Source organism: Schistocerca serialis, chromosome 6 (assembly GCF_023864345.2).
Source record: "Schistocerca serialis cubense isolate TAMUIC-IGC-003099 chromosome 6, iqSchSeri2.2, whole genome shotgun sequence".
Classification (NCBI taxonomy): domain Eukaryota; kingdom Metazoa; phylum Arthropoda; class Insecta; order Orthoptera; family Acrididae; genus Schistocerca; species Schistocerca serialis.
In genome coordinates, this window is record NC_064643.1 from 407,830,063 (window position 1) to 407,902,151 (window position 72,089).

Here is a 72,089-nt window from a genome sequence, read left to right on the forward strand (position 1 = left end):
AAGTGATATTGTTAAAGGAGGGACGTGATACGACAAATACCAGGCGATAAATAAGTGGACATACGACCGATTTGTCGAATCTCGTTGTCGTAACGAGGATGTAACAACGAGAATACTTCAGGACTAGGCTGCAGGTGCAGCGCTTCAATATACGGCCAACAAGGATTTTACGTTTGCTGCATCATTATCTTGGGCAAGAAATTTCAAATCGGAGTATAAAATTAGTCAACGGCACGTCACTAAATATGTCTCTCATAAGAAGGTACAAAATATAGAAGATATACAGAAAGTGGTGGCTCTTTTCAGCACGCAAACGGCGTCACTTATGACCGGTTTTAATTGTGATTACGTGATCAACACCGATCAAACAGGATGCGAGTATCGGGTGAACATTCGACGCACGTTATCGCATAAGGGAGAAGAACGAACACTTGTCGCAGTTGGTAGTATAAACAAACTAACACATTCGTACACGGCGCAATATGCCATCACAGCCTCTGGAAAAGTGTTGCCTAAGGTTTTCCTGTGTTTACAAGAAACGAATGTTACATTTGGTCCTCGGGTTATGGAAGAGGTCAATCGTTTAACCGACTCTTTGGAAAGTGTTTACATTACCTACTCCAAATCCGGGAAACTGACGAATGCGATTTACAGAACATTTCTTGATAATGTTTTAAAACCATACGTTTCTGATAACAAGTTTTGTCCAATATTGGATTCCTGGAGTGGACAAATTAATACTACAATATATGACACAATGTTTATAGATGGCGAGCGTCAGCCGACGTGCACAGTAAAAGTTACACCGCCAAACTGCACACCTGTGTGCCAGCCGTGTCCTGTTTATTCCTATCGCCAGGTTAAAAACTTTATTTCCATGCTTCAGAATTGCAGTGTGCTTCTGGAAACCCAGCGGGAACTGCACAACCGCACGGATGCAATAACTATTCACAGCATAATTGATAACCAACTTTCAGCACCGATTTTTCAGGCAATGATATTGTATGCGTGGTACGCATCAAAATTAATTGCCGAATGTTTATATCCACCTAATTGATCGAAAAAAATTGAGGACACGTAACAGTAACTGGAAGAGCCATTGTAAAGTGACCTGCAGTAACATTTTTGTTGTTTACTCTCCCAAGAGGTTTGAGAAATTTTTTTGCCCACCATATTATTATCATTCCTTATTTATTTACTTACCTTATTAACCCTCCTGTGCCTATAAATTGAGATATGGAAAAATACAAACGAAAAGAAGAACATCCGCTACGTTTCTGCGAGGTTCTAACCCAGGTTCTCCGATTCCCAGCCACTTACCTTGGCCGTTGCGCTATCGGTGCTGGCGGCGAAAAAAGGTTTACCATGTGGGTACAGAAGCGACAGTTGTAAAAGTTTCTTTCCCAGATTTCTGGAAAAGTTTGAGTTTGTGGACCCCATACCTGATGATGAAAAATGCTCTATTTTCAATTATCTATCGATCCCTCCAATTTTGAGTCGATTGCTCGACATAACCTTTAGGGGCGATTTTCTCAAAATTGCGGGGGTGTTGACCCAAAATATCTTAGATTCCTTCGTTTTAGGTTTTACACGAGCGACCTGCCAAATTTGAGCCGAATGGGTTGGCCGTATCTGAGGCTTTCGCCTTGTTAGTGTTTCAAGGCTGGTAGCATGACATTTAATACTATCGTCAAGCGTCTGAATTTTTGTATCTATGTATAGGAGAATGTTCTCTCATCCCCTCTCAGACTGATTGTGGCTGTATGTGCATGCCAACTTATCGATAGCGTAAAGTATTCGTATAATGATGTAATTACACTGTTGTTTCATTAAACATACCAGATGTGATCCACTAAAACTTCCTGAAAATACTCCCGATATAGACCATCATTCAGCTGCCTCATTTTATCGATAACCAAAAACCTGGACTCAGAATAATTCGGCAAAGTTTTAAAGTCATCGAATGTTATATCGGTACCTACATGTGACTGGTAAATGTATTTCACGTTCATGTTATACTGTTTGGTGGCAATAATGAGGTTCACTTTATTTCTTATCAGTTGCTTTGGAATCGTAGAACATATTTGACGTAAATGGAAGACATCAGCACCTCAGTGCCTGCCGAAGTAGAAGTATTTTCATATTTGATACTGATTTTCCTCCACAATATCATCGAATATGAATAGCGTATTGGCGAAACATTGTCACTTCGGGTAAAAGTCTTACATGTGATACCATAAATGCCGTAAAGTATTTCCTCTAGCAACTGCTGCTTTTGCTGGAATAGTGTTTGTGAAGAGACATATAAATTCTCGAAATGAACCCCATCGGGATGCATTAGCAGGGACATGAGAATGTTTGACTTCCTGCAATCACACGGACCAACAATTATCGAACTGATTCTATCCAACAGTAACTATCCATTCTTCTTAGTCCGCTTTTCTGGTGTATGAGCCAGGCAGCAGCCGCTGACCAAGACAGAGCAGTAACAGGAAAGAAACCGACTTTGTGACATTTTACGAATTTTTAACCAGGAGCGCATTACATAGTTTGATCCGTGTGGAGTTAGTTTACTTTTTGATTTGCTACGTGTTAATTTATTTCTTATTAGTCACAGTTCTCGCGTTGTCGTTTGTGTGCTTTTCGCTAATTCTCTACACAGGTCTGCAGCTCGTTGTCTGTGCCAAAATGTTGTCTTCATAGTCAGCGGTTCGTGCGAGCAGACATGAAATTCAGGGTGTCAATTGCGGTCTGTATTGTGGGTGATCAAACACTTCCAACTGAAAACGCTGTAGGAGGATCTTCATTGCCTCTGCAGAGAGCAGTTGAGAACTGTCATGAAGAAGTAACTGCGTGACAATTGTGTTACATGGGCTGCAGAGCTTCAGGCGAAATTTGTCACCCGGCCCTCGTACTTGGCGAGAAACATATTTTCTAAGCATATTTACGTGCTCACTGTGCGCTCAGAACTGAAAACAGCGATGTGACGCGATCGACGGGCGTTCTACAGACACTGCCCAACACATCTGTGCAAAGCTTCATCGGATTTTTACAGTGGTTTCCATTTCGCGACCGATTGGACCTTGCTTTCTGGATAGCCCTCGAATAATCGTTGAAAAGCATTAAATCCCGAATATTCATTCTGAATCATACAGCACTTTTAACAACATTTGAACACTGATCATGTTTCTGATTCGTGTGAGTATGTTGCATAAACTATGATTTTACTAAACTTTTGGATATCAATAAATTTATCTCAGACGCTAGGAATACATTAACATTACGGTGGCTCGTAAGTCGCACTTATTAAAATAATGAACTCTGACACACAGACCCCCAACAATTCCCTAATCTCCACCTATTTCATATACTGAAAGTTGTAAATGATCCTTCTGAGAAATGTGAAGTTCGTGGAGGACTGCAATAAATTATTTACGGAACATGAGAAAAAGAAGCGGTTCGTTTTTCGCATTGTATATGAGTATCGCCACAAGTTTCGAGGTATAAAAGAGGGAATATCAAAAAATAAGGATTTTTAAAAGATAAACGTTATTTTCCTTTCGTATTGTTGGCACAAACGTTGTATGTAGTAGTGCTATATAAAGTATTATTAAAGCTAATGTAGCATTATTAGTAACAAGATCTACATTGAGAATAATAAAACTGTTCCTTAATTAGCTACTTTGGTATTTTTTATATAAAAATAAGTGAGATTGTAAGTAATTTTCTTTCAAGTTTAAAGGCAGGTGGACACCTTCCTCTTTTACTATCGAGCCCTTATTACACACAACTCATTTTAATTGTACAATAGGGCAAAACCATGGCGATAGTAGGAATAAAAAATCAAATGTGACAAATAAGAGTCACCCAAGTTAATACGGTAGCTTTAGTTAAACACAGTGTTCTGTGTCATGGCAGAAATAAAAAAAGGGAAAAAAACCAGTGAAAAAAGAAGGCATTTATGCATTTGTAAGATGAATTTAATCCACTTGGTACTGCAATAATAATACTCAGACACCCTTGTTAGAGTTCTAACTTGAAGATACCTGGAACTGGACACATGTGTATTTTAAATGAGAAGTTGACACTATGGAATATTCACTTTAAATTAACATACTGTAGTCTTCAAATGACAATGTGTTTGTTTGTTTACTAGCGATTACACGTGCTGAATTGTAACGTCGAAAACTACCGCTGAAAACATGCGTTAAATCGTTTATAAAAACCGACTGCTGTATGCAGAATGTTTCCATAATATTTATGTTTTATTTGAAACATGAATTTTATATTAATACTACGAATTTTCTATTAATATTTTCCCACGAGATAAAACTAAATACGATCGTTCCGAGTCAATCTTGTCTTCAGTCATCAACGTGTTCATTTCTCTAAATCTAAGTCGTCAATTCACGCATCCCTGTCATTGCTATAGTCTGATATCAGTTAGTTGGCTTATGACGATTAAGCTCCAAAGTTGTGTGTCGCGACAAGTGCTGTTCGCACGTAGCCGCCACAGGGATCTGCTCCTCAAGCCGTCAAGGGTAGCCTCTAAAGCCTACAAAAATCGTATTAAATATCTGAATTCACATACATGTAGATCTCATCGTCTCAGAACTATTTTTACCGGGTGTAGTGAAACGGCTCGACGTGGCATGGCCTCAACAAGTCTTTGGAAGTCTCCTGCAGAAGTACTGAGACATGCTGCCTCTATAGCTGTCCATAACTGCAGAAGTGCTATCGGTGCAGGATTTTGTCTACTAATTGACCTCTTGATTACATCCCACAAATGTTCGATGGGAATCATGTCGGGCGAACTGGGTGGCCAAATCATTTGCTCGAACTGTCCAGAATATTCTTCAAACCAATCACAAACAACTGTGGACTGATGAAGATGCATTGTCATCCATAAAAATTCCATCGTTGGTTGGGAACATGAAGTCCATTACTGGCTGCAAATGGTCTCCGAGTAGCCGAATATATCTATTTCCAGTCAGTGATCCATGTAAAACACAGCATACACCATTACGGAGCCACCATCAGTTTGCACAGTGCCTTGTTGACAACTTATGTCCATGGCATCGGGGGTCTGCGCCACAATCGAAACCTATCAGTTCTTACCATCTGGAATCGGGATTCATCTGATCAGGTCACGGTTTTTTATTCGTCTAGGGTCCAACTGAGGTTGTCACAAGCCCAGGAGAGGCCCTGCAGGCAATATCGTGCTGTTAGCAAAGACACTTGCGTCTGCTGCCATGCTCCGTTAACGTCAAATTTCACTTTCATCCTAAGGCACTCGTTTGTCATACAGGGTGACAATTATCGAAATATATGAAAAAACGTAGATTAGTTACAAATTACTGTGTGAATACACTTTGTTCAACGTGTAAACGTCACTACAGATATTCGGATTAAGGTTATGACATGTTCGATACTCCTGACATCATTGGAGCTGATGTGGCGCAGACGAATAGCGACATTCTCATGACCCGCTGAAATGTCGGAACATCAGTGCTGTCGACAACCTTATAAATGGCTGTTTTTAGCTCAGCAGTGGTTTTGGGGTTATTTCGGTACAGTTCGTCTTTAATACAGCCTCACAAAAAGGAGCTGCATGTGTTCAGCTTCGGAGAATATGGCGACGAATCGAGGCCCATGCTAGTGGCCCCTGGGTACGCTAGAGCCAGAATGTAGTCCCCAGAGTGGTCCTCCAGGACATCAGACTCTCCTGCTTCTATTGGGTCAAGCTCTGTCTGTCCTGAACTACATCTTGTCGAAATAAGGATCACTTCGAATAATGGGGATGAAATCATCTCCCAAAACTTTCACGCACTGTTCTGTAGTCACTGTGCCATCGGGGAATATCACAATGGTAATTCTATGACTGGACGCTGGACACCACCTGTTGAGACTTCTCGATCGCGAAATGCGGATTCCCAGTCCCCCAAATGCTCTCAGGCACGCTGTACCGTGACATTTTCACGAGGAAACAGCCGTCAACAACAAGGCGCGTGGGCATGCACATACTAATTTCCATCATGAAGCACGGCCAATTGTGTAGTTTGATTGTCTTAAGGCAAATCTGAAGAAGTTATGACGATTTTATGGGTTCAAATGGCTCTGAGCACTATGGGACTTAACTTCTGAGGTCATCAGTCCCCTAGAACTTAGAAATAGTTAAACCTAACTAACGTAAGGACATCACATGCATCCATGCCCGAGGCAGGATTCGAACCTGCGACCGTAGCGGTCGCACAGTTCCAGACTGCAGCGCCTAGAACCGCTCGGCCACTGCGGCCGGCGACGATTTTATTACATTGATTTCTCTGGTTATTTCACACAGTGTTGCTTGTCTGTCAGTACTGGCAACCCTACAGAAACTCCACTGTCCTGGTCGTTAGGTGAAGGCAATCTACCACTGCGTTGTCTGTAAATAAATAATACCTGAAATTTGGTGTTCTCGGCACACTCTTGACGCTGTGAATCTCGGAACTATTCTATGTTCAAAGTCTGCTAATCCCTGTCGTGTGGCCGCAATCATGTCAGAAACCTTACACATTAATCACCCGAGTAATGACAGCTTCATCGGTGAACTACAGACGGCCAAAACTGATCTTTTCAGATATCAGAACAAACACTGACTGGAATGATCTATGACTCACCACTCATTATTCACTGACAAAAATAAATATAAAGAAGTCAGCTTCCATTTTTAATTCAGTTCATTACACCTGCATTTTTATCTGATTTAGTCCTGTAATGAAAGACTTAAAAAGAGAAGTTTATGTTATCTCCACAGTAAATTTGAGATTTTAATCATCTGCATTTCAGCTGCTATAAAAACTAAAAATATTACAACAAAATTGTAAATATTTTTTTACTGAGAGCGACTAATTCTTTGTATGTTTTCATACTTTCATTGGAGACAAGATACAATATAAGAAATGTAGCTAATTAGAATTAATTTAAAAATCTACAGTCTTCTTTAACAATCAGTAAGACAATATATGCACCCAAAGGAAAAAAATAATCAATATTATGGTTTGTAAATAAAATTTGATCTTTTCTCATTAAATGAGTCAGTTTATTTTCTTTGTGCATATTTATCCTGCTTTTGAAGAGATACACTCACAGGGCACTGACATATCTGGGATACATAATATTTTCAGAACTAGCTGATTTAATGTTGGGGTTACCTACCAGTTTAAGGGACTGCTGTTTCTAGGCAAATATGCGTTAGATAAATATTTGTCTAGTTCAACAATCGCTGCACATGACTTCCTCGGAGCTGGGAACGCACTCGAGACAGTTGTTAACATTTTATCCAAAACTCCTAAGGCATATAATCTGTTTGTATCTTCAAAGAAAACGAAGTTATGTCTGTCAGTGGCCAGAAGCCAATTCCCATCAAAATGATAATAAATATTCATAAAACAGAAAGACAAAACTTGTTTAATCTCGTAGGAAATACTATTTCTATCATAACAAAGATGGACATACAAAAAAGAGTCTACTCTTTTTTGTATGTCCATCTTTGTTTAATTACAATGACAGAAAAATGTATCGAACCTTCAGAATCAAAGCAAGAAATTCTACATGTTCTACAAAATAATGTCATAACAAATTATGAAGGTGAAACAGAGTGATTAAGAACAGGTTCATTTCTACCCCTTGCATTGGTGTCATCTCAGATAAAATTGCTAGAATATTTGACAAAAGTACCATACAGATAAGTTTCCACACAAACAAAAACTTAGGTAACATATTTAAGATTGCCACACACAAAACTGATCCAGTGAGTAGATCAGGCATATAGAAGATTGTGTTTGATACTTGTGACAGTTGTTACATTGGCCAGACGGCACGCTCCTTTAAAGATCAGTATAAGGAACATGTCAGAACAACAGAAAGAAACACTTAAACATTTAGCAAGCACCTCAGAGACACTAATCACCAAGTCAAAGAAATCAATCAGGCATTAACAATTCTACACACAGACCAAAAGTTAAGTATGTGGATAGGCTGGAAGAAATTGAAATAAGTAATGAAGTAATAAAGGCCCACCACAAGTTACTGAATGACCAACTAGAACTAAAAAATAAAAAATATTTAGATAAATTTTAATCAATGTTGGTAGAAAATTAATTCATTATTTTTATTCTGAACCATGCAAAATGCATTTACTACAGTTGTTAACCTGATACCATAAGAAGTTTATCATTCCTTCTGCACAATTTTGTAAACGATATTGTAGTATAGATGCATATATGGGTAGCATTGTCAACATTGTGTGCATAGATTTTCTCCTTCACAGCTCCTCCTCTTTTCCTTCATCTACCTAGTCAGACTATCCCACCTCATGTCCCCTCCCTCATCATCAGTACCCCATCATCCCTTACCTAGGTTACTTTAAAAGAGAATATTCTTCGTTATACTTTATTTTTCTTGAAATAATGGAACAGCTGGTGTTATGCTGTACATTACAATGTTAACAATGGAAAACTGTCCTGTACTTGTTACGTTTTTAATGTTCGGTAAAGTTACTACAGTTGAGATGTATATACAGCGTGAAAAGTATTTAAACTGACAAACTTTGGGAGGTTTTAGGGGACATCAAAATAAATATTTTTCCCTAACGTCATTTTTTCCTACGAGGATTATTAAAACCGTTGGAGGCCGTATTACGCTCTTCAGTTGATAGAGGCCGTATTACGATCTTCAGTTGTTAGAGGGCGTATTACGCTCTTCAGTTGTAGGCAACTGCTGTCCACCAGTGTAGTAGTGCATTGTCTCTGTTTACTAATGGAGCGATACACCTGGAGTGAGTACACTAATATGGTTGCTGCGTACTACATAGCGCACCACAACGGACGAGCTGCACAGAGGGTTTATCAACAACAATATCCTAATCGCCGTATCCCTCATCATACGACCTTTGATGCTGTGTACCAGCGTCTACGTGAGACCAGCTCATTTAGCAGATTACCTGGACAGGGATCCCGTCGCACGGTAAGAAAGCTGCAATTTGAGGAAGCTGTCTTGCAACATGTGGAGCGGGATCCTTCAATCAGCACTCGTACAGTGGTACGTCACATGGGGACGATCAGACGAATGTAAGAACAGTCCGAGAGCAATTGTTACGTCCAATTCACTTACAGCGTGTCCACAACCTGGAACCAGTTGATTATCCACCCAGAGCACAGTTTTCGCAGTGGTACCTGGAACAGTGTGAAATGCATCCTAAATTTCCATCCTCTGTATTGTTTACCGACGAAGCAACGTTCGGGCGTGATGGAGTCTTCAACGTGCACAATTCGCATGTTTGGAGTGAGGATAACCCACATGCCACAGTTACTAACGCTCATCAAGTGCGGTTCTTCGTTAATGTGTGGGTCGGTGATGTTGGATACTGTTTAATTGGGCCGTATCTGCTACCTACTTGTTGTCTCTTGGTCATAAGAAAATGGAAAAGTGTTTGTTGGTTTAATTAATTTGCCACCAGAGAAATCTTCCTCTATCGGTTTAAAAACTCCTCATAGGAAAAAAATGACATTAGGGAAAAATATTTGTTTTGATGTCCCCTACAACCTCCCAGAGTTTGCCGGTTTAAATACTTTTCACCCTGTATAGGTGACAATGTAAACATTGTGAACGTTGAGTGTTCCCCCTCTTCCCCCCCCCCCCCTCAGCCTCACTTCATCTACTTAATCTGACTACCCCATCTTTCCTGCCTCCCACATCAGTAACTCGCCACCCCCAGTCCATTTAATACCTCGGATCTATTTCTGTTAATCCTAATGTGCACCATTCCTGATTCACTATGTACCAGCCCCCCTGCCCACCCGTACCCCCACTTTTCTCTCCTTTTGTACAGTTGTACACTTGGTCTTTTATAACAGTCATTGGTGCTTTTATAGAAAGGGTTTTAAATTCACACTTTGTTTGTGGCCATTTATTTTATGTAACTGACCAATTTTTGGCCATGGTTGTAATTCATAACAATGTGTAGCTGCTTATTTTATAATTCACCATGTATCAAATATTTCACTCTTGCAAGACTGTACTTTTATGTATCTTTAATTACGATGGTGTAAGTCGCATTTTTACATGCACACTGGAAAGTTGGCTCTTCATGCCATGTTATGTTAACACTGGCATTGTCTGCTCATTTGAAAGGTAATGTAACTAGCATGTACAATAAAGAATCTCTCTACCTGTTCTCATGACATGCAACAGATTGCATGGTGCAAATTGGGATGCATTTATGATGATCTTTGACGATCGGTTCACTTATGTTTATGTCAGTGGCTGTTCAGACACAGTGTAGCAAAGTTTTAAACCTGTGATTAGGCCAACTATTTTTCCACAAGCACTTCAACTGATTCAAGTTACACCAGCTGCTACATAGTCGTGTATATAAACAGTGCTCCAATACTGTAAAATGTTTTTTATTCCAGTCTTTGATCACAATATCAATTCTTTTGACGATGACCGGTTTCAGTCCGTAATGACCATCCTCAGATCTACAATGTACAAATATATACACCTAGTGAGCAGTGTGTCTTTCAATACAACACAGCATTACGTATCACAATATTATCATACCACCAGGGAAATGTACAGATAAAATACGGTAAAACGAACCTTTTCTACACCATGTCCTAAAGTGATAAGGCCACAATGGCATCGCCAAAACATATAAATATAGTCAGCACAGTATCGTCACATAGATCTAAAATAGGGTGTAGAACAGGCAACATCGTCCACACAGTCATTATCGCTACTGGCTACTGAACTACAGTAGCTACCAGAAATCTGTTTGCCTACATCCTACCTAGATATTGCTACTGTGGGCTTAGACGTAGTCATCATTTACGCAAAAAACATAATCTGATAAAAACACATTAAGTAAAATACATGTATCAGACTTTTAAATGTTGATAACTATCATAGAAACCAATTATGATACAGTAAAAGACGAATATATTTGCCCATATAAAATTATTAAAAGGAAATATATGAAGATAATAGGTCCGAACTTTTTATGCTGAATTTACGGTCAGAAATTAATATACATAATACACTGCCTGTAGCAACCTATAAATTACCTATGAACGATAAATGTCTATATGACAGATGAAAAAAAGACAGATCAATGATCAGCGCCCTCTGTTGCGTCTGCCGCCAGGATGTTATGTAGGCGCACACCGATCGTAAGAACTTAACCACCTGCCAGTAAATTAGCATACTGCACAAAAGTTCTCACATCTATATAACCGAAGATACATGTTTTGGCGAAGAGTTGCGTTCTACTCAAGTCTAATGATTTATAAGAAGAAAGTAAAAGAACAAATCATGCAGTCTGTACATTGATTTAACTGTTTGCCCTGCTATTTTTCTGATGCTTTGTCTTATATCTGTAATTTTGCTGTGCTTTAATCTGTTGCGATTGCTACACTTGATAATGGTCTAAGGCCGAAATCAAGATGGTGAAATAAAACCTGTTGTACAGTCAAATGGCGGTTGTATCTTTCAGGAAGAACAAAGATAAGTTCTTCAGAACACTGTGTTAAAACAGTTTGCACCTTACACTGTGGCTCCATACAAAAGTAAAATCATTAATTACCTTTATTTATTCTCTGTTCTTTTCATGACTGCGAAAAACTGCACGCATTAGTAAGACATGCAAATCCATGCATGAACATGATGTATAGCGCATGTTTTTTGCAGCGTGGGAAACTGTTTGTTCAGCATGTGACGTGGGACTTAGTTGCAGCAGCCTGCCACAGAATATTCGTTCTGCTAACTAATGTCTCCAGAGAAATTATTTAGCTCAAAGGAGCAAACGTTCCTTTTTCCTGTGTCACCCATCATTCACCCCTTAGAAGGAGATCAGGAGCGGATCACCCTACTGTACAATGTGCTGACGTTTTATATCTTGTGTATTCCCTTCTGGCAAACAACTTCAAACTTATCACACATTACGATGAAAAATTTTGCAGGCATCAAAATGCATGTTTTCATTTTTAGTTTACAAAATAACATTCTTTGTAACGAATCTGTTCAAAATGCTCTTAAAAGTGTGTTCCCTATTAATAAACTTTGGAAATAGCGTGTCTCTTTCATACGAGTTAGTATGAAGTTGAAAACCTCTGTCTTTCAAAAATTACATAAAAAATCTGAAGTCAGGTACGGTATTGAACTCCGTAGTGTGTTGTTGTTGTTGTGGTCTTCAGTCCTGAGACTGGTTTGATGCAGCTCTCCATGCTACTCTATCCTGTGCAAGCTTCTTCATCTCCCAGTACCTACTGCAACCTACATCCTTCTGAATCTGCTTAGTGTATTCATCTCTTGGTCTCCCCCTATGATTTTTACCCTCCACGCTGCCCTCCAATACTAAATTGGTGATCCCTTGATGCCTCAGAACATGTCCTACCAACCGATCCCTTCTTCTGGTCAAGTTGTGCCACAAACTTCTCTTCTCCCCACTCCTATTCAATACTTCCTCATTAGTTATGTGATCTACCCATCTAATCTTCAGCATTCTTCTGTAGCACCACATTTCAAAAGCTTCTATTCTCTTCTTGTCCAAACTATTTACCGTCCATGTTTCACTCCCATACATGGCTACACTCCATACAAATACTTTCAGAAATAACTTTCTGACACTTAAATCTATACTCGATGTTAACAAATTTCTCTTCTTCAGAAACGCTTTCCTTGCCATTGCCAGTCTACATTTTATATCCTTTATATCCTTTATATCCGTAGTGTGTATCATATTCATAAATTAAGGATAATTTCAGAATGTGGTACCACACAACGTGGCTCTACACATAACTGACGCTAATAGCATAGGCACATAGGGAACACACACGACACAGATCTGTAAGTCCACGATATTGGTGATAAGTTGAGAAAACCGTCCCGAAACACATGGGCTACAAAACGCCACTGTTTCCTGCGCGTGTACCCCAACATCAATATGGGATATGATGGGGCATGTACACAGGCCGCACTACTGGTTGGCATCCTCTGGATCAGGTGGTCGAGCAGCTGCTGGGGTATAGCCTCCCAGTGCCTGTCGGAGGGGATTGGAGACGTGCAGCGATACGTCGACAGAAAGCATCCCAGACGTGCTCGATGGGGTTTAGATCTGGAGAACAGGCAGGCCACTCCATTCGCCTGATATCTTCTGTTTCAAGGTGCTCCTCTACGATGGCAGCTCGGTGGGACCGTGCGTTATCATCCATCAGGAGGAAGGTGGGACCCTCTACACCCCTGAAAAGGCGGACCTACTGGTGCAAAATGACGTCCCGATACACCTAACCTGTTACAGTTCCTCTGTCAAAGATATGCAGGCGTGTATGTGCATCAATCATTATCCCACGCCACACCATCAAACCACGACCTCCATACAGGTCCCTTTCAAGGACATTAAGAGGTTGGTATCTGGTTCCTGGTTCACGCCAGATGAAAACCCAGCGAGAATCACTGTTCAGACTATACCTGGAATCGTTCGTGAACATAACCTAGGACCACTGTTCCAATTACCATGTGCTGTAATCTTGACACCAAGCTTTACGGGCTGTCCTGTGAACAGGGTCAGTGGAATGCACCTTGCAGGTCTCTGGGCGAATAAACCATGTCTGTTCAGTCGTCTGTAGACTGTGTGTCTGGAGACAACAGTTCCAGTGGCTGCGGGAAGGTCCCGAGCATGGCTACCTGCAGCACTCTACGGGCACTGATGGTGAGATATCGGTCTTCTTGTGGTGTTGTATACTGGGGACGTCCCGTATTGTAGCGCCTGGACACGTTTCCTGTCTGCTGGAATCGTTGCCATAATCTTGAGATCACAATTTGTGGCACACGGAGCGCCCATGCTACGACCTGCTGTGTTTGGCCAGCCTCCAGTCACCCTAGTATCCTACCCCTCATAACGTCATCAATATGTGTTCTGTGAGCCATTTTCAACACACAGTCACCATTAGCACGTCTGATAAACGTCTGCACACTTACTCGCTGCACCGTACTCTGACTTACACCAACACACCACTGCATATGTGGCCTGCTGCCATCTCCACCGTGCGACGACCGCAGGTCAAATGCACCGCTTGGTCATACCCCGAGGTGATTTATATCCGCAAACCGCCCACCAGAGCGTTGTTTTACCATGTATCAGCATTATCCTTAATTTATGAGCATGAGCGTACATCTACACCGCCACGTCCCTCCATAACGCATGACGATGATGCCACCGGCTGAGGATTACACGATGGTCGGCAGGAGATATTTAGTCAGCTTGGCGCCAAAACGGTGGTACTTTCCTTTTTTCTTATTTTTTTTTTATTTTCTCGGGTACCTCTGTTACTCTGTGATACGAGTGCCTGATTACGCGAGATCTCGGCTTACGCCTTCACCACAAGCTGTTCTAATTCTATGCTACAAACGCTCGATTTGTCCATATTTCCTCCACTTCACGCTCTCGTGCATGCTGCCATGTGGATACACATTGTTTTTCGTATTTGTAGGCAACATTTGTATCATACTGTGTAAGCTTGCATAGAAACTGTGGTGGAAAACTATAAGTGCATCTTAAACGTTCAACGAATAAAGTAAAGAAATGGCCGACACAAACATAATAGCATTATTCGCTTTAGAAATAATCTGCATTGCCCACGGCACTATTTTTAGCGACGTCAGTAACGCTGCAGGGTGAGAAGTTCTTCTTTTTATTGTTTTTTTCTTTTTTAATTGCCTGAAACATTGATGTCGCTCATCTTTGGAAATATGCCTAAATGTCAAGCAAACAGCTGTGCACTGCAACCGCGGCGGGTGCCCCCTCACTTCCTTATACATGTCGTAAGACGAGGCGTCAGCACTTGATATAGCATTTCTGGAGGACGACTGTTCAATTTCGCGTGTTTCCATAACCCGAGCTTGTGCCCCGTCTGTAATGACCTCGTTGTCTACGAGATATTAAACACTAACCTTCCTTCCTTTTTACCTGCTGTAGCGTTATGAAGACAAGATGGACTCATTCACGCATATTCGCGTGGAATTTCAAGCAGTGTCTTTCATTGTCATATTCTGCTGGTCGGTCAGTTTTCTGCGGCAGAAGTCATGAACGTGTCTTCCGCTTATCCATGACGTTGTGCACGGTGGCGGTAAAACTGTCTTGCCATTCGTCCGACTGTTTCGGAAGTACTGGCTCATTGCTTTGTTTGAAGGAGGTGATCCCCCGTGTTAAACAAAACGAGTCAGAACATTGTTGCAGAAACAACGAAAAAATCACGCCAAATATGAACGAACGCAAAACCCCCAAGATTGGAGATTATTTACAGAAGCTCGAAATTTAGCGCGGACTTCAATGTGAGTTGCTTATAATAGTTTCCACAACGAAACTCTGTCTCGAACCTTGCAGAAAATCCAGATTATGGTCGTTCGTAAACCATGCTAGCGGCAAGACAGAGTCAATGCCTTCTCTGTGTGATAGCAGTGGAAATACTATCGACGACAGTGCTGCCAAAGAAGAGTTACTAAACACAGCCTTCCGAAATTTCTTCACCACATATATATATATATATATATATATATATATATATATATATATATATATGTTTGTGTGTGTGTGTGTGTGTGTGTTACCGGAAGTATGTTTTTAACACAAACCTACGTTTTTTTTTAATGGAACCACGTTAGTTTTGTTAGCAGATCTGAACATATAAACAAATACGTAATCAGTGCCGTTTGTTGCATTGTAAAATGTTAATTACATCCGGAGATATTGTAACCTAAAGTTGACGCTTGAAACCTCCGACGTTCAGTTGCGTGTTGTAACAAACACGGGCCACGGTCGGTGAGCAGCATCTACGGGGACATGCCCAAACAGCTGCAACATACATCGCGTTTCTACAGAATGACCTGCCAACGTTGCTCGAAAATGTCCCACTGGAAACGCGTCGACGTATGTGGTATCAGCATGATGGTGCACCTGCGCATTCCGCAATTAACACTAGGCTGACGCTTGACATGATGTTCGACGGGCGTTTCATAGGACGTGGAGGACGCATAAATTGGCCAGCCCGTTCTCCTGGTCTTACACCTCTGGACTTCTTTCTGTGGGGTACGTTAAAGGAGAATGTGTACCGTGATGTGCCTACAACCCCAGGGGATATGAAACAACGTATTGTGGCAGCCTGCGGCGACATTACACCAGATGTACTGTGGCGTGCACGGCATTCATTACGCCAGAGATTGCAATTGTGTGCAGCAAATGATGGCCACCACATTGAACATCTATTGGCCTGACATGTCGGGACACACTCTATTCCACTCCGTAATTGAAAACGGAAACCACGTGTGTACGTGTACCTCACCCCTCATGGTAATGTACATGAGCATCAGAGAAAAAGACCAATAAAAAGGTGTTAGCATGTTGACGTAATGTGCTGTTCCAGTCTCTTCTGTACCGTTGTACCGTTCCCTTTGGATCCCTACGTAATTCGGTGCTCTCCTATACACATGATCGAACAGCGGAGGAGTGGTACTCAAGCGTCAGCTTTAGGTTATAATGTCTCCGGATGTAATAAATATTTTACGATGCAACAAACGGCACTGATTACGTATTTGTTTCTACGTTCAGATGTGCTAACAAAAGTAACGGGGTTCCATTTAAAAAAACGTAGGTTTGTGATAAAAAACATACTTCCGTGCATTTTTTTATGGTTTGTATTAACCAGTTACACTAGCCCCTCTCCTCACGTTCGGTCTGTGGAATCGATTTGTCAATATTTGATGTGGTTTACGAAATAGATCCAACGGTAATATTAGGTGACTCACCCTGTATATATATATATATATATATATATATATATATATATATATATATATATATTTTCCAGAATTCGAATCAGGAACAGCTGTCAACATCAGTAATTTAGAAGCAGATAGTCTTGGAGCAGTGAAGCAACTTAAATCACTTAATAACAGCTGATCTTCCGATCCAGACTATATACCAATTTGGTTCCTTTCAGAGTATACTGATACAATAGCTCCATACGCAAGTCACACACAACCGCTCGCTCGACGGAAGATCCGTACCCAAAGATTGGGAAGTTGGTCAAGTCACACAAATATTCAAGGAAGTACTAGAAGTAATTCACTAAATTATAGGCCCATATCATTAAAGTGATATGCAGCAGAAGTCTTGAGCATATATTGTATTCGAATATTATGAATTACCTCGAAAAGAACGGACTACAGTCAACACGAATTTACACTACTGGCCATTAAAATTGCTATACCACGAAGATGACATGCTACAGACGCGAAATTTAACCGACAGGAAGAAGATGTTGTGATATGCAAATGATTAGCTTTTCAGAGCATTCACACAAGGTTGGCGCCGGTGGTGACACCTACAACGTGGTGACATGAGGAAAGTTTCCAACTGATTTCTCATACACAAACAGCAGTTGACCGGCGTTGCCTGGTGAAACGTTGTTGTGATGCCTCGTGTAAGGAGGAGAGACGCGTACCATCACGTTTCCGACTTCCATAAAGGTCGGATTGTATCCTATCGCGATTGCGGTTATCGTATCACGACGTTGCTGCTTGCGTTGGTCGAGATCCAATGACTATTAGCACAATATGGAATCAGTGGGTTCAGGAGGGTAATACGGAACGCCGTGCTGGATCCCAACGGCCTCGCATAACTAGCAGTCGAGATGACAGGCATTTTATCCGCATGGCTGTAACGGATCGTGCAGCCATGTCTCGATCCCTGAGTCAACAGATGGGGACGTTTGCAAGACAACAACCATCTGCACGAACAGTTCGACGACATTTGCAGCAGCATGGACTATCAGCTCGGAGACCATGGCTGCGGTTACCCTTGACGCTGCATCACAGACAGGAGCGCCTGCGATGGTGTACTCAACAATGAACCTGGGTGCATGAATGGCAAAACGTAATTTTTTCAGATGAATCCAGGTTCTGTTTACAGCATCATGATGGTCGCATCCGTGTTTGGCGACATTGCGGTGAACGCACATTGGAAGCGTGTATTCGTTATTGCCATACTGGCGTATCACCCGACGTGATGGGATGGGGTGCTATTGGTTACACGTCTCGGTCACCTCTTGTTCGCATTGACGGCACTTTGAACAGTGGACGTTACATTTCAGATGTGTTATGACCCGTGGCTGTACCCTTCATTCGATCCCTGCGAGACCCTACATTTCAGCAGGATAATACACGACCGCATGTTGCAGGTCCTGTACGGGCCTTTCTGGATACAGAAAATGTTGTGGACTGGCAAGACAGCCAATCCACAGAGACGGGTAACCGAAAGGCACGCGCTTAAACTCACGCAGGTTGGCGTGAAGTCTGAAACAGGATACGTAATGAATGCTATAAAGAAAAGTACGTAGCTGCTGGAATACTTAACTTTAATCCACAATTGGTGAACATTGGTCTTGTTACTGTACATGCTTCATTAGATACATAGCGAAGGATAAATGGCGCCTTGCTAGGTCGTAGCAATTGACTTAGCTGAAGGCTATGCTAACTATCGTCTCGGCAAATGAGAGAGTAATTCTCAGTGAACCTTTCCTAGCAACGTCGGCTGTACAACTGGGGCGAGTGCCAGTACGTCTCTATAGACCTGCCGTGTGGCGGCGCTCGGTCTGGATTCACTGATAGTGGCGACACGCGGGTCCGACGTATACTAGCGGACCGCGGTCGATTTAAAAGCTACCACCTAGCAAGTGTGGTGTCTGGCGGTGACACCACATTCCTCCCCCGCAAATCGGCGTACGGTTGTGTTATAAGGCTTCCGCCCGCCGTGGGGAGGACCGCATGTTGACGTATGCGACGAGGTGGGGAGCCTAACAACAGGCGAGGCTGTGCCACCCGCACCCGGCCATTCGGACCGAGGGGAGCTAGGAAACGCCTGAAAACCTAGTCCAGGGTGCACGCCAACATGCGGGTTATGCGCCCTAAGAGAGTCAGGAGGGACCGAAGGGTCGACCTCCATCGAGGCGGAGCACCGGACGGGCGAAGACGACATCTGGTCCGGAGCGGGCAAGAATTCCATGTCGGAGGACAGCTGGGCACGGGAAGCAATCGGCGGCGCGTGACCCAGGGAGGCGCTTGGCGGCTGCAGCGAAGCGTCCACTGCGGGCGGCGCCGGCGGGAGAACAGGCGGCGGCGGCGGCGGCGGCGGCGGCGCGTCACCATGGGGCAAAATAGAAGGTAGCGTCGGTAACACCTGGGGATGAGGCGAGCCAGTAGATGGGTCCCCAGGGCGCTGACCGGACAGCACCGTCGCTGAAAGCAGGCGGGGAGCGGCAGAACCCGTGCGACGACAGAGGCGCAGCTGATTGAGATGCCGACGCACCTCACCAGAGGTCCCCAAAACCAGATACATAGCGCGGCCGAGGCAGCGAAGAATGCGCCCAGCGAGCCAACGCCGTGAACCTCGAGAGTTGCGATAGGAGACAACGTCGCCTGGAGCAAAGCAGGCGTCTGCCGCTGCACAGGAACCTGATTTACTAGAGACAAGTTAAACAACTGAAATAAATCTAAACCAAACAAGTTCACTGCAGAAGAAGAACGAAGGACTAAAATGACACAAGTTTTGTTTGTCCCTTGTATGTTGCAAGAAGGCTGCACTGTCCTAACACAGGGAGATGCTGTCCTGAATAACTAGTGAGCTTAACATTTGCGGCACGCAACGGAGGTGTGCCCAGTTGTGTGTACATGTCTTTATTGATCAATGAAACTGCAGCTCCGGTATCGAGCTGGAAAGGGATCACGTTGCCATTAATGTCCAAATTTACAAAAAGTTTATTGTCCTGCTGACGACAAGAGCGACTGACTCGTGCAACGTGAACAGACACTGGTACAGAATCACTCGCGACTTGACGTGATTTCCGTCGATGTCGACGCACACTTTTTGTGGGACGAACACAGTCACTGTTAGAAGGAGTGGCACTGGGCGGAGTGGAATTAACTACATGAATGTCCATGGGCGAAGGTTCACGAGCCTGAGTATTCGTGGTTCGATTCCGGCGCGAAGCAAAGGGCCTGGAATGGTTTTTAGTGCCCGTTCTGAGCTTTTTCTGGCAAACACTCTGAACATGTCCTTTTTTATTACAGAAAAAGCAAATAGCTTGGCGTGACGGGCAATTCTCACGCAAATGTCTGTTAGCACACCGCGGGCATGATTTCACTGCATTTGCATGCTGGCGCGGGACACGTAGCTGCGCGGGCGTGCGCGAGGGCTGTTTACAGTTCCGTGCAGCTCGCCCGGCGGGCTGGTTAATGTGACACACAGCTGGCGAAGTTGCAAATGATTCCTGAGCAAAGTCAAGTGTGTCTTGCCTATCCAATATGTCTATCACTTGTTGAAGGGAGGGATTGACTAGTTTCAAAATTTGCTCTCGTATATGAACATCAGAAACGTTCTGTGCAATTGCATCACGTACCATAGTATCTGAATAAGGGAGTCCACATTCACACTCAAAAGCACAATCCCTTGTAAGGCCTTGCAAAGTTGCAACCCACTCCCTATTAGTTTGACCGGCCGTACGTTTTGTACGAAAGAACGTATACCGTTTTGCAACTACATTATCTGATTCCCTGAAATAGGCATCTAAAGCAGACAAAAGTTCTTCGTAGGACAGAGTTGCTACGTCGCGTCGGGGAAATAATTTCACTATCACATGGTACGTTTGCACCCCTACACACGTCAATAAATGAGGCTGCCGCTCGTTACCTCTAATTCTGTAGGCGGCGAGATGAAATCCAAATTGGCGTGACCACTCCGTCCAGGTTTCCATTTCCGCATCGAATGGACGAAACTGGGGTGCCACAGCATGTTGTGGCTGCGGGAACGGTGGAGCGGCGGCTGCCGCATCGTTTTGCATTGCACGTTGACCCTGGACGAGCTGTCCAAGGGCATCCAATAAGGCCTGCGTCTGCTGATTCTGCAAGCGATAAAATTCGGAAAGTACATCTGGAGATTGTGCGAAGCCATGACGCAAGTAATCTAAGCAAGTATAAAGAACAAGACCCTGTTTTTACTCGTCGCCAAAAATGTTGTGGACTGGCAAGACAGCCAATCCACAGTGACGGGTAACCGAAAGGCACGCGCTTAAACTCACGCAGGTTGGCGTGAGGTCTGAAACAGGATATGTAATGAATGCTATAAAGAAAGGTACGTAGCTGCTGGATTACTTAACTTTAATCCACAATTGGTGAACATTGGTCTTGTTACTGTACATGCTTCATTAGATACATAGCAAAGGATAAATGGCGCCTTGCTAGGTCGTAGCAATTGACTTAGCTGAAGGCTATGCTAACTATCGTCTCGGCAAATGAGAGTGTAATTCTCAGTGAACCTTTCCTAGCAACGTCGGCTGTACAACTGGGGTGAGTGCCAGTACGTCTCTATAGACCTGCCGTGTGGCGGCGCTCGGTCTGGATTCACTGATAGTGGCGACACGCGGGTCCGACGTATACTAGCGGACCGCGGCCGATTTAAAAGCTACCACCTAGCAAGTGTGGTGTGTGGCGGTGACACCACAGAAAATGTTCGACTGCTGCCCTGGCCAGCACATTCTCTCACCTACTGAAAACGTCTGGTCAATGGTGGCCGAGCAACTGGCTAGTCACAATACGCCAGTCACTACTCTTGATGGGCTGTGTTATCGTGTTGAAGCTGCATAGGCAGCTGTTCCTGTACACACCATCCAACTCTGTTTGGCTCAATGCCTAGGCGTATCAAGGCCGTTATTACGGCCAGAGTTGGTTGTTCTGGGTACTGATTTCTCAGGATCTATGCACCCAAATTGCATGAAAATGTAATCACGTGTCAGTTCTAGTATAATATATTTGTCCAATGAATACCCGTTTATCATCTGCATTTCTTCTTGGTGTAGCAATTTTAATGGCCAATAGTGTAGAAAACATCGTTCTTGTGAAACACAACTAATTCTTTACACGCACGAAATGTTGTGTGTTATTGACAAGGGACTTAAAATTGATTTCCTGTTTCTAGATTTCCAGAACTTTGACACTGTACCGCACAATCGGCGTGTAATGAAATAGAGTGCTTATGGAATGTCGTCTCAGTTATGTGCCTGGGTTCGCGATTTCCTGTCAGAGAGGTCACAGTTCGTAGTAACTGGCGGAAAGTCATGCAGTAAAACAGAAGTGATTTCTGGCGTTCCCCAAGATAGTGTTACAAGCCCTCTGCAGTCCCTTGGAGACAATGTGAGCAGCCGTCTTAGATTGTTTGCAGATGATACTGTGGTTTATCGTCTAATAAAATCATCAGAAGATCAAAACCAATTGCAAAACGATTTAGAAAAGATACGTACCTGTATGGTGCGAAAATTAGTAATTGATCCTAAATAACGAAAAGCGTTAGGTCATCCACATGAGTGCTAAAAGGAATCCGTTCTACTTGATTACACGATAAATTAGTCACATCGAAAATTCAGCTAAATACGTACGAATTACAATTATGAACAACCTAAATTGGAAAGTATACACTAAAAATGTTTTGACTAAGGAAAACCAAATACTGCGTTTTATTGGCAGAACGCTTAGAAGATACAACAGATCTGCTGAAGAGACTGCCTACACTTGCTTGTCCATCCTCTTTTGGAGTACTGCTGCGCAGTGTGGGATCCTTACCAGATAGGACTAACAGAGCACATCTAGAAAGTTTAAAGCAGAGAAGCAGTCTTTGTACTATCGCAAAATAGGGGAGAGAATGTCACTGACATGATACTGTATATTTGGGGTGGACATAATTAAAACAAAGGCATTTTTCGTTGTGCGGAATCTTCTCACAATCACCAACTTTCTCCTCCGAATGCGAAAATATTTTATTGACGCCTTCCTACATAGGGAGAAACGATCGTAATAATAAAATAAGGGAAATAAGAGCTCATACGTAGATGTTCATTTTGCACGAGCTTTTCGAGATCGGAATAACAGAGAATTACTGTGAAGGTGGTTCGATGAACCCTCTGCTAGGCACTTCAGTGTGATTTGTGGAGTTTCATGTAGATGTAGATGTAATTGTAGAACATCAAGTAGGCTGGGCCAGTACTGTCAGCAAGAACGATCAGAACAACCTGTACAGCTGTGGACATGTGCAGGGCTAGATTCAATGATAGAAGGGAATGGAAGGAAAAACATTATGAAACAAAATAAAATTATCTTTAATGTCAATTGAAAACCAAATAGTAACCAAAGTAAAGGCAATCCGGTGGAATGCGCACATCTGTGAAATGAAAATTACCACAGCATGTGCGAATGTTACATTGTTGCTTTCTCTTAGGCACGCTGTCCACAAGATTACCGAGACGTGGGTGCTCAAGCCTATCCCATTTTCAGCGGCGGCTCTGCTGACGTCAACCAGTTTGTGAAAATGGATACCAACTGAGACGACGCACTGCAATTAGTTCGGACTGGAGTTACGCATTTTATTGAAATTTTCGCTGCTGGGAAAGGTTTCTCCTTGAGAACTAGCAGGCAAAATACTTCACGCAGCGTTAGAGACAATACAGTGGTAATTGACTGTTCCAGGCACCCATTAGTGTATCGATGATGGGAGCAATCTTGTCCGCTGTCAAATGCCAACTAGTTAAATGGAACTGTAGTTTGCATGTCCTCGTGCCAAGCCGATAATAAGCATGTGCGCGCAAAGTCTGCAAATCAACTTAATTACTTTTTTCGTGCTTTCTGCAAAAAGCGACATTTAGTGCTATTAATTATCTCGGCTGACGTGCAGACACCGCTGCTGGCTGTCGGTGCGGTACCTGCTTGTGCTTGTGCGAAAGCTGGGCAGAGCGCCTGGCGAGCTACCACTGGGTCTGCCTTTGTTCGCACTGAGGGATGGGCAGGGCCCACGTGCGGCGCGCTTGCATTGTTCCCCGCCAGAATGGCGTCCGCGCCGGGCGCTCTGCTCGCGCCATTTGCGTGGGAGGCGCCCCGAATGCGTAGCGGCCGCCGTCGCCTGCTGTTCGCCCTCCTGCTCGCTTACCTTATCACAGAAAGCAGACAGGACCGGGCCGCGTGACGCCACCTCAGACACACTCGGGCGTGTGGCAGTCATGACTGGCCATTTGGCACAGTTAACGTAGGGCTCTGTAAGTCGGGGCGAGCGGGATGTGAACTGCTCGTGAATATGCATTGAGGGAGGTGAGGGAATAGGGTAGGGGAACATACCTTCGTCTGGGTGAACTATCTTTCACTCTCCGCTACACATAGAAGTCGTGCAAGGCAGAACACATCCACTACCTTTGCTATCTCTTCTTACGCTATCTTATTAAAAGCATATGGACACGTATTAGTCGGCATTAATTTGAGGTGTGTCCGCCCTTCGCCGGTACGACGGCTACAGCTCTACTGGCGACACTTTCAATGAGGCGTCAGAATTTCTGTGGAGGAATGTTTCGCTGTCTGCTTGTTATAGCTCGCGTAACAACTAATATATTGATAAATGGATGAGATTAATATGTTGCTACGAAAAGAGCCCTGAAATACTTTTTAGGGATGCTGTGCTGTGACATTCTTTGGGTCATTAATTCTCAACAAAACAAAATATCTTATGTTCTTAATATTCTGGATCTGGCTTTCTATAAAGGCAACATTGATTCGTTACTGTAACTCGTTATAAAGTTCAACCTATCTTTCATACTTTACAGTTATTGAAAAGGTTACTGAAAATTATTTCGTTACTGATGTTACAGTGCGCAATGTTTGTTCAACATCAAAATTTTGCAGTGGATATTTGTTAACAGTAAAACACCAATAAGTACCACGACTAACACGAAAATATGAGACTATTATCAGAGAAAAAATGTTTTTACTATAATGTTTGCCAGACCAGAACTACGCACATCAAGATTTCTTTTTGTGATGAAGGTAAATTATCTTTTTGCACTGTTAATAATACAATATCATCCGCAGCCCTCGTTCACCTGTAAAACACATCATAAAATCTGCTGCTCTGTCCTGCAATCCCGAAAGCTGAAAGAAATAATTTTAGTTCGCTATTACCTGTCTCGCGTCCGTCGGCCGTCGTAATTTAATATATTATTTTCCACAAAAATTTATTGGTGATGGTGATTGTTGCCGACTTACGTGGTGGGCCTTAATAAAAATGACATTTCATTTTATTTTGATTTACAATTATATGCTTTTGTGAAGTTCTCTTTTTTTAACAATATTGAACTTGAGTGGAAATTATTTTTTACTTTAATGAAGGTTAGACTCGCTGAATCTTAAAACATGAGCATATCAAGTTGAACAATGGAATAAACTTTTCATATTAATTTCCTCGGCTAGTCAGTTCACTGTAAAGCAAAAAATCTTTAGTTATTAATTACAATTGCGGCCCACACACGCGCGACAGTATTTTTTCTTACCCCCGTTAACCATTGCATTGTAGTCGGAGTCCTGGCTCTGGTTCTCGGCTGTGGTACTGAAAATAAGAATCTTAAAGCTACGTATTTTCTGCAACGTCGGGCGGCTGTGGAGAAAAATGTATATTATGTTAATAGCGGGCGAGTTTTTCGTTTCCGCTAAATTTTTTAAGTTAATATCGACACGTAATTGTGTCGTTGGCTGCATCGGTCGCTGCGATTGTTGCCCTGTAAATTACTCGAATGCAGGTTAATTAAAGGAAGGCGGACATGAAATCGGGATCACCTCTTACAAATTAAAAGTGAACAATGATATTAAATCAATATATTATCTGCTTAATTAGTACAAATATACTTACATTTGCCAGCACTCGCCAGATGTCCGTCTACACGCAACCAAGACAAGAGAAGACGTGAAGACGACTAAAAAATTAACAATAGGGCGTATCTTGTCGTGTCTTTAGATCGTTTTGTTATATTTCTTTGCCCTCGAAACTTACACAGAGAAATTATTATTTTACGGGTACATGAGAAAAATGTATATTATTCAATTTTTAAATGTCTCTTCTTTATAAATACTGTTTTTTAAGTCTTTTCGTATTATTTCACTGGGGACGCTGTACCTGTCCGCTTCTTTGCGGTATGATTGGTTTCATTTCATGCAGTTTGAATGCGCCGCGGCTGCTGCTCGTTCGTTCGTAACACAGCTCTGCACCACGAATAATATTTAAATAGCTGAAAAGTCTTAAGAGAATGGGATAAAATACCAGGCAAGCTTATTACAAATCATAAAGCAAGTTTTCACTAAGTAACTCTATTCAAAACATTTAGACAGATTAAATTCTTACACACGTTTACAAATCAATGCCTAATGGCGTCCTTCTCTCAATCTTGACCGAAGAATGCTACACAAGAATAGTTACAATATAGCGTCACTGGCTCTTCCTACACATGTAACTCCAAAAGACGACGGAGAAATTAATGCTCGGTCACTACTATTTATACTCGGTGTGATATATTTTCATCTTTGTTTGATAAGTATCGTCTACGGCGGTTTCAGTACTCGCCGACACAGACATTATCTTTAAAAAAATCGGTACATAATTCTATACAAGTATAAAACATGCCACATAATGGTTTCTCTTTATTACATAAAGATCACACAATCATTATCCATGCAGAAATAAAATTACAATTATCCAGTTCAATTATTTTTTCTTTTTTACCACATATAGTATGTGTTTTTCCAGGAGACTTTACAAATGACAGCCCGTTTCTCCTCAAGAGCCGATACTAGAGGACGTAGTGTTATTAAACGCTGGGGTATTCACCGAAGTCGGCATTCTCGCTCGTGCCAAAGGTGTTGCATTGGGTTCAGGCAGGGACTCTGAGCAGGCCAGTACATTTCAGGAATGTTATCGTCCACAAACCATTGCCTCACAGATGCTGCTTTACGACAGAGTGCATTATCATGCTGATACAGACAGTCATCGGCTGCGAACTGTTTCTCTACTGTACGCAGTACACCATGTCGTAAAATGTGTTCAAATCCTTCAACATGTAAAGTTTTCTTAAGCGCAATAAGGAGACCACACCCTAATCAAGTCAATTACGTCCTTACTGTAACACTACCTCCTCTGTACTTTGCTGTTGGCATTACACATAATGGCAGGTAACATTCTGCAGGAATTCGCCAGACCCAAACCCTTCTGCCGGATCGCCAAAGGATATAGAGTCAGTCATCGTTCAAAATTAATCATTTCCAGGTATCCACTACCCAGTGGCGTCACTCTTTACACCTTTTCTAGCTTTGCTTAGCAATCATTACGGAAATACGGAAATGTGTGACTTAAGACGTGAAGCTCGACCACTGTAAATAATAATAATAATAGTAATAGTAAAAGACTCCCCCCCAAACAACTTATGAAGGCCCAAAGGTACCGACCGGCCGCAGTGTCATCCTCAGCCCACAGGCGTCAATGGGTGCGGATGTGTAGGGGCATGTGGTCAGCACGCCACTCTCCCGCCCGTATGTCAGTTTAGGAGACCGGAGCCGCTACTTCTCAATCAAGTAGCTCCTCAGTTTGCCTCACAAGGGCTGAGTGCACCCAACTTGCCTACAGCGCTCGGCAGACACTATGATCACCCATCCAAATGCTAGCCCAGCCCAACAGCGCTTAACTTGAGTGCTCTGACGAGAACCGGCGTTACCACTGTGGCAAGGCCGTCGACTTCGACCACTCTACCCCATTATTTTTAACTCCCTACGCGCAGTCATTGTGCTAGATGGACTGCTGGTACCATTCTGGAAATTACTAGTGATTCTTTCCGCTGATTTTATGCGACTTTTTACAACCACCGTTCGCAGTGCTCGTAAGTCCCTGGCCGTAACTACACGAGGTCTGCATGGTCCAAGTTTAGCTATGGCTATTCCTTCATGTTACCACATTACAATCACATTAAAAACAGTCAACTTGGGCAGCTTGAGAAAGATTGAAATGTGTCTGATGGTTTTCTTCTCAGGTGACATCCAACCACTATTGAACGCCCCATGTCACTGAGTTCTCCTGATCGATTCATTGTAATGTTACCGCTTCTCTGCTGACAACTCAGTACTCCCCGCCTGTTTTATACTGGCTGGTTAGCCTGTCTTGACATCTACTGGTCAATTCCACATTACATAAAGCTGTCCAGTTACTTTTGATCACATATCGTACTATTTTTGTCTTACCTAAGCACAACATTGAACTGAAATTTCATAATCATTTTATGCTACTTTTTAAACTTATTGTTCACTCATTTATTCTTTCACACATCGTAACTCATAAAGCCAGTAACGAAAGAAAGTCTTCAGTAATTTGAAACACGTCAGGTTATATGTTAATAGTTAGAAGAAACCACTGGTAGGGTATACTAGCACATAACGGACGGTTACCAAATTTTCTCATGTTTCACGCGCGAAATTCAAGATATTTCTTGTTTTCAAGACAGTGTCTCTAGATGTCATCTGCTGTGATATATTTTAACTACTTCGTCTCTGTAGGCGTTTATACCAGTAGCCAGTATATTGAACTTGATTGCTATCATAGAGATTTTGTTTATTTAGCATTTTGATTGTATTTTGATAATTCAGACAGCCACTGGTTTCGTCTTGAAGTTCTTCATTCTTTTAGAGATAGTCCTGTATTCATATCATACATAAATTTCAAATTTTTTACGTAATTTTTGGGAGATAGAGACTTTCAGCGTGATATTTGTTTCACGTTAAATACTGACTCACATAAGGAAAGAAGAAATTTATTCACAGCGAATACAATTTGAAACGCAATTTTGAAAAGATTTGTTGCTGAGAATGATATTTTGCTAATTAAGGTGAAAACAATTCTTTCGATGCCTGCAAAACTTTTTGTCTTAATGTATGATAAATCCGAAACCGTTTGCGGGAAGGGAAAATAAAGAAATGCTTCAAGTTATTTATTAAAGAGATCTACATATACATGAATTCAGAAATTTTACACTATTTTTGTAGGTAACTTTGGTCCTTAATCGTCATAAGGCAATTCATTTAAATTAGACTACAACAATGACCGAGGTGCATGTATTCACGATTTAGATCTAGAGAAATGAACACGTTTATGAAGACTAACTAGGGACGATCGTATTTAGTTTTATCTAGTAGAAAGATGCTTAAAAAAACATCACTCAAGAGTCCTCAGCATCAATATAAAATTCATATTTCAAATAAAAAATAAATATTATGGAAACATTCTGCATATAGCAATCGGTTTTTATAGACGATTTACTGCATATTTTCAACGATGGTGCTCTACGTTACAATTCAGCATGTGTAATCAGTTATAAAAAAAACGAATCTGAAATACTTGGGGAGGTTTTTGACGATGATTATTAAAATGTTATTAGCGTGAATGAAGACCCGGGTGACTGCCTGGATAAGTGATTTATGGTTCTGGTGACGATTTCAAGGGCAGTGAGATCATCGTGCACGTAAAACAGCGTAGCGTGGCAGTATTTTCAAATGATTTCGACAATAACGATGACGGTGATTCTGTTCTTATGAATGATTCGTTTTGTCATAATGTTAAGAACAAATTGTGACCATCTTCTCAAACTGATAATTACGGCAATTACGTCTAGATTACTTTACATATGATAGTTAGGAGAAAAGCTGCCATTCTGAGACGAGCCACTGCTCGTCCTACTATACCACTCAGCTGCTATTTAATACTTCAAACAAATAATTTTCACTTTACACAGTTGGCTATTAGCTGTTTATATACTGCTAAAATAAGGAGCTATCTGATGAAAATATTAAAATTAGGCAGTATTTACATTCCCGAGTTCAAGTATTCAAACAGCTTTGTAAGTAGGCTGTTTAGGTTTTTTATTGGTAACGCCACCTCTGTATGAAAATCACTGGCTGTGCTGTGTGCAGTCTGCTTTGCATTGTTGTAATACTCGCCATTGTAGTGTTAGGCAGCTGGCTGTGAACAGCACGTAGCGTTGCGCAGTTGGAGGTGAGCCGCCAGCAGTGGTGGATGTGGGGAGAGAGATGGCGGAGTTTTGAAATTTGTCATGAACTGGTATATTTATATATGATGATATCAAGGTAAATACATTGTTTGTTCTCTATTAATATCTTTCATTTGCTAACTATCCCTATCAGTAGTTAGTGCCTTCCGTAGTTTGAATCTTTTATTTAGCTGGCAGTAGTGGCGCTCGCTGTATTGCAGTAGCTTGAGCAGCGAAGATTTTTGTGAGGTAAGTGATTTGTGAAAGGTATAGTTTAATGTTAGTCAGGGCCATTCTTTTGTATGGAATTTTGAAAGTCAGATTGCGTTGCGCTAACAAAATATTGTGTGTCAGTTTAAGCACAGTCATGTATAATTGTTTAAAGGGGACGTTTCATATGGCGACCCTTAGCCGAGGATACCTCACTGGAATCTTCTGATTTTTTTTTCTTGTAGTTTGTGTAATTAGTGTAGCTTTTGTTTATTGCTAGCGCGTACTTGTAGAGAAAATCTCCTTTGTAGTTGCAGTCTTTCATTGTTGTACAGTAAAACAGTTGTGGCATGCATGTAGATTTGCACCAAGTATTTCGCAGCTGCAATTAACTAGATATTATTTTCAGTGTTATGTTAATGTGTTCTCTTATTTTTGCTCTTCAAATTGTGCTTTTCTGTGTTGTCGTCTGAAATATTGTGACAATAATGGCGTGTGAAAAACGTAATACTAGGCTCCAAAGTAAATTGAGAAATGACAGTGAAGAAAGCAGTATGTTAGCGCCACCGAGTAATGAATTAACTAATGTTCAAAGTAGTAATTTGGTAATTGTACATAGGGAAATGGAGTGGGCTGCAAACAATGGTGTAGACAGTGGAACAATTAGAGAACAGGGAAGCATTATCGATCGATCGGTCGGCAACAGCTCGCCTCAGGAATCCGAAATGACAGGAAACAATCTTGCAAATACTGTAGATTCAGGTTTTGGATCCTCACCGTTTTCTCAAATAAGTCAAGAAACATTTTCTGCTTGCAAAATGTGAATGTTTCCGGTGCAAATTCACTGCCGAAAAGCACTGAGGAACATGTTCCAGACACCAGTGCATTGTTATTACAATTAATACAGCAAATGGGACAAACACAGCAAAAGCTTCAAAAGTTAGACACAATGGAACAAAATCTTCGAAAGTTAGATACAGTGGAACAAAATCTTAAAAAGTTAGACACAGTGGAACAAAATCTTAAAAAGTTAGACGCAATGGAACAACATCAGAGACAAACACAGCAACAGTTAGACACAATGGAACAAAATCTTCAAAAGTTAGACACCACACTTGAACAAACGCGTGAAGATTTAACTACTGAGTTACATAACATTGAATCGAAATGTCAAAAAGTCTGCAATGACGTAAAAACACAAATTTGTGAGCATTTTCAACCTATTTTTTCGCGGCATGAAAATGCATTACAGAATCACGAAGCAGCCATAAAAGAACTGCAAGCCATTGTTCATGAAAATCATGAGACCTTGTGGGCTAAAATTGACTCTGTTGCATCTACCGATTCGGTTACGCAACTTGCAATAACTCAGGAAAACTTAAAGGACACAGTAGATTCGATTTCAACACAAATGGACACTCTGAAACTTGGTTCAGAAAAACACACTGAGGAAATGTGTTCACTATCGGAGAAAGTAGCCGAACTTTCGGATCAGGTCACTAACTTATCTACAAAGGTAGATGATGATCTGAATGACACAAGACCTGTAGCCTTCACTGACACAGAAGAGTATGAACAAATTAGAAAATTCAAACAGAATCAAAATCAAATCAATACACATTACAAAAGAGAAATCCGGGAAGTACAAGATCAGCTGACACAGGTAATACAAGAATTACGTATTTCAGAGGATACTCGCGCCCCAATACGGGAAGAGGGACACAGAAATTCGGAACAGCCACAAAATAATAACACAGGGCATTTCGGAAGTTATGAAAGAAATTGGCAATGTGCACCGAATTTTGATATGGAATGGCCGACACGACCTAACAATGACCGATATGCGACTCGCCGACATGATGATTTTGACTATAAGCTGTTCATTACTACACGTAAATTCAAAACCATTTAAGAATTCTGGCAACGACATTCATCCACAAGCATGGCTCCATCAGTTCTCGCATTGTTTTCCTCCCAACTGGTCGTTAGAACACAGATTAGAATTTATAGAATTTATGTGTGGCTACTTGGAGAATGAACCAGCTGTAAGAATGCGATCGGTAATTCACGATTGCCACAGTGAAGGAGAGTTTTACCATGCCTTCCTCTCAGCATATTGGTCTCAAGCCACACAAGACCGAGTAAAACATAGCATCATAATGATGAAACGTTTCGAACAATCTGAATTTTCCAGTCTTATGAAATATTTTGAAGACATGTTGCATAAGAATCAGTATCTTTCAAACCCATACAGCCCCTCAGAACTCATCCGCATTTGCTTAATCAAACTGCCTGAACATTTACGACATATTATTTTGGCAGGACGTTGCAAAGACGACATTGAAGCATTTCAGGGACTCTTACAAGAATTAGAAATTGACACTGACAATCGCAGAATGCAGGAGCACAACAATTACAGGTCATATCTGTCGCAATTCTGCGATGAAAGAAATAATAACTGGACATGACAAGGCTATTCTCACAACACATATCGTGACCAAAATAGACACCACACATATGACAACCACTGGCAGAGTAATACTAGTTACAGAGAAAGATCGCATTTCCGTAGTAATGAATATGACAGAGATTACCATAGAAACAGACAATATGGGAACAAAAACGATTATTATCAAGGGAGACAGAATAACTCCAGACGCAACGGTCCAGCGCGCAGTTACGATTCAGGGAGAAATTCTCCACCACTTAACCGACAAGAAAGACTCTACAGGAACTACCGACATGACGACAGACGATGTGATCGTAACGACAGACCTGAACTGCATCAGAACTGGCGGGATTTAAACAGGGCAGGGCCCTCTCATCACGGTGAATTTGTAGAAGCTTGGTCTCCTAATCCCAATAACGACGCGCGCCAACAAAGGGACAGACAATGACTCGCACCGCAGGCAGCCGCTTGCGCCGGCTGGCTCAGAGAAAAATAACATAGACAATAACCTTGAGAAAAATTCCATTATTCTTTACCGACGTATACCGCATGAAAATTGCATTCAAGTTCAAACTCTGATTACTATGAAGAGTAAAGGATTTTACCACATTTCACATGTAAAACCGTTTATTGAAAGATAATCTGCTTTTTAACTTTGTCTTTGCCATAAAACATTTCACTTCACATTCCTAGTGTGGATTGTCAGACTTAAGAAACTGTTAACATGCAACAATGTTTGAAGTTAAATATCCAGTCTAGAACCTAGGGAACATTTTTAAACAGAAATTACGAATGCATTGTTATAGTGAACAGACGACACAGTGTTGTATTTGTACATTCTTGCTTGTTAGTTGCACGATTACATAACGACTATAAGGCTCACAGAACATTTACCAGTAGTGCTAATGAGATTTTAATGCAACATTTTGGTTTACTTGAAAATACATTCTGGGTTTAAAGTACTTTCTGTGAGATACCAGACGACAGAGTGATTAGTTTATGTGACAGATACACGATTTTATCACGACACTACTAATGAGTGACAATTTACAATGTTGCTTTTGCGCTATATCTGTTTTATATCTGCACAGTTTTTCTGAATTATTCTGGAAAGTAAAACAGGTTTTAGTAGTAACTTTTGTGGTATAGCTACAATGAGACTGCCTTTTCCGTAGCACAACAATACGTTACAGCACAGTACTTTCCTCATCACGACAATAAGCGTAATAACTAAGACATTTATACGCAAAACATTTCACTTTTGTGTATTATGAGGTAAGTACATTGACTTCTGCAGAACTTAGCTTTCGGAGGACGATAACAACGACACTTCCACACAGATTATGTTGCAACAAGACGCACATTTAGCGCTACAGTACACGTATTTGAGTGATTAATTTTGTACTTAAAACATTTATTTTTAAAGATTTTTGAATTACAAAGAAAGTTTTCCGTGATACATTTCATTCCATTGCTGTAATCTGTAACACCTGAGGGTATAATTACATTAATCCTCAGGGGGTACACGCCTACTTTGTGTACCATGTGTGTGGCAACCACAAGGAACCCTAGCTAATATGGTATTTGCTTATACAACTTTCCACATCGGTACCATATTTCTCTAACACACAAATTACACAGCTATCTGATCATGTAACTGAGAGATAAACTTTTTTTATTACATCAATGACAGATGTTTACGCAATTACACAGTTGGATAACTTCACACTTATGAAATTGTATTTTGTCTGTACTTTGTGAAATGCTCATATTTTTTCGGAACCATTGTGATACTATGAGAGCTTTGAATGATATATTTGGTAAGGGAGCATTTAAAGTATGTTTGAGGTAGATGACACTATTGAAATGAGCAGAGAATTTTTTTTAGGTTTTGAAATTATTGGAGGAAGCTACGACGATTTTGAGAATTGACTGAGATGTTATGATATTATTACGACGACGATGTGTACTATGCTGTTGAGATATGTTTATGATCAATAAGATGATGCTACCGTATATGAGGAATAAGAAGTGTGTTAGAAACCAAGAAGCGTACTTTAAGATTTATGAAATGTGCGTAAATGCGTGACTGTATCACAATGCTGACGAATATTTTATTTGGACACTTATATTTATAGGGTTTTGTTTCTACACATTTGCAACGCAAATTCTCGACCCGTGAAATTTTGTATATGAGACTGTCACAGTAGCAGAAACTGCTGTCGTAAATATTTCCGTAAGAAAGTTAAGTGACCACCTGCACGTAATGCGTCGTGGGCACGCAGCTGTGTCAGACGCCAGGAGAACAAGTCATTAGTGAGTGCCTCATCAGAAGCACAGGTAGAATAAAAGAAAGGGGAGGCCATTGTCCTCACTATTGACATTTCCTTGTTGAAAGCATACTGTGGAGCTCGTAATTTATGATATTTACTAAAATGCCTAATGAAATGATTAGAAACATTTTACATCTATTGTCTTTGTAGTTAAGAGATTGCTCATTTTGTTTAATATCTGGTTTCCAGCTGTGTTACAGCTTTGGTTTTATAAAATAAACTTAAATGCATCTGCTAATGTGAACACTTTCTGTCAACAGATTTATTAAATAAGTATTTTCTGATCCACATTCTTCGAAAAAGGAGCTCTTGGAATGGAGAGAACAATAAGAAGGGACTAATAACAGTAACTGCATCTATAATTTTCTTTTCAAGTACTTGGTAATTTCTTTTGTAGAATAATTTGTGGTGCACCACTTTAATTACATAGACATTAAGATGTGAATATACATTTCCCTTATCTGCATTGTTGTTTTTACTGTAATATTTTTTCTGCTTGAGCTATGTCATGTTTAGGTATAAGTTACTGCTGTTTGCCAGGCATAGTGTTACTGAATTTGACTTTGTGTTACTCTGCTAAGCCAGTTTTACTACTCATTTATTTTTCTTGTTGCTACACATTGGCTCATATTAGTTGTAATGTTGCATTGCTTGGTAATTTAGATTTACTGTAGCTTGCTTTGCAATTTTCCATTTTTTTGGTCATTGCTGTTTGTGTTACTTATTTTGTGCTGCTGCATTGCCTCGTCCTTTAGTTTAGCATCTGAGCTCAGTACATTTAAGTTAGCTTAAGAGGGGGTAGCCTCTAAGAGAATGAGTTGCGATGAATTGGAAGAAATGCATTGAGAAGTTATACGAAAAAAAGTACAGAAAACAGGTTTAGGTAGGATTTTCTTGGAAATAAATGTTGAGGTAAGAAATGTGTGAACAAATAAATACAGAAAGCATGCTTAGATAGAATTTTTTTGGTGGAAACAAAGGATGAAATAAGAGGAAAGATATATAAAGTTTTGGGTTGGACTGCAGTACCAAATGTTACACTGAAAACGAACCCTGTCCTTTCCTATTGATGTTATCCCACTATGTGTTTGTGTACCCTTGTGTATTTGTTTTCTTCCTGTCTCTGTGTAGTTTCATAGAATTTTTTCTTCTTTTAATATTAAGCTACATTCACTATGATGAGGAATACTGTTATCCTCAAATACAATTGGCATTAATAATGTGTTATTTACTTTGTAAAGATGTTTAGACATTATTTATTCTGTTTTGTGTTAATGCTCATGTGTGAAGTTGATGTTTCGAAAGTTATTCTGATCTTTTATGTATGTACTCATGTCATAATTCCTGTAACACTGACGTATATGTCTATTTCTATTCTTTTGTAACGCCTGTTTTACTACAAATGTTATCTGTATTGTTATGTTCTTTAATGATGTATTTTGTACCTTTGTAATTGTATTCTCATGTTATAAAATTGTAATTGACACCAGTTCATCTTATTATTAACTTGTAAGTTACATTTCACTGCACACGTTTCTGTTGGTCATAGTATATGGACAATATGTGAGAAGTAGAGACTGTTAGTGTTTGCACGTGTGTTAATAATTCAGCAAGGGACTGGATAACAGCATTGTTGGTTCTAAGGACAGTTCCGAAAACTTTGTGAGTGCACAAGTGGTGGTTTATGGACTTGCTATATTATCCGCAAGACTCTTCAATGGTGATTGTGCTCCTGCACAGTCACAACAGATGGCTGCTGGCTATCTCTACAAGGACTACAGTGGGTCTACATCTTTGCTGATCCATCAGTACCATTATTTCTACAAGGACTGCAGTGGGTCTGCACCTCTGGTGGCCCACCAATACCGTAATCTCTACCAGGACTACAGTGGGTCTACTCTGTGATGACCTGCCTACCAATATTCTTGAAAACTTCGAATGACTCTGCTGTGGGTTTGCTCTGTTGTGACCCATTACTTGTCTGCATGTCGAGAGTCAGCACTGTCTTTCCGTTGGAAGGACAACACTACTTCTTCAAGACTGCATGGAAATCCACTACTTCCCTGTGCATTTTCTTTTACTGCTCAGACTTTGAGAAAAACACTGCAATTTTACTGTGATGGACGATTAGGATTGTCTTTATGGACTGTGAGAAAATTTGAGCTTTTGACCAACATTGTATCAATAAGTGTGTGCATTTGATTTCTTAGTTATTGTAATTATGAAAAATTTTTTTCAAATCTGTATTGGCCACTGCCCAATCCAATTTGTAAAATTTTTTGCGGAGAGCATGGGGGCTATGTAAGTAGGCTGTTTAGGTTTTTTATTGGTAACGCCACCTCTGTATGAAAATCACTGGCTGTGCTGTGTGCAGTCTGTGGCTGCTTTGCATTGTTGTAATACTCGCCATTGTAGTGTTACGCAGCTGGCTGTGAACAGCACGTAGCATTGCGCAGTTGGAGGTGAGCCGCCAGCAGTGGTGGATGTGGGGAGAGAGATGGCGGAGTTTTGAAATTTGTCATGAACTGGTATATTTATATATGATGATATCAAGGTAAATACATTGTTTGTTCTCTATTAATATCTTTCATTTGCTAACTATCCCTATCAGTAGTTAGTGCCTTCCGTAGTTTGAATCTTTTATTTAGCTGGCAGTAGTGGCGCTCGCTGTATTGCAGTAGCTTGAGCAGCGAAGATTTTTGTGAGGTAAGTGATTTGTGAAAGGTATAGTTTAATGTTAGTCAGGGCCATTCTTTTGTAGGGAATTTTGAAAGTCAGATTGCGTTGCGCTAACAAAATATTGTGTGTCAGTTTAAGCACAGTCATGTATAATTGTTTAAAGGGGACGTTTCAGCTTGTAGATTGGGTAACTAATGAGATATTAATGCACTTTATGTTTAAATATTTGTGGATTTTTAATTTCCTGCCTAATATCCACTGACTGTTATAGACTTATGCAACAGAGTAAAAAATTCCTTTCTGAAAGTATGAGGAATGGATAATCTGTATGAAAATTATTTGTATCTCTGGTATCGTGGTTGTGATTAGCCGAATTCGCTCTAAATTCATTCTTATTGTTAACCACAAATACCAGTGGGGAGTGTAAGTATTAGGATGTAACAGTTGGGGTGTAAGTGTGAGAATAGAGGCTTCTGCGGGATCCTTGGTTGTCAGCTTTTCACAGTATTCTAACTGTATGCTTCTGTAGAATAAACACTTTTTTCACCTTAACCGCAACACCTGAAAAGACTATACCATGTGACAGAATTGAGTAAAAGCGCGTCTACACGGTGAGAGAGATTTCTGACTGCAAAGCAGGGAGAAGTGAGCTTCGTGGTTGTTTACATTCTGATCCCACCTCAGCTTATTATCCACCTGAATACGCACGGACTTTAGAGTGTAGCACATTTGATTGCACACCACGGCGGGAATAAGCGCACCGATCAACAAAATTGTACCCCCAGGAGACATCACGCTAACGCCGTGTAACATTGCCTCTAGCATGGAAACAGCTCAGCGAGGGAGAGAGTCCACAAGGTTCTTTGGGTATACACTACCCAGCTGAAGCCAGAATCTCTTCCACCCTTAATCCTAAACGGTAAAGCAATACCGTTTTCTTCATCTGCAAAGAACTTGGAGATAATTCTGGACCGTCATTTAGACTGGACTAAACACACAACTGCAGTCTGTAAAAGGTGTCAGCGTCACTTCTTTCAGTACAAAATATGAAAAAAATATAATCTCTTACGAACTTAAACGGAAGCTAATACACCCCATACTTCATAATGTTGGACCTATTCTCCAAGGGCTTTCTTATGAGAGCTCACGCCGGCTGGAACCGGCGGTGAGTGCTTGTGTGCGATAAATTTGTTACCACGGTATAACTTCTGCCTATTAGCAATCATGGCTACGTGCTGACAAGAATAGAGAGTGTCATACCCTGTGTTTGCTTCATCGTCTTCTCAATCATAGTACTTCCTTTTAGTTCTCTTCAACTCTTACACTATGTTGTGCAGAGCCCTATTTCCGGGTGCAGTAATAAACTTCCGAAGCTATTTCTCGACATACATGGAGACGGATCGAAGTTCAACCCAGACCGTGTGTAACAACCGTAATACAGAGCACGCGAAGAGCGGCAGTATTGCAAAAATGGGCCAATGCCCGAGCAAACAGAGCTATAACAAGCAAACGGTGCAGTATGACTGCACCCAGAACGTCGTTCTACAAACTCTACAATACGGAGTAGTAATACGCAACATTCGGGCTCCGCCTCTCCAGAGTGGGATATTACTGCTGATACATGCATACTTGAGACACCACGGTACGGACTGGACTGCTGACAACTCTGTTTAAACGATAGCAAATGGCCTCCTAATCTGCTACAATAATGTGATGTCTGGATTTAAGTGTCCCTGTTTCGGACAGCTCATCCTCACTATGCCTGTTCATTCCGTCAGCATCACGGATCACGATGAAATGGCAATTTCGCTAGTTTCAAGATGGCCCTGCTGGCGCACCATGAAGTGCCGCTTGTTGCCTGTCTGAAGACTGCAACTCCGAGGCTGCAGCCTGCCGCCAATGGGTGTCATTCCACGGCGTCGCTCCTGATAGGTCGCAGCCCGTGACTGGTGGGATATGCAGACCTATGGGGACTGCTAGCTGCCTGCCTGGCTGTACGCTGCGTGTGCTGAGGGAGCTCTGGGTTTCCGCCTTCACGGCAACCGCCCTGTGGAAGATGCTGTGGGTACAGGTCACAGCGCGCTGCCCTCTTCGACTGCGCCGAGGCCTTCGAGTTCACTGCGGTGCGTCCGCGGACCGCCACACGGGCTCCCGCTGCCGCCCCCGCGCTGACCCGCTATCAGGCAGGGTGCTCGACCCGCCACAAAACTACGGAAGCTGCGTGGGTGCTGTGTCCAGAATTTCTCGCCGTCGCGTGGGCGAGCAGCACGACCTGTTTCCTGAACAATGCAAAAGACAATATTCATTGTAGCAAACACGTTAGTAAAATATTGTTTCAGAAATCGCTGCTTCTTTGTCACCTTAACACTGAAGCACGAGCTCTCGGAGCTCGGCCTCCGACACAGAGCAACGTCGCCGTCTCACCTGTCCTACCTCGACACCCACTGACCTCCTGACCCGAGGCGTGACCGTAACATATCTAAGGAGCACAGCTGAAAACGCGTTCCCATTAAAGAAAAATCCTCACTGTACCAATACATAACACTACCATATTCTCTATATAATTTCTTGTTTTGGGAACCCGACTTCGGGACATTCTTCGACAAAAATTCCTTTCAAACTCGAAAACACAGCTAATGGTCCACTTTCTAACGCAACAGCTGTCTCTTCCATATACTTGCCTGCAGCTTACTCTTTGCAACCCCTCCTCCCTCTCCTACAGCTTTTGCATCTTACTTGTCTACAGAGTTCCCTGTTCAAATTCTTTCTTAAGAGCCATTTTTACTGCAATTTCAATCTCCTCCTCTTTCATTATGCCTTCCACTTCCGATAATAGTAAACACGGTTCGTGTGCTAAACTAATTAATTTCATTCTTAATGCACCTTATTATTATTATTATTATTATTATTAGTGGCTGTTATTATTACTACTATAATTATTACCGTGATTATTTTGGGTTATATTCGCTATGTGTTGTTACTGATCATACGTAAGAAAGGGTCTTAAGGCTGGTCAGACCAAATAAGCAATAAATAAATAAATAGATAAATAAATAATATGTTTCTATCCAGTGAGGTTTTTTGTACAGTTACATTTTATTTAAAGAAATGTTTATTATTTAAGATATGATATGACATTGTGCTCTCAAAATTAGTACGGTGCTATAAAACATCTGTTTTAGGAGTATTATAAGTTTAAACCCTAATTTTCTGGACTAGAAGTGTAACGTTCCCATTCTTTCAAAATTTGTAGTTTAGCAAATACTGCCATGTAGTAAAACTTTTAGAATGTAAGCTCCTCAAAAATCCTTAATTATCGTCTAGTAGTCCTAATTTACTCCTTCGTATATTGTTTATGGTTACTGAAAAACGTGTTAGTTATGAAACACTTAAAATTTCAGATTTTATTTCAAGAGTAATCTCAGAGAGTTTTAAAATAAACCGAAGGAGATATCTGAGCGCCAAATAATCCGACGTTAAAAGCAGCCCGTAATGTAAGAGCTCGTGAAGCGGTACTGACCCATCTGTTAAACCATACTTCATTTCCGGCTTTATAATAAATGTTGCCTGTATCTCCTGCTTCTATGTCATTGCTGAAATGTAATTAATATATGATTTTATATATTCCTAAATAATTAAATGAATCTGTAATCTTACGGATTTCTAAATAACTACACAAAAATCCTTCACGAATCTACAAAAGGGCACGGTGGACAGTGCGATAGAGAACTACAGATGCGAGGTCAGTCAGTGCAGTCAGCACCTCTAGGCCATGTAGCTCAAAATTTATTCTCAAACAGTCAGCGTTAATTTACACTCTCACAACTAGGGTCGGCTCAGTATGAGTGTATTTACGTAACCCATCTACTTTATTGGACAGTGTGGAAAAGCAAGTTGATCATCATTTCATTGCGCTTGTGAAAACTAGCATCTATTGGCAATAATCTAAATATCTGCAAAGTCTCCGATTCCTACACTCATGTACTGAATCACTGATCGATTCCCGGCGGGGTCAGGGATTTTCTCTGCCTCGTGATGACTGGGTGTTGTGTGCTGTCCTTAGGTTAGTTAGGTTTAAGTAGTTCTAAGTTCTAGGGGACTGATGACCATAAATGTTAAGTCCCATAGTGCTCAGAGCCATTTGAACTGATCGAGGCTGAAAGACTACTTCAAACGAGGATATTAGATCAGTAATGTTATAAATAGCTCTGTATACTTACATAGAGTTAGAGCAAAAATTTCGGGACTCGTCTGTCCAAATATGACTTCAGATCGCAATACGTAATCTTTAGGTTCTGCAGACAACACATTTATTTTGGCACAAAAAACTAGCAGGACGCAAAAAGGATTTGATGTTGATCTAAATGCTAAGCAGGCTTACAATTATTTTTTTATCTGCAGTTGGACTGATTAGAGCCGAGACAAACTGACTAACTGTTGGGGAAGATGTTACGTAAATGTACACAAATAAACATGAAAGAATTGCCTTCAGAAATGCGTATGATTCGTATAGAAGCACATAAAAAACTTTTGCGCAAAATGAGACACTACAGACACGAATAATAAACAAATGAGCGTTGTAATATGACGCTGAGTAGTTACACAACCTGTTACAAACACACAGAAGACACAACGCATCCAAACCAGGTTACTTTGAAAGTGGCAAATGAATACAAAAGAAACTCGAATTCTCACAGATGCGTATCAGTATACCCAAACTGTATTCAGACAAACGACCTTCCTCAGAATAAGTCAAATAAGCTGGACGAGATAATATTTAATACGCTCATTGTACAAGGACTGCTCTGGTAAATATTTGAAAACTTTTTATATTTTGACGTTAGGAGACTGTAGTTCTCAGTGGGACTGCAGAGGATGCGCGATCACTCACAGAAGTACAGTTCCATGATCATCTGAGATCAGTTGGTTACGGTGGAGTGTTAGATATTTTACTTACATAGCAGTAAAACCTTGGTACGAGAACTGCGACAGGTACGATTGGTGTCACGTGTAATACTGTGGAAGGTGCACAAGTGTTGCAGACTTCATCATACTAGGTGTAATGCCAGCGACGGAAGCCAGCAATCGTACTGGATTTACTATTAATGTATTTATTGACCAGTTCAGATCATAGTTACATTTCAGATTATTACCAGTTACAATCAGAGTGTTGTATTTATTTCCCTCGATATTTATGTATTCTTGCCATGAACTGTTTCTTTCTGCCTTATTTAACGTCTTCTACGGTCAGCGTGATCTGCCTGCAACTGACTGCTGCCATAAACACATTTCCGTGGCTTCATATCTCCTTTCATCATTGCTACTCGGAACGTGTCTCACTACTAACGTGAAAAGTGGTACAGCAAATAATCTCATGACCTGAGGAGAGTATGCTTCCGAGTTTTCTAGTTAAAGATGTGGTGCAGTGGTAAGGCACTGGCATAGTATTCGGGAGGACGGTGGTTCAGGTCCTCGTCCGGTGATTCAGATTTAGGTTTGCCGCCATTTCCCTAAGGCACCTACGGCGGATGGCGTGGTTCTCCCTTTGGAAAGACACAGCCGATTTCCCTCCCCATGCTGCTCCATCTATAATAATGATGTCGTAGGTGATTGGATGTTAGACGCTAGTCGTGCTTCCTACCGAGTCTTATTCTTAAACGTTCGTATTAAACTCGCACACATTGCTTGAAATCTCTTTTTTGGTGTATTTTCTGTAATCTGTACATGTTACTTGACAACCCAAATATTTAAAATGTGTGAACTCTAAAGTTTGATTTTTGAATTTAATGCACTTCTTTCTGTTGTCTTTTCTTCTAAAGCTATGACTTTCGTCTTTCAGCCTGGAGTTTTCAGATGACACTCCATAGCTCTTCTAGTCTCGAGACGAGTTTTAATGGTTTGTTTATATATTAAGTTGATGCATAAATTTGTAGCGTTTCCCCATAACTTCAATAAACAGAACAGATACACATAACATAGACTTCAGTCATCAACAATATATTCTCCTTCACTATTTACAATATTCTGCCAACGCTGGTGATCCTTTTCCGTTCAGTGACTGTAGAAATTACATGGTTTTGAGGCGAAGCATTCGTCGAGCAATGCTCGCAGCGTATTTTCATTCGGAAGGGAAGTTCCTTGGAAGTTGTTCGATAGAGAGTGGAAAAGACGAAAATATTTGGACGCAAGATCAGATGAATAGGATGGGTGCGGAATAACTTTCCAGCTCAACTCCTGTATAGTGTTTTCTGTCAATCTAGCAGAATGCGGGTGGCAGTTACTGTAGAGTAGCACAACTTCACTCAGTCTTCTTTGTCGTTCTTGGATTGCGTCTGCAAGACTTCACAGTTGTTGACAATAAATGTCAGCTGTGATCGTTACATCTCGGGGAAGCAATTGGTAGTACAACATACCGTCGCTGTTCCACTAGATGCATAACATTACCTTTTGTGGAGGCGACATGGTCTTGTATGACGATTTGCTACCTTACGCAATTTTGTCAAATAAAGACAAGGTTGGAGACCGTGGCCGTTATATGAAATAAACTGTTGATAATGTGCACACTGGAAATTCGTTTTGCGACCGAATCAAAGTGTTTTACAAAGAAAACCAACGTAAGTGATGGTGAAAATACGAACATCTTTGAGGATGCATTTTGTTGGAAGAAACTGCAACAATAAATGCGCCACATAGACATTTCGCGACGACTCACAGGAAACCAGTGTATCATTTGTTTTGATGAAAGACTTCTGATAATGAATCGAAAAATATTCAAAACCGGTAATGATACTTCTTCAATAAAGTAACCTGAAACCAATTTGTGGCTGGTTGCTGTACACTATTAACAGTTTGAGTTGCTGCTTTTTTTGGGCTCAACCACTCCTTACTTTTCCTCATGTTTGCGTAAAGGCACCGTTTGTCGTCACCAGTAACGATGCAGGATAGGAAAGGCCGGTGTTTTTCACGAGTCAACTGATAACGACCGAGCAGAGATGCAGATATGGACTGTTGTGGATTGGCAGGAGCCAATTCACGGGGTTTGGAGGAAGCCGAAAGGCACGCGTTTAAGCTCACGCAGACTGGCGTGAGGTCTGGAACAGGACAATGTCTTGAGAATTGCAAATAAAGTACGAAGATCCTGGAATACTTAACTTTAATCCATAATTGGTGTACATCGCTCTTGACGGTACATTAATAATAATCTCAATATAAACTGGTAATGGCGCCTTGCTAGGTCGTAGTAAATGACGTAGCTGAAGGCTATGCTAACTATCGTCTCGGCAAATGAGAGCGTATTTGTCAGTGTAGCATCGCTAACAAAGTCTGCTGTACAACTGGGGCGAGTGCTAGTAAGTCTCTCTAGACCTGCCGTGTGGCGGCGCTCGGTCTGCAATCACTGACTGTGGCGGCACGCGGGTCCGACGTATACTAACGGACCGCGGCTGATTTAAAGGCTACCACCTAGCAAGTGTGGTGTCTGGCGGTGACACCACATGGCCACCTGCTGATTTTTGTGATTTTGGTTTAGAGCTTGCGGTACTCGTACACCCATTTTGAACATTCCTCATTCTATGCAAACGTTTCACGCTGGTGGAATGATCACTGTTCATCACATTTGCCAGTTCTCAAGTACACTGACGTGGGTCAGTGTGGATTAATGCGTTTAAACGATCTTCAGTAAACCCGAAGGTCTTCCTGAACCTGAAGAGTTACTAACGTCAAAACTATCCTCCATAAAACGCCGCGCTCTGTCCAGTGGCATTATTCCCATACACGGCGCCAATCTTTTTGCCTGCCTCCGCTACTGTCACCCCTCCATTGAACTCAAACATCAGAGTATGTCGAAAATGTTCCGATTCTCCACTTGACATTCCTTTTTCTAGCTTCCATAGCTCTACTCACTATCTCCAAATGACAAAATGACAGTATGCAAACTCAAATAGCGACAGTGAATTACAAATAAAAATGAAAATCGATAAATAAACCACAGGAATACCAACATGCAAAAGAACAACGCTTCGAACTTATGCACCAGCTCAAGATTTTTCTGTTTCTTAATTAATATGTTCTATGCTATCTAACAAACGTACATTTGTATTTGAGTATTGTACATGTGTATTTTCTGTTGTATTGGTGCTGTGTACAGGGATATTGCAAGACGGCACTTTTCTGTTTGTTGTTGCCGGCCGATCGGGATCTGAAATAGCAAAGGGACCCTTACTTGAATTAGACGCAGCGGAAACTTTCCCTTTGATTTAGCCGGCCGGAGCGACAGAGCGGTTCTAGGCGTTACAGTCTGGAACCGAGCAACCGCTACGGTCGCAGGTTCGAATCCTGCCTCGGGCATGGATGTGTGTGACGTCCTTAGGTTAGTTAGGTTTAAGTAGTTCTAAGTTCTAGGGGACTGATGACATCAGAAGTTAAGTCCCATAGTGCTCAGAGCCCTTTGAACCTTTGATGTAACCTGACTACACGTGAAAACGATTTGCATTATCTAAATATAAAATCATCTAGAGACATACAGTATTATTGCCTTTCACAAAATTTTCTATTACTCTTTTCGTGAGGAGATACTTTTTGGTGGAGGAAAGGAAGTTACTTGAGGAAGAATTAATCTCGACAAACGTATTTCATTAGTTCACAAAATTTATTGTTGGGAAAACAACCCACTTTGAATGAACAAGGTATTATTGAGCACGTAATAAGAAAATAGTCTCTAGTTGATAATGACCACTGGAGTGGAGGCACACACCAAATGAAAAGCCAGCTTACGAATTTTATGACGCTGTCAGGAGGAGGGTGGTAAGATACACGGGAAGAAGGTAGACGATCCTGCATTAATATTCCACCTGATTCACATGCGGCTCAAACCCGGCATGAAATTCCATATTCATCCACCGTATAAGCTTCTTGGGTGTTTTTAGGAGTTCACAAGCTCCGTAACAGAGGTTTCCCATCGACAGTGGCAATGAAACTGCTCACGCAATCGTACACTCCCGTATTACATGAACTAAAAATATCTAAGATCGAGACATTCTTGAAGACAATGAATTCGCATGGAGAATCACACACTGATTATTATACTTCATACGTGATTGACAACGACGAACTAATGATCGTTCAAAGGCATCGAAAAATGAACGAGAATAGAGACGCAACTTTTGTCAGCATTAACGTAATAAAAAACGACTTGTATTTACTCAAATGAGAGACAGATGTTGAGTGCACAAGGTAGCCTCCATCGTGAGCAAAGCCAAGTGGTTTTCCACAAGTTTTCCTCGTAAATTAACTAAATCGATTCACTTAAATGAAATAAGAACACTCCAAAACCTTCTAGAGGTTGAATGAAATTCATTTCTTCTACGCAAATAACGCTTCTCCGCATTGCGCATCTTACTCTGTGTTCCTAAGGAACAACATATTACCATTTCAGTGTCTGGATTTCTCTCGGCTTTCAAGATGGCCAGTCGAGGCAATAGGCGCCGGAGAGCGGGGCATCTGGACGGCTCAAAACGCCGGTTGCTGAGTCATCGGGAAAGAAGGCGCCCGAATGTTCTAGGGAAAGCTACCAGTGTCAGAAAATGGGAATCGTTCTCATTCGTGGATAAGAAAACGTAGGAAACTCCTCTGGAAAAAGCTAACAGAATCGATACTACAGCATGACTACACAAGGAAACCTTTGCTTCCCTCATCGGCCGACTCAGATACTCAAGCTCACAGAAATAGACTAACAAGAGATTATTATCTGTGTAGCTGGAGAGGAATGAAGAGATAACTGGTCGATACATCATACAAATATGAACTCACACGCTACGCATTCGCATCACGACACATAGGAACACAGAAGACTCATCCGTATTATTTATATATGAATATTTATTAATATAAATCGATCACCTCCTCCCATGAACCATGGACCCTGCCGTGGTGAGGAGACTTGCGTGCCTCAGCGATACACACAGCCGTACCGTAGGTACAACCACAACGGAGGGGTATCTGTTGAGAGGCCAGACGAATGTGTTGTTCCTGAAGAGGGGCAGCAGCCTTTTCAATAGTTGCTGGGGCAACAATCTGGATGACTGACTGATCTGGCCTTGTAAAATTAATCAAAATGGCCTTTCTGTGCTCGTACTACGAACGGCTGAAAGCAAGAGAAACTACAGCCGTAATTTTTCCTGAGGGCATGCAGCTCTACTGTATGGCTAGAGGATGATGGCATCCTCTTGGGTACAATATTCTGGAGGTAAAATAGTCCTCTATTCGGATCTCCGGACGGGGGCTACCCAGGAGGACGACGTTGTCAGGAGAAGCACTGGTGTGCTTTATATATGACCAGAATCTCTTTGGGATTTCTGCCAGATTCCGAAACAGAATTTTGTTGTGGAAATTATTAAAAGCTTCTCGCATTAAAGCACGTGCTATATTTAGAACTTCTGCAAAACTTTGCCAATCTTCGGGATTTTGCGTGCTTTTAAATTTGGCATGATTTTTTCGTTGCTTCTGCAACAGCCATCTGACCCGTTTTGTGTACCATAGGGGATCGGTACCACTAATTATTAATTTATGTGGTATACTCGTATATCTCTCAATTGCCGTCGATACTATCTCTTTGAAATCATTCCACATCTTTTCTACACTTACGTGATCAGATCGGAAGGAGTGGAGACTGTCTCTTAAAAAGGCGTTAAGAGCTTTTTTTCAGCTTTTTTAAATAGATTTACTTTGCGTTTCTTTTTGATGGTTGTGGGTGTTACGGTATTCAGCCTAGCAGCAACTGCCTTGTGGTCGCTAATCCCTGTATTCGTCATGATACTCCGTATTTGTCCAGGATTATTTGTTGCTAAGAGGTAAAGTATGCTATCGCAGCCTTTTACGCTTCGAGTAGGCTCATGAACTAATTGTTCAAAATAATTTTCTGAGAAAGCATACAGTACAATTTCGGATGACGTTTTATGCCTGCCACCGGATTTAAACGTATAATTTTTCCAGCATATCGAGGGTAGATAGAAGTCGCCACCGACTATAATTCTATGAGTGGGGTACCTATTTGAATTGATACTACAGACGACATTGACGACTATAACCAGCTAATTGTCTCAACGGTACAATATGCTATCACTAACAATGCACAAAGAAAACCATCTTAGGACATAAGGACAGACTTCCTACCATATTCTTCACCTAACCAAAGAAAAAAGAAAATTATATGGACAAATTAAACGACAACCTAATAAAAGGACTAAAACGGAATGGAACCGTCTTAACAATCAAATTAGATTGGAGATTCACGAATTCAGAGCAAATAGATGAGAACATGACTCACAAGGACTTGACCCACGTAACCCCACTCTCTTTCAGCATAAATTCAAGATAATACGGGCAAAACCGCCATCGAAGAACCAGTTTTACAAATAGATGATCACAACACGGCTGACGAAAGGGAGAAGGCTACAATATTCCCCAATTTATTCGGAAAAAAATACGATCATGCACAGGGACACAAATCTGACGACAACCACGAGGAAATTATTACTACGGGACTTCATACACTACTGCACAACGATACAGCCTATTATCCAGTTTAAAAGAAATAACAGAACATGAGATAGCCGCTGGCATACTAAGCGGCAAGAGGGCAGCTTCTGGAAATGAAGGCACTGGACGATTTCATCTGAAACTATTTCTACCACAAACACTTCTTCAGACACCAAAACCTTTATTTGATTCAAAAAGCTGTATCATCCTAATAGAAACTTGTGCATATTAGAATGATTCCGAAAACCCAAAACATACATAACTCATACAGACCTATCACATTACTTCCAATAACTGGTAAAACAGTTGAAGCAATAATTAACAGCAGACTATAGCGCTTTGCAGAAGACAACAGTATTACACCACATGAACAAGCTGGTTTCAGAAACAGTCACAGTACCGCTGATCCATTAAGACGACTAGCAAAGAACCAGAAACCTGCAACTTAACAGATGTGCCAGTTGCTCTCTTTCTGGACATAAAACGCGCCTTCGATAATGAGTGACATGCGGGACTTCTTCACAAAATGCTCCAATACAACTTCCGACCTGAAACAATACAATTAACAGCTAACCTCACGGGAAAATGGAAAAGTACAAGTACGAGTTGGGTATCAAAAGTCATTATACTTCACACCCAAAGCGGGAGTCCCTCAGAGTGGCGTTATCTTCCCACTTTTATATACAATATATACAGCTGACGTCCAAGCGCCCAGGTTTCAGAATGGAAACATAGCTCTGTGAGCGGATGACAACACCTATTGGTTGCATGCATCCACCTGCAGTGCAGTCAGTGAACGAGCCAACAGCTACATAAGCAAACTTGAAACCTTGGTTAGTAAATGGAGAATCCGACGTAATCCAACTAAAATGCAACTGATCTTATTCAGACGTAGAAGTCTTACTAATCGCCGACATCGGGCTCCCCCACGGAATCGACATTCGACTTTGGGGACAAGAAATTACTCCATAACCAAACGACAAATATCTTGCGATCTTTCTAGATGAACTACTAAATTGCATGAAAAAGATGACTGAAAAGATTAAACAAGTTGAAACACTTGGAGTGCAGTAACCAGTTGCTCTTCTTGCATACAAAATATTTGTCCGACCCATTGTCAAATAAGGATCTCAAGCATGGATTATGTTATCTAACCAAAGGAAAAAAAATTCTACCTGCTGACCTAGGGTTTCTTCGAATAGCTAGAGATTTACGCTATGACTTCCCAACAAATTCCCTTTACGAAACATCAAACCCAAGAAAATGCTGGACGGAATAAAAGAACAAATCACTAGATTCGGGCTTAACAGGCTACGCAACAATGGACTTACAAAATCACTCTTGCACCACGATCCTACAACGTTTAGTTTTCCGAGATTCAAATATGAGTTCCTTCCTACATTATTCTCGAAGCAGTATTGAATTCAATCCAACAGAATCCTCTGGAAAACAAAGAAATCAATGAGACTGTTAACAAATCTGCAACACCTACAAGGATTTGGGATGGTGTATCACCCTGATATATAAAGAACAACTTACTGAGCAAAAGTATTTCAATGAACTGCTATAGATGAAGACAAAATTTTCTAAATCCACTAGGTTTTCAAGTTTTTTTATCTTCTACACAATTAGACGGATATTTTTTACACCAACAAAACTCCAAGATCACAATATAACATTATCAATATCACTGAGATAATATGAAGTTATATAAGCCGAATAACATGCAGCCAATATCAACTGGAATTTTTTCGATCGAGAGGTTTTTCCCTCAGCTGTAAGGCAAATCCCAGGATATCAGTTCGATTTTACACAGAGTACGCTAAGGAACTTGCCACCCTTCTTGCAGCGGTGTACCGTAGGTGTCTAGAAGAGCGTAGCGTTCCAAAGGATTGGAAAAGGGCACAGGTCATCCCCGTTTTCAAGAAGGGACGTCGAACAGATGTGCTGAACTATAGACCATATCTCTAACGTCGATCAGTTGTAGAGTTTTGGAACACGTGTTATGTTAGAGTATAATGACTTTTCTGGAGACTAGAAACCTACTCTGTAGGAATCATCATGGGTTTCGAAGACGACGATCGTGTGAAACCCAGCTCGCGCTATTCGTCCACGAGACTCAGAGGCCCATAGACACGGGTTCCCAGGTAGATGCCGTGTTTCTTGACATCCGCAAGGCGTTCGATACAGTTCCCCACAGTCGTCTAATGAACAAAGTAAGAGCATATGGTCTATCAGACCAACTGTGTGATTGGATTGAAGAGTTCCTAGATAACAGAACGTAGCATGTCATTCTCAATGGAGAGAAGTCTTCCGAAGTAGGAGTGATTTCAGGTGTGCCGCAGGGGAGTGTCGTAGGACCGTTGCTGTTCACCATATACATTAATGACCTTGTGGATAACATCGGAAGTTCACTGAGGCTTTTTGCGGATGATGCTGTAGTATATTGAGAGGTTGTAACAATGGATAATTGTACTGAAATGCAGGAGGATCTGCAACGAATTGACTCATGGTGCAGGGAATGGCAATTGAATCTCAATGTAGACAAGTGTAATGTGCTGCGAACACATAGAAAGAGAAATCCTTTATCATTTAGCTACAATATAGCAGGTCAGCAACTGGAAGCAGTTAATTCCATAAATTATCTGGGAGTACGCATTAGGAGTGATTTAAAATGGAATGATCATATAAAGCTGATCGTCGGTAAAGCAGATGCCAGACTGAGATTCATTGGAAGAATCCTAAGGAAATACAATCCGAAAACAAAGGAAGTAGGTTACAGTACACTTGTTCGCCCACTGCTTGAATATTTCTCACCATTGTGCGATCCGTACCAGGTGGGGTTGATAGAGGAGATAGAGAAATCCAACGGAGAACAGCGCGCTTCATTACAGGATCATTTAGTAATCGCGAAAGCGTTACGGAGATGATAGATAAACTCCAGTGTAAGACTCTGCAGGAGAGACGCTCATAGCTCGGTACGGGCTTTTGTTGAAGTTTCGAGAACATACCTTCACCGAGGAGTCAAGCTGTATATTGCTCCCTCCTACGTATATCTCGCGAAGAGACCATGAGGATAAAATCGGATAAATTAGAGCCCACACAGAGGCATACCGACAATCTTTCTTTCCACGAACAACACGAGACTGGAATAGAAGGGAGATCCGGTAGAGGTACTCAAAGTACCATCCGCCACACACTGTCAGGTGGCTTGCCGGGTGTGGATGTAGATGTAGATATGTAACGAAGAAAACTTAATGAAAATATCTTCCTTTGTACTGTCAATCTATTACCAATAAAAAACCCTACAAAATTAAATAAGCACCCAAATGTCCTAAATAAACGGTGTCACAACACCAAAAACTACAGCTATTGGCTGAAAAGGGCTATGCTGTCCTGCTGCCCATCATCTTCTTCAGAGGTGGAATGAAAGATTAAGAAAAAGTCCAAACATAAACAGCAGAAGTAATAACTGCTACGATACCTTGTAGCTAGAGATAGGTTAAAAGATAAAATACCTGGGATCCGTAATAATCTAATCAAAGGCAAGAATTGTAACAATTTTAATAAACAGAAAGTGAAATTAAATGAAGTAAAAGCATTGTGAATACAATTATACACTGCTTATAAATGCTTTCATATCATCCTATATTTCTTGTATTACAACTCGATTTCATCAGTAGCGAAACGAGAGAACATTTCTTTCACACTGACAAGCACCATAACTACCTCGTAAATCATATTTTAATTAAAATTCCTTTGCGCAAAATGTTCGCCACGGTGAGATAAAACTGACTGGAATGAGCCGTCGATAGAGGCCCAGAAGCAGACCGTTATGTGTTAGTATAAAAGTCCGTTCTTTTATAGTATTATTTTTCAATAACACTCAGCGTGTAAATCAGAATCAAAACTCAAGCTAACCAAGTGAACACCGGTTGAGGAAACCTACGTTTTCACATTGCCATGTTTCTTTCGAATGTTTAGAGAAACAGTTACATTTGTGCAGATGTTACGCACAGATTTTTCATCGAAATAGATGGTGCAGTTTCTTTGTTTTCGTCAGAAAGAGCGTAGGTGTAAGACTTCCGTGGTGTTTCAAGAATTCGTGCCCACCAGAATATAGACTGTTCTGCGCAGCGGACCGTTAATAACGGTACTGCGAGATTAAACGAATAAAACTCCGTTCCTATCTCTGTTATTGAAAAAAGAAAAAAAGTATCGTGAAAATAGTGTGAGACGAAGCACGAACCTAGCTGGATCGTACAAATAAAATACATTGCAGTTTGATAAGAATTTGACGTAGTGCTGGCTGTAGGTTTTATTGTGCAAGGTCCAACCTAGCACAAAGACATCGAAAAGCTTTTACCTATATGATATACAGGAGTGACACAAATAAGTGCCTAGACGAACTAATCACCTGTGAATACCTACAGACTAACGGAAATTAATCAACGATGACATCTTACATAGCATGTGTACCACGAAAATTCGTGCCAAGCATTCAAAATTAGTTCCACATTGGACAAAAACATAATGAAAAACAATGGAGCAGGGACAGTAGCGTATCTTCTCTCACTGAATATGGCGACATAAAGTTTACTCACAAATGTCGCTTAGTGTATGAAGACTATAATAATAGATGAGAGGGAAGTTTAAAAGGTAAAAAAGTGTATGTAATTGCAATCGAAACAACACAACATACCAATGACTTGCAACAGGATGGCAAACATTAAGTACAGGAAATACGCAATTACTGCTCTCGGAAAGTGTCCCAAAATTAATAACTCTCGGGGAAATCCTATCGGCTACTTTTCAGATGACATGCTGTAAAACGATTAAAAAAATAAATGCAAGACGACCTGTTCAAATCATTTTCATAATTAATGTAATTTCAGGTGGGCAATCAAAACAATATGTAAAAATTATGTGTATAAGTTCTTGCGCTAAATCAGAAAAGCAGCCACGAAATTTGTACGATATTTCTACAGAAATAGACCGAAGCCAAAAAAAGATGACTCACAAGAGCAGAACCATATTTGGGTAAAGAGAAAAGAAATACAATGTATTTTGCAGAAGGTGGATTTTAAAACTGAAATACAATTCGCAAATACGGAAAAAAATGCGAGCCGTAGGTTCCAGGTCCAACAAGGTGATTTTAGGAATATTACTATTATTAAAAAAAAGTTGGCCAGATATGAGTAGGACTCGCTCACTGGGGGTTGGGCACAAACTTATTTCTGTATATAGACAGATCATCCATGTTATCGACATTGGTAATGAAAGTATATGGGTCCCAAGGATTCAAAGATTTTCGAGAATAATTTCAATAATGTAAATGTGACAAAGTCATGCAGTAGGCAGGCGACCATTATTGTACTAATCAATAGTTGTCCATTCATGCTGACTACTCTGCGGAAGTTGGTGTCATATACAACTAGAAACGCCATATCTACGAGCACTAATCGTACCTGGGTTTCTGGTGACGTATAAATTCTGAAATGCGCCGTATGAGCAATAAAGTCATTCCTTGCCTCATGTTTGACTTTTGCCATTGCAATCCAGTCTGCCAGAATGCAGAACAGCTGTCTGTTTTACTTTGAGGTTTGAAGTCGGATAAAAAACGACAAAAGAAATATTTTTCGTCTGATATAATTACAAATTAACAGTTTTTGGATTTTTGTTGCCAAGTTTCATGATTCTAGGCCAAAGGGAAGTACCGTATATGTTTTTATAAGTGAGTTGGCGAGTCTTAAAATATGTGATCTAAATGACCATACTTTTTCGCTGCACTGACTTACAAGCTTGCTTTTATTACATCACCAACGACCTGTAGACCTTGCTTGGTACGTGACATAAAATTTACTGAGAGAGGTGCTGCAGTGGTTAACATACTGGACTCCGCATAAGCTAATCAGAAGGGACATCAAACCGCAATGTAAAAAACCATAGATCACTAAGGGGATTATAGTATCTTGTGAAAGGAAAAGGGAAATGTATTTTTTGGCAAGAACAAGTGGAGACCCTGCAGCAATTGCGCATTGCAGAAACTACTCAAAATTACTAAGAACGGTTACCAAAAATCAAGAAACATGCACATAATGTCAGAAATCTGTACGTCTTACGACAGAGTTAAGGCAATATGGAATATGGTGAAGCAAAAGACAACAAAACCAACCATAGAAGAGGATAAGATTACTATCGAACTGAATGGAAGGGTTATAAATGACAAGTCACAGGTAGCAAACGTATTTAATAATCACTTCTTAAACATGTTAGAAAGCATAGGGACCAACATTTCAAGCGAAAGATCACAGTAATATGTTGAAAAAGTAACCCTCGTAAAACTACATCATATGAACGTACCAGCAACTTCTACTTCTGAAATTAAGAGGGTCATACATTCTCTTGAGAATAAAAGCTCTTCTGGTTTTGATGGTGTTTCCAAAAAGTACTAAAGATTTGTTCCTACATAATAAATCCGGTATTATCCGAAATATGTAATGTATCACTAACTCAAGAGATTTTTCCACAGAGACTAAAATATGCCATTGTTGAACCCCTCTTTAAGAAAGGTGATAACAGAGGCGTCAGTAACTAACGACCTATTTCACTGCTGACATCATTTTCCAAAATTTTATCTCACCTTGGCAACAATAATATCCTCAGTAAATCACAGTTTGGGTTTCAGAAGGGTTGCTCTACTGAGAATGACATTTACGTGTTCACACACCAGATATTACAAGCATTAAATAATAAAATGGCACCAGTAGGTATTTTTTGTGACCTATCCAAGGCATTTGATTGTGTGAATCGTGGTATACTCCTAGATAAATCGAAGTTTTATGGGATTGATGGTATAGCCAACCAATGGATCATGTCACATATAACCAAAAGAATGCAGAAAGTTGTACTTAGTAGTAATTCAACCAACAGAATCCAGGGACATTATTCTGTCTGGGAAGAAATCACATATGGGGTTCCCCAAGGCTCAATCTTAGGTCCACTACTGTTTCTCATGTATGTAAATGATCTAGCGTCTTATGTACAACAAGCAGAATTAGTTCTTTTTGCAGATGACACCTGTATTGTAATCACTCCAAGTATACATAAAAAATGGAAGAAATGGTGTACAAAGTTCTCAAAAGTGTCATGGACTGGTTGTCCGGGCATGGTCTCACCCTGAATTTCTCAAAGACACATCATATTCAGTTCTGCACCTCTAGGAGTACTGCACCAGTGATACGTAACACATGGTGATGAAATGATATGTAGGGTGCAAACTTGAAAATTCTTAGGTGGCTATGCTGATGACAATTTAAATAGGAAAAAACACAGTTTGAAAATCCTAAAACAATTTAGTTCAGCCACATTTACACTTAGAATCATAGCAAATTTCGGGGAGAGAGAAATCAGTAAGTTGACATATTTTGCTTGTTTTCATTCAGTAATCTCATACGGAATTATGTTCTGGTGCAACTAATCTTTAAGAAAGAAGGTCTTCATTGCCCAGTAACGTTCTGTAAGAGTAATATGCGGTGCTCACCAGCGATCATCTTGTTGACAGCTGTTTAAGGAGTTGGGCGTTCTGACTATAGCTTCACAGTATATTTATTCCCTAATGAAATTTGTCATAAATAACCCACTACAGTTCAAAAGGAACTATGAGGTAAATAATTACAATATTAGAAGAAAAAATGACATTCATTACGCAACATTAAGGTTGTGTTTAGCACAGAAAGGGGTGCACAACGCTGCAGCAAAAAATTTTGACCACTTACCTAGTGATATAAAATGTCTAACAGACAGCAAAGTAAAATTTCAAAATAAATTCAGAAAGTTTCTTTTGACAACTCCTTCTATTCCGTAGAAGAATTTCTTTGTCTGCGATGTGTAAAAGGTGCAATTGAATGTAAAATTACTCGTTTCACATCTTGACGATTTATCGTGCAAAGTGATCCATAAAACATGAAAGTAACTAACTAACTTCGGCAGGACGACGGTTCAAACCAGCGTTCGGCTATCCTGATTTAGGTTTTCCATGATTTCCCTAAATCGCTTCACGCAAATGCCGGAATGGTTCCTTCGAAAGGGCACGGTCTACTTCCTTCCCGATCCTTCCCTAATCTGATGGTACCGATGATCTCGCTGTTTGGTCCCCTGCCCCAAATCGATCAACCAACCAACTATAAATTTCAACTTGATGTGTCTACCTGTTCCTGCGAAAAAGGGGTCTGAACAGACATAAGAAAGGACGAAAAATATTCTCGTGTGATGTAATTAGAAACTTATAGTTTTTGGTATTTTTCCTTTGGTTGTACTGTGAAGCCTACTTTTCTCCAAATTTCATCAATGTAGATCGACGGGAAGGACCGTATAGGTTTTGATGAGTGAGTTTGCCAGTATTAAAATATGTGTCATAAATGGCGTTATCTTTTGATTCCACTGACATAGATTCAGTTTTTTACACCGCCAAAGGACCATAGATCTCAGTAAGTGACATAAATTTCAACTTGATACGTGTATCCATTCCTGAGAAAAAAGGATTTTTTACAATCGGACAACAAAGGGATCGCATAAGGGTCCCGCCTTTATCGATTGAGACACGGAACCTTAAAAAGATGATTTTGGTACGATGTTGATGATAGGATTCATGCTGCTTTATCATGAAATAGTCAGTGTGGTAATGGAGGGACGTGTGTGGGGTACAAATTGTAGAGAGAGACGTAGGCATGAATGCAGGAAGCAGGTTCAAGTAGTTAGAAATGAAGAGACTTGCACAGGGCAGACTAACGTTGAGTGCTGTTTCAAACCAGTTTTTGACTGAAGACTACAACAACAACAGCAGCAATAACAACACCAACAGTGATGACTTGCTTGGTCAGTTTGGAGGCACCCATGTTATAGCCGATAACTATGTTCTGTTGGTCGACTGGAGGACATTATGCAGTGGTTTTATGATCAATTTTGTGTAAACAGGTAGCTAGAATGGGATCATGAAGCTATAAAGGGGAAAGTGGAGTGGGAAGCCGGCAGCAAGTTCTGGGGAAGGGAATTTGTCAAATCAACAATTCAGATTTCGGATTATGGAACAGGATCTGATTTTGTTTGTAGTGGGGTTTAGATACAGTAGGGTTATTTATTTATTCATTGCTATCTGATTTTAGTCCACCGTTCTGATAACAATAATGGGCCGTTACACAGCAAATTACGCCTACGTGAGTCAACACAATTTTTTCTATTCTGAATAGTAAACTAAGTTTATTTTTCCGTATCTGTGTTTATTACTGCTCTTACATACGGCAGCTTACATACAGCTATCTTGTAGCACCTTTTGCCGCTCCAAGGCGGGTGATCCTTTACTGTGGCAGAAAAAGAGCCATAGGTTTTCGCTATTTCAGCCCGTTTTAACTACTCGTAATTTTACAATTATCTTTATCATCTGCTGCTATTACTGCTTTTACAACTATATGTCGTACTACTATAATGAGAACAACACGTCCATTACAAATATAGAAGGCCGTATTACTACCACCGCCTTCATTTTTCTCCAGCAACTACTACTATTTACAGCGATGTTGCTAATACTAAAGTACTTACGATGACGTTAGGGTCTCTGACCCTCAAACCACCGTTGACTAATGTATTACATTGTCTTATGTTGTATAGCTACACTCAGATTCCGTTCCCTGTAGTCTGAGATGGACAAACTAACTTTTCTGTTATTGGAATGTATCCACTTTCTCTGTAAGTTGTCAGCAGATCGGGTCCAACAGTAGCTTGCTACCTCGAGACTGCTTGGCGACGGATAGGAACACATCACTTACCTTAACAGATCATTCTTGTTCTTCTCATCTAATCTGGTGCCCATCTTCCATCATTGTTCCCCTATAGGGTAGAGACTCTGCGTGTGGTAGTTTGGGAGTCGTAGTGAACAGCAGTGTAAGCAGTTTTAGTTTATGGCGGTTGGGACTGAACTGCAGCAGACAATGTAGGAGAGCATTTGGGAAAACAACCTTCACATTGGGAACACTAACGCCACCTGTTACCAGAAGCAACTGCGGCCGACTGGAAACACTAACAGAGGAAGGAAAAGCGCTGTCAGTCATTCTGTTGTTTCATCAGGGAGAGAGCGGAGTCCGACGCACAACTGAGTCAAAGCCTGTTTATAAGGTTACCCGTTGATTTACTCACAGATTATTGCCTTAACAGAAGAGGAGCAGAAAATATCATTGGTGCAATCCATGATGTGACCAGCATCGAAGATGAATCCGCAATCGAAGATGAGGTTGGCGTTTTCAAACGTATGTGACGTTTATGTTCAGTACATATGTATGACAGGGCTTTCATGTAGACAATGGCTTCGCGCAAACGTAGATCATCCTCGCGTATCCTAAGAGCCCCTGATCTTGGTTGTAGGCTGCATGAATTTGAGATTTCTCCGTATATTATGTAAAACATCCCATGTACAGGTATGACCCACGGTCTTAGGAACCTCCCCTGCAGACATCTCGCCCTCCAAAGCTACAGCTTCTCAGCAGCTCAGCCAACCTGTCGCTCACTGTGAGGGAAAGCGGGGGAACTGTGCGGACACTTGAGAAGAAAATATTATTTTGAAACAGTCGTAATAAGTAGCCTCAAACCAACCGCACATACCATTGCTGTCGTTTCTCTACTTTAAGTTGAATATAAAAATAGTACGATGAACTTTAACTGGAAATATCACAAATATACGATTGTCTACGATTCCCCACATTATAATTAATCACAGTGATCGGGAATTGTGCGTTTGAAAAGGAAGCTTACATTAAATATATGTCAGTGAAAACAATATACACTTAAATTTTCTGCGTTTCGGTTAGGAAAACAGAATACTGAAATGTGTTTAAACTGTAACAGAGACTGTGTAATGAGTTTCATTTTCATATTAAAACAATTATTAGAATGTTCATTCTTGGATGAGGAGTCATCAAAAATATAGTCTTGGAGCTTTTTCTTCAATAAATGCAACATGATTCCAAGCAGAGCACCTAACACACCTGTACCATGATGCTACGTATTTACCTACTTCTCCGCAGATGCAACATAACTCGTTAGGTCCTTTATTACGTGTTGGTAGTGATTGTAATGCGCCGGTAAACTCGTTATTGACATCGTCCTCATCACAAATGCCAAACCCATCCGATACCTCCGAAGACTCTAGTGTTTTCCTCCTTTCTTCTGTTTTCTTTTTGTTCTTCTCTATCTTCTCACTAAGGCATACACGTACAGCTTTCCCATATATGTTTTTCAATCCCATTGTTTCTTTTCATTCCTTATTTTCTTCTTCATTTCAGCTTCCTCCAACTTCATTTTCACGGGGGGTGCGCACCTATTCTCTCTCACAATTGCCCCAGCCTGCCATTACATGCTACTGTGAACAGATTCTGTAGTTATTTGGAAAGCAAACCCACGGAATGATCCAATGAACTACACGTTTCAATAACATATTCAAGTAAAAATAAATCAGGAACAAACGTAAACTTACATGAATAGTTGCTGAAAATAGAGAAAAATGTTTACCTCACATTAACGCTTTCCACAACTTAAATAGCTCTTGTCTTCTCGTTTCTGTTTGTTGCTTACAGGAATAAGAGGAGGACAGCAGTAGTTAGGAATCTTCATGTGCATCATCATGCAGTGGTTCGGTCCTCGGGCTTAAAAGGACGGAGCAAGTGTTGGAGCGTTAGTCAAATGGTACAAATGGCTCTGAGCACTATGAGACTTAACATCTGAGGTCATCAGTCCCCTAGAACTTAGAACTACTTAAACCTAACTAACCTAAGGACATCACACACATCCATGCCCGAGGCAGGATTCGAACCTGCGATATTAGCAGCCGCGCGGCGCCGCACTGAAGCGCCTAGAACCGCTCGACGAGCGTTAGTCACCTCGGCTCACTCTGAAGATGGCTGGATTAGAAGAAGAACCTGAATTTATGAGGCTACACGACATAAAGTTTATGGAACATGAACCTTTATGTTTATCGCAAGCTTCAAATACTGAATGCATACGATTATTCACTGCGCACAGTTACCCAAGTCTTCCTTAACCGTTAAATATTCACCTGAGGCGAACTAACCTACATGGACAAATTAATCCTCTCCCACTCGATGCAACACTGCATCCTTCCACTGCGTGTGTAATTCACTATTGGTACTTTGGTCAGCTCTTCGTGGTTAGAACTACGACGATTTTCTAGTTCGCTATTCATGGCGATCAGTTTCTCCCAAATAGAATGCCGCCCATTATGTAACAATCTTCTGTACATCCAATCGGTTTTCCGTGTATTACACCTTGCTTCACCAAGCATTAAACGCATGTCTATAAATACCTGTAACTTCGATAACTAGTGGTGAATCAAAAGCTATGGTAGTCTACATCGTGGGCTACGACAGGCAGTCTTTAATTTTTAGTTAACATCTCGAAAAAAAAAATGAAGCTGCGACAATCGTACCTGGTGTTAGTCCTTCTCTACACATCCACTCTCAAATGCGACATTCGAGGACTGTTCGGAAAGTTAGGAACAATCGGTCGTGAAATGGAAACCACATTGAAGAACAAAACTGTTTTATTTTCAACAGTTAGCTCCAGCTTCCAGCCACTTCTCTAAATAGTCGCCGCACTGACTTAGTCACCTGTCGTATCGTTGTATCGATTTTACAAAATCCTCGTCATACAAGGCAGCCTCGTTTGCTACATTTTTCTACGCTGAATTGCAGCCTGTGCCTGTGCCCAAATGTTTTCTACATAGCCCGCGGTTGATGAGAGCAGGTATGAAAATCAGAGAGAGCCATATTCTGGCTGTATCCCATCGAAAACTGTGCAGGAGAGTCCTCATTGGCCCTAATGTATGCGGCCGTGAACTGCCATGACGAAGGAATTGAATAACAGTTGCATTATGCGGGGTTGCATGAAATCGGGCGAAATATCTCACAGGGATTCATACTTGGTGGGAGACACTATTTTCTGGGCATCTTTACGCGCTCACAGTGCGCTCAGAACTGAAAAGAGTGGCATGACGCTACTTGCGGTAGTACTAGAGACACTACATAACGCATCTCCACAAAGCTTAATCGGATTTTCGCTGTGGTTTCCATTTCGTGACCGATCGTTCTTTACTCTCCGAATAGCGCTCGTATTTATCCCAGAGATGGATCACCTGGAGGAGACGTTGGTTTTAGAAGTCAGCATTTTTGCTGTTCAGGAAACGTTCCTCCGTAATATGAACTCGTTCTCTTTTGGGAGAACCTGCCATGCAATGGTTCTTAATTCGAGGAAGGAGGTACTGGCTGCCAAATCAGGAGAATACGGGGAGAGAGGGAAAATTTGATAGCTGGTTCACTACGAATTTCGCAACTTTATTCTATTTTGTTCAGTAAAAGATTAACAATTTATTACATTAACTATATTTTGCAAGCAGTACGAAATGTATGTGTCATTTCTGTTTCTTTCATGTGCCATACGATGCCTTGACGTCAGTAAAAGGTCTTTTCTGGCAGTGTTTAGTGATGTTTAGGTGCTGGGAAAACTGGCAGCCGATCGGACAGCCGTGCACTGTAGGAACATGTTCCAACTGCGTACAGACGGCGTTGGTTATTATTACAAAAAACGATGATAAATGAATATGTTTTGTGCTGTAAAAAAATGTATCAGTTCCTACCGAAACATTTACCAGTTCCTGTTGACACATGTATCAGTGCAGCTGTACATATAGTCGCGATTGAATTCACATGTGTGTAATGAACTCCTTTCTAATTTTGCATTACCAATGAAGAAGAATATTTGCGGCGTTGATAGCTTCTTTAAGAGCTTTAAGCGAGTAGGTAACATTTCAAGCATTTATTTACATTGTGCTGTCCTGGATAATCATAACAGAAGTGTATAATTTAAAGTAAAAAAAGGTCAGTTACTGATATCTGCATGGAGTGCAAGATGGAAAAATGTGATTATCACATATCGTGACAAAAGTTTTTCAGTCAATTAATGGCTACTGGTCTGAATAGAGGAGATCCGTTAATGTTCAGAACTGAAAAAGTATAAGACGTAGTAAGAGTAACAGTGATTTAAAGTGAAAAAAAGCTTTTTAATTACATAAATATTAGAGCGACTTCTCCGAAGACAGAGAGTAACACTAAGTTGCGAGAAACATGTGTTATAGAATCTTTTCCTACGATAACAATATCAACAGTGCTATTAACACGTAGAATTATTGAAAACTTGGGAAATCATTAATGTGGAAAAAGATTTTGTGGCCACACATCAATCGGAATAATGGTTCAAATGGCTCTGAGCACTATGGGACTTAACATCTATGGTCATCAGTCCCCTAGAACTTAGAACTACTTAAACCTAACTAACCTAAGGACATCACACAATACTCAATCGGAATAATGACTAAAATGAATTTGCTAAGATGTAGATAAACACTTCGGATAACTGTGATGTACGATCCTTAGTGGAGTAGCGACTTCGATCGTGACGCAACTAGACGTATAATACGGAGATACACGAAGTTCATCAAGCTACTTTCATGCGCAAGAAGGTCGTACCACTGCAGTATCATAGTGATACACCCAACACTCGTACATGGTGATTAGGCTGCTTAAGAAGTTATTTACATTGGCTAGATACGGTTGCAACTTTTCCACTGCTGCCTAGATTTGGCGAATTTTTAATGGGTATGAGCAGTCGCGGAACCCAGCTCGCGGCGGCCTTTGCCATATTCAAAATGTCGAGTAAGATTTAGAAAACTGATGATTTTTCTACCATCGCGTAGATAGTGATATACCTAACTTGGAGCTCCAGGACGTCCATTCTCTTGCGGTTTCTGGTTCTTCACGGAGATATTGTCTGTCACTTCGTTCTTCGTCATTCAGATCAGTTTGACGACACTGGACGAGTCTACGCCACCTAACCAATATCTCGTTTAATGGTGCATTGGTCCCGTACAGTTTCGCCAACTGAGCGTGAACTGTGGCAGCTTTGATCTCCTTCAAATGTAGAAAACTAATTACCTTATGATACTTCACTTTACCAGTGGGCTGCACAGTTTTGGTTTGGATTCTGTGGCAGGATGCTGCAGTACTGCGGCAGAGGGATTTCAGGGTGTATCAGGACCGTAGACATGTACCAGGAGCGCAGACATGTACCTCCAAACAAATGAAAAAATCAATTACATAAGTGTGCTTTTTTTCTAGGTGATAATTAAACTCTGTAGCTTTTGTATTGTACTGACAATATTACAGAAATATTATGGAAATAGAACAGCAAGTAGATGAAGAGGAGATGAAGCGTATGATACAGCAAGATGAACTTGACAGAGCACTGAACGTCCTAAGTCGAAACAATGCCCCTGGAGTAGAAGACGATCCCTCAGAACTACTGATATCCTAAGGAGAGCAAGCGATGACAAAACTACTCCAACTGGCGTGAAAACGTGTGAGTCATGGGAAATACCCTCAGACTTCTAGAAGAATGTAATAATTTTATTTGAAAAGAAAGCAGATGCTGGTTGGTGTCAATATTATAGAACTACCTGTTTAATAAGTAATGGTTGAAAAGTACTGACACGAATTATTTAGAGAAGAATGGAAGGATTGGTAGAAGCTGATCTCGGGTAAGTTAAAATTGGGTTCTGGAGAAATGTAGGAACATGCAAAGCTGTACTGACGCTACGACTTATCTAAGAAGATAGGTTAAAGAAAAGCAAACCTACGTTTATAGCGTTTGTGGACTTGGTTTTTGACAATGTTGAATGAAAGAAATTCATTGAACGTCTGGAGGTAGCAGGGATAAAATAAAGGGAGCGAGACGTTGTATACAACTTGGACACAGACAGGTGTTAAAAGAGTCGAAGGGCGAGAAAAGAAAGCAGTGGTTGAGGAGGGAGCGAGACAGGCTTGTAGCCTATCACAGATGTTATTCAATCTGTACACTGGGCAAGCAGTAAAGGAAACCAAAGAAAGATTTGGAGAAGCACTTCATGTCCAGGGAGAAGAAACAAAATCTTTTCGGTTTGACGATGACATTTTAACTGTGTCAGAGACAGCAAAGGGCTTGGAAGAGAGTCTTTTGACGGAATGGGTAGTGTCTTGAAAGGAAGATGTAGGCTGAATATCAACAGAGGCAAAAGAAGGGTTATGGAATGTAGTCGAATTATATGAGGCGATGCTGAAGGTATTACAATGGGAAATGAGACAGTAGAAGTAGTTGATGAGTTTTGCTATTTAGGCAATGAAATATCTACTCATGGCGGAAGTAGAGAGGATATAATATGTGAACTGGGAATGGCAAGAAAAGAGTTTCTGAAGAACAGAATTTTTTTAACATCGAATATGAAGTGTTAGAATATCTTTTCGGGGGATATTTGTCTGGGGTATAGCCTTATACAGAAATGGAATGTGAACGATAACCAGTTCAGACGAGAAGGGACTAGAAGACAGACTAGAAGCTTTTGAAATGTGGTGCTGCAGAATAATATGAAGATTAAATGGGTAGACAGTGTAACTGATGAGGAAGTTCTGAATAGAATTGTGAAGGAAAGAAATTTGTGGCATAATTGGACTAAAAGAAGAGATCGGTTAGTAGTACACATCAAGATACACCAAGGTTGAAATGGCTCTGAGCACTATGGGACTTACCTTCTGAGGTCATCAGTCCCCTAGAACTTAGAATTACTTAAACCTAACCAACCTAAGGACATCACACAGATCCATGCCCGAGGTAAGATTCGAACCTGCGACCGTAGCCGTCGCGTGGTTCCAGACGGTAGCGCCTAGAACCGCTCGGCCACCCCGGACGGCATACACCAAGGGATTATCAGTTTGTTATTGGAGGGAAGTGTGTATGTGAGATTTTGGAGGGGGGGGGGGGGGGATCGTAGAGGGAGACCAAGAGATGAATACAGTAACAGATTCAGGAGGACGTAGGTTGCAGTAACTATCCGGAGAGGAAGAGGCTTGGACGAGATAGAGAAGCATGGAGAGTTGCACCAAATCAGTCTTCGGAGTGAACACAAAAACAACATTGTTTTTCAAACTATTGCCATTACCGTCGATGCGTCAGTTGAGATGCCTCACATGCATCGTTAATTGCACACCACGTACCAACTGAAGTATTCATTCCCGACAGTTAGTATCAAAATATTCCGTTTAGAATCCTCTACCATCCTTATAATCTGGATCCCAAAGACTTGGAATGTAAGACTAGGGGGCGGGCCGTTGGTGAGGAGCAGATGGGGGAAGGTAGCGCCTGAGTCAGCTCCGCCGCCGCCGCGCCGCCCCACGCGTTTATCTCTCGGCCACAGTGCGAAGGAGGGTGCGTGCTGATTGATCGGCGCCCTTTGTGCGCCTCAAATTCGGCCGTGGAGGGCGGAAGCTGAGGCCGAGCTGACACAGCAGTAAACGGCAGCCGCGGAAATAGGCCACTCGGGCTCGCGCTGCCGTGCGATTGTACGCGAGCGCGGTCCAGAGGCGCGGGACAGATGTTCGACAGCCCCGCTCTGTGCTCTCTTTATGTGCGATTCGTATCCCATCCAGCGGACAAAGGCCGACCGCGAGGGCACGTGACTGCTTCTGCCCTGTTTCCCCCCACTAAATGGATTTTTCTTCCTGATGCTCAGCTTGTGTTGTTTATAAACCCCTAAACGAAGAATCGCTTTAGTGCAGCGACTGGCCCTCCAGGAAGGGTGGGATCATTACATATAGTTTACACGCGGAGAGGAACCAAACAAGGCTTTTACGTACCAGAGCACCTCCCATCTGACTATCGAAGCATGTTCATAAAGCAAATATGTGAAAGTCCTCTACATGCTCTCAATTTTATTATTACGAATAATACACTTTGCTAAGGACTGGAAGCCAGTTAATGTATGTATAACAATAAGTACGAAGGTAACTGCATATATTTTCGCGGTCAGAGTTAGTTAATATAAAGATTTCTAGGTATGTTACCGCGTCATATTGTAAAAAGAATAACGGATGAAACAGCAACTGACCAGAAACGTCAGCTTTATTCAGTGGCAGTCACAGTATTATACAATTTGATGCGGCACCATACTCGGGAAACTTTCAAATCAGTAAGCGCGTAATTGATACAGACAGAAGTTACATTTGAGTAAATAAAATTAAAGGAAAACTGAAGGAAATTTAAACTAGTGAAAGAAATAAAATGAAATGGAACATGCAGTGTACATGCTTCCCGAGCAATAGTACGGAAAGTATTTCAGCAGGTGGTACTGTACACTAATTCGAATAAAACATTCCACATAATATGTTCAATTTTCATCACAGTGATGCAGAGGTTACAGTGTTATTGAAACAAATACCGAACGTTTTAAGCAAAGGCAAGTGATTACTTCGAAGTTGATATTCATAGATTTCACTTCCGACTTCACTTTCCATTTCTGTCGACAGCAACCCATGAAGCTCTTCTGAGGTCGTCTTGCAATCTTCTATGGGGGCAACACTGTCCATAATTCCAACAATTAACTTGTATTTGCGTTTAATTTTTCTTTGCATACTTCGCCTTTCATCTATCCTTTCAGGCAAAAAAGTAAAGGGATAATGTAAGGGAACTTGGCGGCATTTCTGCAGATCCGTTTTCCTGGAAAAGTTAGATTTAGGTGATGTGTCACCGGACGACTAGAACGTGCGATGAACTCGTCACACCTGAAAAACATACCCATCCTTAAGACCAAAGAAATCCCTTTCTGTCATGTTGAAAACTTGTGTACATAACGGGGATTTGTAGGTCGACCTAGTAACAAAATAGGCTCAATTAACTAACAATCTATCATACCAAACCGTACATTTACAGAGAAGCGTTATAGAAAATGTGTCTTCGCAAAGGCATGCGATGTTTCTTTGGACAAACGATGTGAATTACGAATGTTAAGGAAACCGTGATGAATGAAATTTGACTTTCGCAGCATTAATGGAATCACTCGCCGATTTGCAATGAGCCAACGATAAAATCCCTGTATTCTACCTTCATCTTAGTCTCGAAGTGTTGAATACGCTATAAATGATAAGGATAGAGGCTATGCTTGATTTCTATCACATTCTTCTATGTGGAACATTGACACTCGTAGATCTGTGTGTGCTTGTTGTCTGGCCACGTTGTGCCAAAACAATAATAATCTTAAACTTCATTCATACACTTCATTCGCACGTTCAGATCTCACGCAGGTTAGGAAAAATTACAGCCAACATTCTGGAATTTGATGCTGTGTGGTTAGGAAATCATCGTCCGTATTCTCTACAAATATCAGTATCTTTTCCATTACAAAACCCGTGTAAAATCCCCTGTCAGTGTACTCGCCATTTGTAAACACGTGCGTTAGACTTAATGGGATTGGTTTGTAAAATCAAGGGAAAATCTTGTAAAATTGGTCAGTTTTTAAGTAGTGTAGTTTTTCTGCAAGTTTTTTAGACTGCAAAATTTAAAGAAGACTTTTAAAAAGATGTTGTGGTCATAAATTATTGTCTAAAAATTTTTTAATAACAATAGTGGAAAATTTCAGTAATTAACTCACAGCTTTTCTTTAAAAAGTCTTTAATATTGGCATTTAAGTCGTAAGAAGAGACCACTTTTTAGTTTAGTATGCTTTAAGGTAGTACAAAAATTTCAGCTCTCTATCTGTAATAGTTTTTAATCAACGTGTACCAGAACACAAAAAAGTGAACTTCCTGGACATTCAGATTACAGTTTAAGTTTGTTTTTCCGCCTACTAGCACAACACTAATCCACGCCAGGCGGTCTTTTTCAGACTAGTTCTTCTTATTCTTACTTACAAACAAGTGAGAACAAAATTCAGTTTTTAACAGAACTATCTGCGTGATGGGAGGTCATCGTCATGTGAGCTGACACTTTTAAATTCGTTAAAAATGCGTGGGTTGAAGTAGGATATAGCGAGAATTAATGAGTACCGTGGCAGGAGAAAAGGACTTCTAGTCAGTTAAATTCAGGGCTATCAACACAAAATCAAATAGTAGTAACGCAGAAGTAGGCTTAATAATGAAGAAGAGAACAGGAATGTGGGTAAGCTACTATGAACAGCATAGTAAATGAATTATTGTAGCTAACATAGACATGAAGCCAACACTCCCACAGTAGAACAAGTTTACATGCCATCTAGCTCCTCAGACGAAGAAGGGCCTGAAAGAATATGTGATTAGGTAAAGCAAATTGTTCAGACAGTTAACAGAGACGAACATTTTAATTGTCATGGGTGGCTGGAATTCGTTATTAGGAAAAAGAAGACAAGGACAAATACTTGGAGAACATGCCAAAGGAAGCAAACAGGAAGTAGCATGATAGAATTTTGCACAGAGCTAACATCTAGTGTAAGAATCATGAGAGAAGTTTGTATATGTGGAAAGGGTCTTGGAACACCGGAGGAGCCGGCAGGAATGGCCGAGCGGTTCTAGGCGCGTCAGTCTGGAACCGCGTGACCGCTACAGTCGCAGGTTCGAATCCTGCCTCGTGCATGGATGTGTGTGATGTCCTTAGGTTAGTTAGGTTTAAGTAGTTCTAAGTTCTAGGGGACTGATGACCTCAGCTGTAAAGTCCCATAGTGCTCAGAGCCATTTGAACACCGGAGGGTTTGACTGATTATATAATGACAAGACAGAGATTTCGAAACCAGATTTTAAATTGTAAAACGTTTCTAGGAGCAGACGTGCACTCTGATTAAATTTGATTGGTTATGAACTGAAGATTAAAAGTGAAAAAAATTAAGGAGATGAGATTTGCATAAACTGAAATAACCAGAGATTATGAGGAGTTTCAGAAGGAGCATTTGACAACATGGGACAGATTAGGAGAAAGGAATACAATAGAAGACGAATAGGTGGCTTTGTGAGATGATGGAACCCAAGAATCGAATAGGCAAAAGCCAAGGTCTAGTAGAATTCAATATTAAACATGAGTTATTGAATTTAACTGATGAAAGGAAAAAAAGAAGTATGCAAAAATGTAGCAAACCAAGCATGCCAGAGGGAGTACCAGCATAGACAGAAAATGCAAAATGGCTATGGAGGAATGGCTAGAGGACAAATACAAAGCTGTAGAAACATTCATAAGCAAGTGAAAGATAGATGCCGACAATAGTAGCAGTAAAGAAACCTTTCGAGAAAGAGAATCAGGTATATAAATATCAAGAAATCAAGAGGCTAGCGAGTACCAAACACAGGAAGGAAGGCTGACAGCTGGCAGAAATATGCAGAACGGCTCAAGAAGCGAAATGAACGTGAAGGCAAGTAGGTGAAGATGACAAGAGAGTTGTAATACTGTGAGAGGAATATGGCAGAGCACTGACACACTTAAATCGAAACGAGAGCCTTGAAGTAGACATGCCCTCAGAATTATTAAGGTCCTTGGGGGGGCCAGAGGTGTCAAAACTATTCCACCTGCTGTGCTAGATGTATGAGACAGGGGAAATGCCTCAGACTACAAGAAGAATCTAATAATTTCAATTAAAAAGAAGGCAGGTGCTGACGGGTGTGGATATTACCTAATGATTAGTAAGTCGTGGTTGCAAAATGTTAACTATTTACGAAAAAATGGAAAACGTGTAGTAGAAACTGACCTCAGAGAAGAACACTTTGTATTCCAGGTATCCACATAACGACTGCTATCTGGGATGAGGCTTTTGATTGCAACATCGACGATTCGTATTCAGGTACTATTTCTATATTAATGACTGTGCGTACAATTCCAGCAGCTGATGTATTTTCCCTTCATTCCTTTATTGCAGAAATCGGTTTTTTTCTTCCTTAGTGCAATGACTGATGTTAATAATTATTTTCTCTGGTGTTAAATTAGTTTTATAAGATTAATTTTCAGATAATTTATTACGCTTGTAACCTCCCCACCGCAATTTTTAAAGAAAATAAGACAATACTTAATACAAATGGGAGCCAAGTGTAACCTCCCCACAAAATTTTTAAAGAAAGGACGATACTAATTAGAAATGCTGATGGACATTGCTCTAATTGTAACCTCGCCCACAATGAGAGGTATTGAAAATGGCAACAAAAATGTGAAATACGCAATCTGACTCAAATATAAATTCTTCACAAAATTTAAACTCCGTTCAGTGAAAAGAAATTACAATTAAACCGAAATATCGGTCTTTGGCCCTGTGTAAAACAATCAGAATTAAAGTCTTACCTCAGAATAAATGGATGTCACATATCTGCTCTTGTTGTTGCGCACCGCTTGGAGGAACTGCATTGCAAATAATAATATTCTCTTTTTTTTTGATTCTAGTGAAATTTTTCTTCAAAAGAAGTGGAATGAAATGGGAAGTGCAACGAGATCTTTAGTTCAATAAAAAATTAAATTTTTGAAAAAATGCTTTTGAAATAAAAATTATTATTGGGGAACTTGTTGGAGAATAATTACAATAAATAAATTTTTTACATTATCTAATGATTATATTAATTAATGGTATACCTTATTCACCATCTTGACCAGTGTTGCCGACCGCCTACATCACACAACCGCACTGGGCTGCTACTACTGACCGACCGCTCTGCATGACGACTAAACCGAGCTACCGACTCGCAACGACTACTGTACTGCACTGGCCTACAGCTACTAACAGACAGAGAACCGCTCGCAACACTCGTGCGGTCAAGCGCAAACTCTCTGGTCACAGATGCTACAATGCCTCGCCATCGCTGCTGCGTTACATACGTGTTTCATAACCCTCCACTGGGGGGGCAAAAATTTGGCAGCGATGGTGAGTCATTTGGACTTGCCAATCGCGGCAAAATTTTTCTTTAATTAACAAAATCCTACAACTTACAGAATATTTAAATGTTGTGCACACGCACTAAGTACAAAATATATCAGACAAAGACA